The sequence below is a fragment of the Mirounga angustirostris genome, unplaced genomic scaffold, assembly GCF_029215605.1.
Source record: "Mirounga angustirostris isolate CCGP_5_RB_7025 unplaced genomic scaffold, mMirAng1.0.hap1 SCAF_16, whole genome shotgun sequence".
Taxonomy (NCBI): domain Eukaryota; kingdom Metazoa; phylum Chordata; class Mammalia; order Carnivora; family Phocidae; genus Mirounga; species Mirounga angustirostris.
The window spans coordinates 38,077,806-38,149,894 of NW_026991724.1; the positions used below are offsets into that span (position 1 = coordinate 38,077,806).

A 72,089-nucleotide genomic window follows, 5' to 3' on the forward strand; every position below is an offset into this window, starting at 1 on the left:
AGCCCAACCCAGGGCTGATCTCAGGATTCTGAGATCATGACCTGAGCTGAAACCAAGAGTCATGTGTTTAACCAACTGTACCACCCAGGCTCCCCTCATTCATGAATTTTTTATCCGTTTAGTCAACCTATATTTAGTGAGCATCTGCAAGGTGCCCAGCTCCAGAGAAGGGAGGAGTTGGGGGATCATTTGGGGGAGGCTAGAGACTGGTCACTGGCAGGAAGCTCCCTGTCTAACAAGAATGCGGAGCCATCTGCAAGCTCCACAGAGCCACACAGCTCCTTTGAAGCCTAGCCTGATCTACCAACATCCCTGCCATGTCAGTTTTGCTCCTGCTGTCCTTGGGTGGGAGGGAAATGACCCAGCATCTTCAATCATTCTTGAGTCTGGGATGGCCAGATGAGGCCACCATAGTGTGTCACATCAGCTAGAACAAAATTAATGAAATGGATCATTGTCACTGAGGGGATGACCTATTGAAATAATTGAAAGGAGACTTGCCTGAGAGAAAAGAGGTCTGGGAAGGCAGAAGAGAAAACAAAGCTTGAAGATAAATAGTACTGGTAGCAACAACCTTTAATGACCTCAGCCCAGCAATGTGGAGATGACAAGGAATTCACAGCAAAAAAGGCTAGTGATTTATGGAGCACATGGGAGTAGGGTCCAAGTTGATGGCAGAAATGCTAATCATAAACCAAGGCAGATTATCTATCAAGGCAGGTTGCTATCTTTAAAAAACAAATGTTGGCAAAGGGTGATTGGCAGCAAGCAAAAGGGCTCCTTCCAGTCTCTGAGGTGAGTGCCAACAGACTCCTCCCAACTGTTAATCATGGCATCTCCATTAGATCCCTAATGAGCCTTTGGGTCAGACAACTGAGGATGGCAGGACCAAAGTAAGAGGAGAAGCCCCTATATGCTTAATCAGCACATGGAGCCAAAATGGTCATTGTGTGATAGCAGGCAGCCACCAGGTTTATTTCTGTCAATTCTGCAATCTCCAGAGGGAAGAGCACAATGAATTCTGGTTTCTTTCTGCCTTCACAACTGTGCTTGTGAAATGAGAGGCTAGGCCCTCACTTCACCTCACTCTCCACTCATCTAGCTTACCTCCATTCCTCCCATACCAGCAGAGCACATGTTCACTCTGAGAAGAGAAAAATTCAGATAATGCAGCTCACTGAGCCTTACTAGGAGTTCACAGTCAGGTTTTGCCCACCTAGATTGCTGGTCAGAACTAATAGTTTGTAGTCCAAAGAGTGATAGGTTTCTTATACTACTAGTTTTGCTCATGTGATGTCTCAGACTAGAATTAACTATCTCAGCCAATTTGTATAAAGGTGTTCCTGTCACCTACATTTGACCTATGATCCTACCTGGACATGAAAGAACAAAGCTCTGATCTTGAATGAGAGCATCTCCTCTCCACCTGTCACCAAAAGATGGCCTTGGCAGTCACTTGGGAAATGTCTCTTTGGACTTGGGAGCAATGACCTCCAATAGCATTTTGGAATCTCATCCATCAATAACTAGAGGAAATTCTTTTTTTTTTTTTTATTCTTATGTTAACCCCCATACATTACACCATTAGTTTTAGATGAAGTGTTCCATGATTCATTGTTTGTGCATAACACCCAGTGCTCCATGCAGAATGTGCCCTCCTCAATACCCATCACCAGGCTAATCCATCCTCCCACCCCCCTCCCCTCTAGAACCCTGTTTGTTTTTCAGAGTCCATCATCTCTCATGGTTCATCTACCCCTCCGATTTCCCCCGCTTCATTCTTCCCCTCCCACTACCTTCTTCTTCTTTTTTTTTTTCTTAACATATATTGCATTATTTGTTTCAGAGGTACAGATCTGAGATTCAACAGTCTTGCACAATTCACAGCGCTTACCAGAGCACATACCCTTCCCAGTGTCTATCACCCAGTCACCCCATCCCTCCCACCCCACCCCCCACTCCCAAAAACACTCAGTTTGTTTCCTGCGATTAAGAATTCTAGAGGAAATTCTTTATTGTTTTTCCTCATAAGCAAATTATTGGTGGCTTTGGAATAGTATAACAGGGTTAAAATTGTAGTTTGGCCACAACTGTCTGAGTGTCCCTGGGCAAGTTAATCTCCAAGACCCAGTTTTCTGATTTACACAATATGGCTGTACCTGGAGCTGTTCCTGTTCTAGTGCTCTGTGGCCAACAAAACTCATATACCTCCTTCTCTATCCTGTCTCTCTCTGTTTAACATTTTTGTTCCAGTGTCCAATTAATATTGACTTCAAAGAGATAACATATTTGGAAGATAGGTACTGTTGACCTTATCTGGCAAGGCTTTACAACAATCCCCACATAGACTGAAGGTCTTGCCCCCTCCCCAGGTCACTGGAATAAAATGTGGTCACTCACACATAATACACTGGGCTGTGTGTGTCGCAGGCATAGCGGACCATGGCCTAGGCAGTCCCTTTGATGGTTGGCTAAACCACTTTGGGTTTGGGTAGTTTTCCTTTGCAGGACAGCTGGGGTAGATCATGGATTCCAAACCTTCCCACACAGATTTCATTCCAAAACATTTGCTTTCCAAGCAAGGCCTTAACATTCAAGATGACCACCCTCAGCTCAAAGCTGGCTCTCAGCCTGGATTTTGTCTCTCTCATTGTAAGTTTTCTGAAATCCATAGCAATTATTCTCAAAAAACCTGAAGTTGTTCATTCTTCTTCCCACTGAAGTACTGTGGTTATAAAAAGGTTTTAGAATTGGCAGCACTGTGATACACCAACTCCTGATAGCCAAACTAAGTCACCTGCTAGGTTTGATCAGAGGAATATTGCTGCCCCAATCCCCAGGCCCCTGAGGATCTAGAAGGCTCTTCACAGCATTCTTGTATCCTTCTCCTGTTGTAACCCACTTTCTCTCTTGGAAATCTCCCCTCAATAACCCAGGCCTAAGCCAATCTGTATATCCTATTTTTGGTCACAGAAATTTGCTCAGCAGTGAGCATACCACCCAAATGGAGCCAGTGTGATATAATGGCCCTGTATAGGTAAATACAATGATATTTTGTTTAATAAAGGACAATAGTTACTTCTTCCTACCTTTAGAGTATCTCCTTAAAAACATAATAGGTAGGCCAGATCTTATAGTCATAAGCTAAATAAACCCAGTCTCTAGACTATAGTACAATATCACAGGCCTTCTGACTCTACAAACTATAAACACATACCTCCATAATTGACTCAGGAGTCTCCCATAAAGTGTACAGAACGCTATCCACAAGGTACATCCATTTGTCTCTCAAGGAGATTTAAAAAAAGTGTTCATTTTTCTTATTTCCACTTTACTATGTAAACTGTGAAATTCTGCCCAGATGTGTAGTCTTGTACTACCTAAATGCATGTAAGCTCATGCATAGTCAAGGAAAAAGTCAGGTTTAATCATAACAGTATGGTCCTGGCACAAAAACAGACACATATATGAATAGAACAGAATAGAAAGCCCAGGAATAAACATATACTTATATGGTCAGTTAATCTATGACAAAGGAGGCAAGAATATACAATGAGGAAAAGACCATCTCTTCAATGAATTGTGCTAGGAAAGCTGGACAGCTACATGCAAAAGAATGAAACTGGACCACTTTCTTAACCGTACACAAAAATAAATTAAAAATGGATTAATGACCTAAATGTGAGACCTCAAACCATAAAACTCCTAGAAGAAAACATAGGCAGTAATTTCTTTGACATCAGCCATATAATAGTTTTCTAGATATGTCTCCTGAGGCAAGGGAAACAAAAGCAAAAATTCAACTATTGGGACTACACCAAAATAAAAAGCTTTTTGCACAGTGAATGAAACCATCAACAAAACAAAAATGCAACCTACCAAATGAGAGAAGATATTTTTAAATAATATTTTTAATGAGTTAATATTCAAAATATATAACAAACTTATACAACTCAACTCCAAAAAAATGAATCCAATTAAAAAATAGGCAGAAGACCTGAATAGACATTTTTCCAAAGAAGACATACAGATGTCCAACAGGCACATGTAAAGATGCTCAGATAATTGTTATGGAAATGCAAATCAAAACCACAATGAGATATCTATGTCCTTACACCTGTCAGAATGGCTAAAATCACAACACAAGAGACAAGTGTTAGCAAGGATGTGGGGAAAAGGGAATCATTGTGCACTGTTGGTGGGAATGCAAATTGGTGTGGCCACTGAAGAAAACAGTATGGAGATTCCTCAAAAATTTTAAAGGAGTATTACTATATAATCCAGTAATTCCACTACTAGGTATTTACCCAAAGAAAACAAAAACATTTATTTGAAAAGATATATGCACTCCAATATTTATTGCAGCATTATTTACAATAGCCAAGATATGAAAGCAACGCAAGTTTCCATCAATACATGAATAGATAAGGAAGATGTGGTATATATACACAATGGAATATTAGCCATAAAAAGGAATGAAATCTTATTATTTGCAACAACATGGACACCTAGACGGTATAATGCTAAGTGAAATAAGTCACTTAGAGAAAGACAAATACCATATGATTTCATTCATTGTGGAATTTAAGAAACAAAACAAATTAATAAAGAAAAAAGACAAACCAAAAATATACTCTTTAAAAAAATTTTTTTATTAACATATAATGTATTATTTGTTTCAGGGGTACAGGTATGTGGTTCATCAGTCTTACACAATTCACAGTGCTCACCATAGTACATACTCTCCCCAATGTCCATCACCCAGCCACCCCATCCCTCCCGCCTCCCTTCACTCCAGCAATCCTCAGTTTGTTTCCTAAGATTAAGAGTCTCTTATGGTTTGTCTCCCTCTCTGGTTTCATCTTGTTTCATTTTTTCCCTCCCTTCCCCTATGGTCTTCTGTCTTGTTTCTCAAATTCTTCGTATCAGTGAGATCATATGATACTTATCTTTCTCAGATTGCCTTATTTCACTTAGCATAATACCCTCTAGTTCCATCCACGTCATTGCAAATGGCAAGATTTTGGTTTTTTTTTTCCTGTTTTGGGGGGGTTTTTTGATGGCTGCATTATATTCCATCGTGTATGTATACACCGCATCTTCTTTATCCATTCATCTGTTGATGGACATCTAGGCTCTTGCCATAGTTTGGCTATTGTGGACATTGCTGCTATAAACCTCGGGGTGCATGTACCCCTTCGGATCACTACATTTGTATCTTTTGGGTAAGTACCCAGTAGTGCAATTTCTGGGTCATACAGTACCTCTATTTTCAACTTTTTGAGGAAACTCCATACAGTTTTTCAGAGTGGCTGCACCACCTTGCATTCCCACCAACAGTGTAGGAGGGTTCCCCTTTTTCTGCATCCTTGCCAACATCTGTCGTTTCCTGACTTGTTAATTTTAGCCATTCTGACTGGTGTGAGGTGATATCTCATTGAGGTTTTGATTTGGATTTCCCTGATGCCGAGCGATGTTGAGCACTTTTTCATGTGTCTGTTGGCCACAAAAACAGCAGACTCTTAAACACAGGGAACAAACTGGTGGTTGCTGGAGGGGAGTTGGGTGGAGGAATAGGTGAAACTTACCCTGATGAGCACTGAATAATTTATAGAATTGTTGAATCATTCTATTGTACACCTGAAAATAATATACACCATGTTAAATTATACTTTAATAAAAAAGGAAAAAAAAAAAGACTAAATGAGGTTTGTGTTCTCTTCTCTATTGGCAGAGAGTGGGGAGGGGGTTCTTTCTGTTAGAAGGATTTTTAAATTCCCCAATAGCCCTTTTGCTGGAAGTACTGGCACAAAGACTCTCACTCTTCTCCAGATTTGACTCTGGAAGCATGAGCTGCAGCCATTTCCACACCCTGAGGGGAGAAGCTGCCTGAGAATGAGCCAGCACCTAGGAACCAGAGCCAAGAATCTGGGAGGAAAAGGTAGGATCATGATTTCACCTGAATCCCTGGGTCCAGCCATGTCTGACAGTCCCTGAATTTTGCTATTTTGTAAACCAAAATGTTCACTTTTTCCTTAAGTAAATTTGGTACAGTTTTCTATCTCTTGCTAGAGAAAGCATCCTAGCTAATATAATGCCCAGTTATAAGCATTTTAAGTGTTTTTTCAAATCTTGAAATATAGCTGTGTTATAATAAACACCCGAGTCCCTGAGTAAGGAGGGCTATCAAGGCAAAACATTCACCTCCTGCTTAAATACCTTATACGATGCTTACAGCCAGTGTGGGGTCTTGTTACCTGTAACACAGCTCTCTCCATCCCCATGCAGCCCTATCTACCCATAAGCCCTTCCTTGTGTCTCCTCCGTCTTCCCCCATCAAGCCAAACATTGGACCACAGATAACACATGCATACTTCTTTTCCTCAAGGGCTCTCTAAATCAAAGTCAGATCTCATGTTTCTTTAAATCAATATGCTCTTCTCCAGGCTAAATTTCATTATTTATGCACCTGGTAGACAATCATTCTTTATGTAAAACCAAATCAATAAATGAGTAGTGCCTCATTTAATGAAGGCTAATGAAATCTAGTTTTGCCTTATTATGGTGCTGATGGTCTCAGCATCCTACAAGTGGCATCCTACAGGTACATCAGACCTATAGCCTAGGTTTGTGGTAGGCAATCACCTGAAGCACCAGATTCAAGGATGGAGCAGAAGACTTTGGAAGATTGTGCTTTGTTTAGGAGGCTAGAAGTCACTGGTCTCTGTCATAGTCCAAGGCACAGAGAAGCTCCTGGGGGCCTGTTAATGAACAAAAGATGCACCAGGGACTGTGCAGAAGTAGAGCAGCTTGGGTCCAGGTTCTCTGTGCCTCTTCCCATTAAGGAAAAAGAAAAATCAAAAAGGTTTTTAATTAATGAAGAACACAAGCTTCAGAGTCAGGCTGTCTTACTGTTTGAGCTTGAGCAAGAACTTAATCTCTCTATATCCCCTTCCTCATCAGGGGAAATTACCACCTGCTTCAGGCATATGGATATTTAAGCCCTTAGACCATTATCTGGCACACCATGTTGGAAAGAAAATACTAGTATTTGTTGTTACAATAATATAATTTATTACTATGATTACTTCTGGCTTCTTGTGGCTTCTGGCCCAGCAAGTGCCCCTCTCAGGGCATGAGTTTAATGGCTCACCCTTGGAAGAAGAAGAAAACACTGCCAACAATTCCAAATGACATGTCTGATAATGTTCTTGAGGTTGTGTTTTATTTCTTTTTCCTCCAAAGTTGTGTGACAATCTTATTATACAAAACCAGTTATTACAAAGGAAAGCAGAAGTGCAGCCATTCACAAAACAAAGGCAAACAAGCAGCCAGCCCCCAAATTTTCATTCATTGGATTGAAGATTCTCATAATAGGCTTCTGTACTTTGGGGTGCACCTGTGTAGGTGCCCAGTAAATGTTCTGCCCAGAATGGTAGAAACTCTTAATTAGTAGCTAGCTGGGACATGAGGCATTTGGAACACAGGATTAGTTCTGGCTCTTCCTGCCTAGGGGTCCACAAATCTTGAGCTAATTCTGGAGTGGGGTCAAGAACACTAATATCAAGCCTTTCCTAACTTGGGAAATCCAAAGGAGATCAGGAATACCTGAAAGTGAGGTCAGAACTCAGGACATCATCTAGGTCAGAGAAAGACAGCGGCCTCAAGGAAACTGTCGAATGCTATACCCCTGTGACCCATTAAAGGGCACTAAGTAACAGTAGTCCTTTAAGAGTCCTCATTCACAGATCTTGCCATTTGCAACGACGTGGATGGAACTGGAGGGTATTATGCTGAGCGAAATAAGTCAAAAAGAGAAAGACATGTATCATATGACCTCACTGATACGAGGAATTCTTAATCTCAGAAAACAAACAGGGTTGCTGGAGTGGGGGGTGGGGTGGGAGGGATGGGGTGACTGGGTGATAGACACTGGGGAGGGTATGTGCTCTGGTAAGCGCTATGAATTGGGCAAGACTGTTGAATCTCAGATCTGTACCTCTGAAACAAATAATGCAATATATGTTAAGAAAAAAAAAAAAGAAGAAGATAGCAGGAGGGGAAGAATGAAGGGGGGGAAATCAGAGGGGGAGATGAACCATGAGAGACGATGGACTCTGAAAAACAAATTAAGGGTTCTAGAGGGGAGGGGGGGTGGGAGGATGGGTTAGCCTGGTGATGGGTATTAAAGAGGGCACATTCTGCATGGAGCACTGGGTGGTATGCACAAACAATGAATCATGGAACACTACATCAAAAACTAATGATGTAATGTATGGTGATTAACATAACAATAAAAAATTTTAAAAAAAAAGAGTCCTCATTCACGTAGAGTGTCTTCTCTGAGGTTGTCCCAAGGTGGGAGGGGCGGTGGAAAGAGCAGAGTCCCAGTTCGACTGCTAATTAACCATGAGACCCTGGGCAAATCACAACATAGCTTCCTGGACTTAAGTCTATTGATGGAGAATTGTTTGTATTCTGTGGTGTCCAGTTTGCAATCACTGTCAAGAAAGACTCTGTGAACATGTAGCACCTGTCTGTACTGGAGGAGAAATCTCTTAGCAGCAAAAGACTCCAAAGTCACCTCTAGCAGAGTTAACCCAAGTTTTTGGTTTCTCTGTTGGGTCCTCAGAGCATTCCACCACAACAACTTAGGCCTATGAATGGACAGGTGAAAACTAATATCTGAAGAAGACTACATCATTTTGTGGGTTCCTTTACTTCGAAGTGGTCAAAATAGCCTAGAAAACTTAAGCAGAATTATTGATAGTTCTGTTTTGAAAAGTGTCACCAAAAATGAGATTTCTGGGACTAAAAAAGAGCTTTCCAACACCAATTGATAAGACTTTTGGGTATAATGTTATAATAACTGTTGCTAGAGTGGTCATTAAAATAACATAATTATGCTAAATAGTTTGTAAAAAAGAGAGAGAGAGAGAAAGAGAGAGAGAGATGGAACACACTTGTGACATGAACTAGTGGGTAATTGTGCTGAGATAATTTATGCCAATAACTCCTTGCAAGCCAAGTCAAATTAGTGTCTGCTAAGGGTCTTGCCCATAAGCTAATTTGACAGCTAGCTAAAAAAGAAGTGATAGGACAGAAGAGTGTCCAGACTAAATATAAGAGGGTGAGGGAACAAAATACAAAATGGCAATCAGCCATATTACATCCCTGTTTCACATGAGGTCTGGCTAAAGACAAATTTTGAAACTTTTAGAACCTGAATCTGGCCCTGTGGTTTTCTAGAACCAAATGTGGGCATTTTCTGCTGGTCACCTCAAGTTAATTCCTTTAAAATTATATGCATCAAAAACTAATGATGTATGGTGATGAACAAAACATAATAAAAAAAATTATATGCCTTAAAGGTACCACAAGGGCTGATGAGTTGAGTACACCTATGATAATTTATGCAGGCTGTTTTGCGCACAGCTTTAGTATATCAAAAATATTCTTATGCTAAATTACTTTGTACAGAGGATATAATTTGTATTAAGAAAAGCACATAGATTCATTTGTGTGAAAAAATGCTTAGAAAAAACAGTATTTAAATAAAATGCAGTCTAATATATAAGAATGCAGGTAATATATAAGAATGTTTTACACTTTATAACTGCCTTCTTCCCATAAAGACATTAATTGTCAATAAAAGAACATATTAGATCTTAAATGATCTTCCTGTTTCACCCTCAAGTCAACCAAAGATCAATTTCCCAGTTTCTTCTCCATGAATTCAATAAATGAAAGGAAACTGCCCAGAGGTAGTACCCACCATCTGTATCTATAGCATTTACTCTTAGGATTTTTCATCTGCTTAGTAATCCACCCTCTTTATTGCTTCCCCTTCCTCCCCTAGAAAGCATTAACTCCTGGGCAGAGCTGTTCAGCTTCCTCATCTCAGAATGCTAGGAAAGCCATACTGCATTTCTTACTGATGTTGCGTCACTTACTCAGCTCAGCAGTGAGCTATCTTTTCTAGAAACAACCATTTCATTCAAGTAAAGTAAATGGTGAGGGCAAGTGACAAATACACCCTTTCCTTAAATAATATCTATACTGGCCTTTGCACTGAGTATCAACCACTCCTGGAATTCAGAAGCAATGCAGTGGCTAGAAAAATGGCACTTGCCTTTGGCCCTCTGTCTCCTCATTCCCGTACACTATAATCTTTCCTGTGTCCATCAAACAACCTGAAATCCTTTTCTTTTTTTTTTTTTAAAGATTTTATTTATTTAATTGAGAGAGAGAGAATGAGAGAGAGCGAGTACATGAGAGGGGGGAGGGTCAGAGGGAGAAGCAGACTCCCTGCTGAGCAGGGAGCCCGATGCGGGACTCGATCCAGGGACTCCAGGATCATGACCTGAGCCGAAGGCAGTCGCTTAACCAACTGAGCCACCCAGGCGCCCCTGAAATCCTTTTCTTATAACCCCAAAGTGACTTCTGGCCTTTTGAAAGGTCAGATCCTAAAACCCTTATGCAAGAGAGAGTCCCCACTGACCAATGGATGGAATTGTGTGTCCAGGTGTTTTAAATTGGATATACTGGCACTGATTAGAGGCAAAAAGTGTCCTGGAGATTGCTCTATTTTGTTTTTTTGCGCACCTATTCCTCAATTATATGGCCACTCTAGACTGAACCGAACACATAAAAGTCAGAAATAGAGCTCTACTTATTAAGGAGGGCACGTGTTGTGATGAGCACTGGGTGTTATACGCAACTAATGAATCATTGAACACTACATCAAAAACTAATGATGTACTATATGTTGGCTAACTGAACATAATAATAAAAAAAATAGAGCTCTAAATTCATTGAGTTTCTTGATCTAATTCTTTCCTGTAAACATAGGGCCTCAGGCTAGAGATTCACAAATTTAGCCCTGCATTAGAAGTGGTTGGGAGCTTTAAAATATCCCAATCCCAAGTTGCTTCTTTATCATTTATTATTTTTTAATGAGTCAAAACAAAGTGTTTTTAGCATATATAAATATGCATATATATATAATGTCAATATTTTGAAAATGATTCAAAATGTCTATGTCTATTTTACATTAACTGCATTTTTTTTCATTTTACCTTTTGGCTTTCTGATCTTTTCACCAATTTCTCCCATCTCCCACCTCTGGCAACCACCAATCTGTTCTCTGTATCTATGAGTCTCTTTTGTTTTTGTTTTTGTTTTGTTTTAGATTCCAAATATAAGAGAGATCATACAGTATTTGTCTTTGTCTGACTTATTTCACATAGCACAATGCCCTTGAGGTCCATCCATGATGTCACACAGCAAGATTTCATTCCTGTGTACAGTTGTGTAAAATTTCTATATCCATTCATCCATTGACAGACCCTTGATTTGTTTCTAGAACTTGGCTATTGTAAATAATGCCACAAGAAACATGAGGGTGTATATATCTTTTTTAATTGGTGTTTTCCTTTTCTTCACGTACCCAGAAGTAGATGGATCATATGGTACTTCTATTTTAAATTTTTTGAGGACACTCCATACTGTTTTCCAACATGGCTACACCATTTACATTCCCACAACAATGCACAAGAGTTCCTTTTCCTCCACATCCTTGCCAACTCTTGTTATTTCTTGTCTTTTGGTAATAGCCATTCTAACAGCAGTGAGGTGGTATCACATTGTGGTTTTGCTTTGCATTTTTCTTATGATTAATGTTGTTGAGCATCTTTTCATGTAGCTGTTGGCTATCTGTATGTCTTCTTTGGGAAAATGTCTATTGAGAGCTTGTGCCCATTTTTAATTGAATTATTTGTTTGGCTATTGAGTTGTATGAGTTCTTTATATATTTTATTTATTAGCCCCTCATCAAATATACAATTTGTAAATATTTTCTCCCATTCAGTAGGTTGCCTTTTCATTTTGCTATGGTCTCCTTTGCTGTGCAGATTTTCCGTCTCCCACTCACTCATTTTTGCTTCTGTTGCTTTTACTTTGGTTTCAAATTCAAAAAATCGTCTCCAAGACTGATACTGAGTTGCTGACTGCCTATGAAGAGTTTTATCGTTCAGGTCTTTAGTTCAAGTCTTTAACCCATTTTTTTTTTTATTAGCTTCAGAGGTAGACTTTAGTGATTCATCAGTTACATATAACCCCCAGCACTCATTACATCATTAATGCCCATCATTATTGCCCATCGCCCAATTATCTCTTCCCCCCACCAACCTCCCCTCCAGCCACCCTCAGTTTGTTTCCTAGAGTTCAGTGTCTCTTATGCTTTGTCTCCCTCTCAATTTTCATCTTATTTTATTTTTCCTTCTCTTCCCCTATGTTCATCTGTTTTGTTTCTTAAATTCTATATATGAGTGAAATCATATGGTACTTATCTTTCTCTGACTGACTTATTTCACTTAGCATAATACCCTCTAGTTTCATCCATGTTGTTGCAAATGGCAAGATTTCATCCTTTTTAATGGCTGAGTAATATCTCATTGTGTGTGTGTGTGTGTGTGTGTGTGTAGATATAGATATAGATATAGATGATATAGATATAGATATAGATATGTATATACACACCACATCTTCTTTATCCATTCATCTATCAATGAACATCTGGGCTCTTTCCATATTTTGGCTATTGTGGATATTGCTGCTATAAACTTTGGGGTGCATGTGCCCCTTTGAATCACTGTATTTGTATCCTTTGGACAAATACCTAGTAGTGCAATTGCTGGGTTGTAGGGTAGCTCTATTTTTAACTTTTTGAGGAACCTCTATCCTGTTTTCCAGAGTGGCTGCACCAGTTTGCATTCCCACCAACAGTGTAAGAGGGTTCCCCTTTCTCCACATCCTTGCCAACATCTGTGGTTTCCTGTCTAGTTCATTTTAGCCATTCTGACCCATGTGAGATGATATCTCATTGGGATTTTGATTTGTATTTCTCTGATGCTGAGTGATGTTGAGCATTTTTTTGTGTGTCTGTTGGCCGTTTCTATGTCTTCTTTGGAGAAATGTCTGTTCATGTCTTCTGCCCATTCCTTTACTGGATTTTTGTTTTTTGAGTGTTGAGTTTGATAAGTTCTTTATAGATGTTAGATACTAGCCCTGTATCTGATAAGACATTTGCAAATATCTTCTTCCATTCTGTAGGTTGCCTTTTGGTTTTGTCGACTGTTTCCTTTGCTGTGCAAAAGCTTTTTATCTTGATGAAGTCCCAATAGTTCATTTTTGCCTATGTTTCCTTTGGCTTTGGAGATGCATCTAGCAAGAACTTGCTGCAGCTAAGGTCACAGAGGTTGCTGCCTGTGTTTTCCTCTAGGATTTTGATGGGTTCCTGTCTCACATTGAGGTCTTTCATCCATTTTGAGTTTATTTTTGTGTATAAGAAAGTGGTCCAGTTTCATTCTTCTGCATGTGGCTGTCCAGTTTTTCCAACACCATTTGTTGAAGAGACTGCCTTTTTTTCCCCCATTGGATATTCTTTCCTGATTTGTCAAAGATTAGTTGACCATAGAGTTGAGGCTCCACTTTGGGGTTCTCTATGCTGTTCCATTGATCTATGTGTCTGTTTTTGGGCCAGTACCATACTGTCTTGATGATTACAGCTTTGTAATACAGCTTGAAGTCAGGAATTGTGATGCCTTCAGCTTTTGTTTTCTTCTTCAACATTCCTTTGGCTATTCAGGGTCTTTTCTGGTTCCATACAAATTTGAGGATTGTTTGTTCCAGCTCTATGAAATATGCTGATGGTATTTTGATAGGGATTGCTTTGAATGTGTAGATTGCTTAGGTCTTTAATCCAGTCTGAGTTCATTTCTGTGTATGGTGTAAGATATTGATCGAGTTTCATTTTTTTGCATATGGCTGTTCAGTTTCCCCAATACCATTTATTAAAAGAGACTGTCCTTTCCCCATTGTATATTCTTGGCTCCTTTGTCATAAATTAATTGACCATATATGCATGGGTTTATTTCTGAAATCTCTTTTCACTTTCATTGATTTATATGTCTACTTTTATGCCAATACCATAGTATTTAACTACTATAGCTTTGTAATTTAGTTTGAAGTCAGGGAGCATGATAGCACCAACTTTGTTCTGTCTCGAGATTGCTGTGATATTGGATATCTTTTTGTGGTACCATACAAATTTTAGAATTATTTATTTATACTAGTTCTGTGTAAAATGCCATTGGAAATCCAATAGGGATTTCACTGAATCTGTATATTGCTTTGGGTAGTATGGACATTTTAACAATATTGATTCTTCTAACCCATGAACATGGAATATCTTTCCATTTGTGTCTTCTTTACTTTCTTTCATTAATGTCTCATAGTTTGCTATATATAGGTTTTTCACCTCACTGGTTACATTTATTTCTGGGTATTTTATTCTTTTTGATGCATAGTAAATGGAATTGTTTTCTTCCCTGATAGTTTGTTATTAGTGTATAGAAACACAACAGACTTTTGTACATTAATTTTATATCCTGTAACTTTACTGAATTTATTAGTTCTAAGAGTTTTTTGATCGAATCTTTGGGCTTTTCTATAAATAATAGCATGTCATCTGCAAATAGTGACAGTTTTACTTCTTTCTTTCTAACTTGGATGCCTTTTATTTCTTTTTCTTGACCAATTGCTCTGGCTGGGACTTCCAAATACTTTCAACATTGAATAGAAGTGGCAAGAATGGACATCCTTGTCTTGTTCCAGATCAGATCTTTGAGAAAAGGCTTTCAGCTTTTAACTATTGAGTATGATGTTAGCTGTAGGCTTGCCATATATGGTCTTAAATACATCAAGGTACATTTCCTCTATACCCACTTTGTTGACAATTTTTATCATAGATGGATATTGAATTTTGTCAAATGCTTTTTCTGCATCTATTGAGATAAATCATGATTTTTATCTTTCATTTTGTTAATGTGGTGTATCATGTTGACTGTTTTGTGAATGTTGGAACATCTTTGCATCCCTGAAATAAATCCCACTTGATCATGGTGTATTATCCTTTTAATGTATTGTTGAATTTGGCTTGTTAATATTTTGTTGAGGATTTTTGCATCTATATTTATCAGGAATATTTTCTTTTCTTGTGGCATCCTTGTCTGGTTTTGGTAGGAGGGTAACGCTGGCCTCATAAAATGAGTTTGGAAGAGCTCCCTCCTTTTCTAATTTTTGGAAGAGTTTGAGAAAGATTGGTACTATTTTTTTTTTTTTTGAATGTTTGATAGAACTCACCAATGAAGCCATCTGATCCTGGGCTTTTGTTTGTTGGGAGGTACTTAATTACTAATTCCTTAGTAGTAATTTTTCTGTTCAGATTTTATATTTCATTATAATTCAGAGTTGGTAGGTAGGTCGTATGTTTCTAGGAATTTATCCATTTCTTCTAGGTTGTCCAATTTGTTGCCTTCAGTTGTTCATAGTAGTCTCTTATGATCCTTTGTAGTTCTATAGTGTCAGATGGAATGTTTCCTCTTTCATTTCTGGTTTTATTTATTTGAATTTCCTCTCCCTCTCCCTCTCTTGGTGGCTTCCATACCATTTAAATCAGTTTAAAAACCATTAATGCCTGGAGGTAAGCCCAGGCAGTTTTTAAAGCTCAGCAGGTGATTCTAGTGGCTACCAAGTTTGAAAGATTGGTCTGGGGCTATAGTTCTCAGTTGTGGTTGCATATTGGAATTGCCCAGAGATCATTTAAAAATTCTGACTCACAGGAGAACCTGAAACCAATCAAGTCATAATCTCTGGGAGTGGGTTGGGAATCAGTGGTTTTTGAAGCTCCCAGATGATTCTAATGAGCACAAATTTGAGAACCACTTCCCTAGGCAAATCCCTTCATGAAAAATATAGAGAAAACCTCATGGTGATGCTCCTCAATTGCTAACTTTAGGAAAATACCTTTCCTACCTATTGGCAAATGTCCATTCTTATAAAATCCATTGAACTTAAATCTTCCCTAATAATTCTTTTTTTAAGCCTTATTGAGGAGTAATTGATAAATATAATTGTATATATTTAAGGCACACAACATGATGATTTGATATACATATACATTGCCAAATTATTACTAAGATCAAGATAATTAACACATCCATCACCTCACATAGTTAACATAGTTAGCTCTTTTGTGTGGTGAGAGTGATTAAGATCTATTCCCAGTAAATTTTAAGTATACAATATCTTATTAACTACAGTCACTGTGCTGTGCATAAGATTCTCAGAACTTGTTCTTATAACTGAAAATTTGTACACTTCAGCCTACATCACCCCATTTCCTCCTTACCCCAGTATCAGGTAACCACTGTTCTACTCTCTATTTCTCTATGAAATTGGCTTTTTTTTTTTTTTTTTTAAGATTCCACATATAAGTAATACCATACGGTATTTGTTGTCTTTTTCTATCTGGCTTATTTTACTTAGCATAATGCACTCCAGATTCATTCGTGTTGACACAGATGGCAGGATATTCTTTTCTATGGCTGAATAATATTCCATCACATACATATACCACATTTTATTTATCCATTCACCTGTCGATGAACACTTAGGTTGTTTCCATATCTTAGCTATTGTGAATAATATTGGAATAAACATGAAAGTGAAGATATCTCTTTAAGATACTGATTTCAGTTCCTTCAGATACATAACCAGGAGTGGGATTGTTGGATAATACGTAGTTCAATTTTTAGGAACTAAAATTTTTAGGAGCTTTGAGGAACTACCATACTGTTTTCCATAACAGCTGTACCAATTTACATTTCCACCAACAGATATAAGGATTTCCTATTTTCCACATCCTTGCCATCACTTGCTATCTCTTATCTTTTCAATAACAGATATCCTAACAGGTGTGAAATGATATCTTATTGTGGTTTGATTCCCATCTCTCTGATAATGAGTGATGTTGAGCACCTTTTCATACATCTATTGGCCATTTGTTTGTTTTCTTTGGAAAAATATCTATTCAGGTCCTTTGCCCATTTTAAAATTGGATTATTTGCTTTTTTGCTATCAAGCTGTATGATTCTTATTTAACATCATTCACTCTCACTTTCTGGGGTAGATAACCCCTCATCCAGGTTGTTCAGCTTCTCTCTATGGCTCTGAAATTCCTCCAATCTTTCTTGGATTATTTCTTGGCAAACATGCAGAGACAACACAAACAGATACACACATAACTTAGAATGTTACACTCTGATGAAGACACTTGTTTTTTGTCCACCTTGAAAGCATGAGGTGAATATCTGAGATCAATGGACAGGAAGGATACATGCCTAATATATATATCCTTACATGGACAGGATGTGGAGAAGGGAGGGAAAGGGAATAATTGTGAAGGGGGCTTCCACTAGATATGTAATATTTTATTTTTAAAAATCTGAAGCAAAATTTAATGAAATGCTAGCATTTGTTAAATCTGAATGGTGGGTTCATGAGGGTTTATTCACATTTTTGTGTTTAAAATATTTTATTAAAATTTAGGGATCATCATCATAATGTTTTTAAAAAGGTGTTACAGCATTATACACAGAAAATATTATCTACACACTAGTTATTAGACAAAAGAGGCAAATTTGCTATTTCAATCAACAGGCTTGACATTTGTTTTGTTTTTAATGAGGAAAGTGGTTCTAGATCTGCACTATCCACATGTGGCTATTTATTTATTTATTTATTTTTTTTTTTTTTAAAGATTTTATTTATTTATTCATTAGAGACAGAGAGAGGCAGAGGGAGAAGCAGGCTTCCCGCGGAGCAGGGAGCCCGATGCGGGACTCGATCCCAGGACCCTGAGATCATGACCTGAGCCGAAGGCAGACGCTTAACCATCTGAGCCACCCAGGCGCCCCCACATGTGGCTATTTAAATCAAAACTAAAATAAAATTTGAAATTCAATTCTTCAGATACACTAGTCACATTTCAAGTGCTGAATAATCACATGTGGCTAGTGGCTTCAGTATTGGACAGCACAGTACAGATTATAGAACATTTCCTTCATTGCAGAAAGTTCTATTAGACAGTTCTGGTCTAGATAATAATATATAATTATATGGCAAAATGCAAATGACTTTTCTGCAATGAACCTCCATCCTTCTTCCCTTCATATTTGAATAAACTAAAGCAATCTATGATTTAGGATGGACCTGCAAATGAGTGATGCAAATAAATAAGTGGTAAATCTATTGTTTTTAATCTTCCTAGAAAACAGTTACTAAATTCAAAAATTACTCTACCCATATATCCAGAACTGTACTTTTATATGGCTTTTGTGTATAAGTTTATGTCTAACGGCTAGTAGGCAAAAAATTGACAACTGACAAATATTAATCAATGTCTAATATTAATTAATAGAAGGGACCAACTGATATTCCAAGTGAGGTAATAAGTCAGGAAAAATGTCTGCCCAGAGAGTCAGGAGAGTATAATTTCAAGTTTTTCAAATTACAAAGCAAAACAGGTTTGTATTCCCTTTCCCTCCCTTCTTTAATAATACTAAAAACTGTAAAGAAAAAACCTAATCATCATGCTCCCCTCAACTCTACACTTATGACCCCTTGTAACAGCATGGAAGTGCTTATCTATACCTTCCTCTTTACTCATGCAAACATATCAAAGCAACAATATACATATAGAGGATGTTTTTGTTTTTACCAAAGGGAGCCATATTATACATTTTACTTCGTAATTTTTTTTTTCACTTAGCAATATGTCACAGACATCCTTATATGTCTGCAGATATTTGTATAAACTCATTTTTCCTCAATCTCTTTTTGCATATACACAGATGCATATACACATATATTCATACATGTATATATGTATGCATATATATACATATGTATGTGGGTGCACATATATAATTTTGCAAAATGGGCTATCATTCATGCTGGGCAGGCAGCTAGTAGTATTTTCTTGCTTTTTCCTTGTTAACTTGTTTCTGTGCACCCCCCCACCCCCACCTCTCCCAGACTTTTTCTCCCCATATCCACCTCAATCCCAGATAATTCATGTTAACAGAACCTGGTATTCATCCACATTTTTTCCACACTCATAAAACACATTAAAAAACTTTTATACATTCTTTTATTGTTTTTTTGTCATTGTCATTTTGTTTCTAGTTTGGGCCCACTATAAATTCACCCAAACAAATATTCTTATACCTTCATTTTTCAATAGTTGTGTTTTTATTTCTTTGGGGAGTGTCTCAGAAGAATGGGTATGTGTATTTTTGGTTTTGGAAAGCAGTCTGGAGAAATATATTAAAACTATCTCCTGTTTCTGCCAGCAATGTGTAAGTACCCCTTTCTCACACATATTCAACAGCAAAGGATGTTTCTCCTTAAAGTTTTGCCCACCTGATGGATGTAAAGTGATATCTCATTACCATTGTGCTTAATCTGACAACTAAGATATTTAATACCTTCTCATTTATTAGTCTCTCAGATTTACTTTTTTTCTGTCTGTGCTTATACATTTCTTTTTCCTACTTTTTTTCTGGAGTTTTGTCCTTTTTTTTGTCAGTTTACAAAATCTCTATAGATATTGCCTAATTCTTTCATTTTCATTGCTTTTTGGGTTTTTTTACAAATCTATTGTCATTTGATTTGGCTAATATCTTTTGTTATTCAAGATTCTATTTTGGGGGGTGCCTGGGTGGCTCAGTCCTTAAACATCTGCCTTCGGGTCCCAGGGTCCTGGGATCCAGCCCTGCATCACATTGGGCTCCCTGCTCAGCAGGAAGCCTGCTTCTCCCTCTCCCACTCCCCCTGCTTATGTTTCCTCTCTCGCTGTCTCTCTGTCAAATAAATAAAAATAAAATCTAAAAAGAAAAAAAGATTTTGTTTTTGTATACAAACAGGCCTCTATTTTCTGATATAGATCCTGTCATGATTAAGGTCTTCTCCATCCTCAGATTATATAGTTTGAGATTTTCTTAAAATTTGTCTTACATGCATCTTTAATCTCCCTAGAATTTGTTTTCATGCATAATGAGAGCCGGGATTCAACTCTGTTTTCTTCCAGAGGGATAGTAGGTTTTGCCAGCACCGTTTATTAAACAACCCATTCTTTTCACCACTGAATTGATTCCTGCTTTTCTTATATTAAATTCTCATATACCCTAAGATCTAGTTCTTGATAGTCTATTTTGTTCCACTAACATGTCTGTTCCCATGCCAATGCCATATAAATCTAACTACAGTGATTTTATAGTGGGTTCTTGCTTCTAAAGCCAACCTCCATTCTTCTTTTTCATACTTTTCTTGGCTCTTGGATATTTTTTATTCTATATAAATTTCATGCCCATTTTATCCTAAATAAAACAAGGTAAATATACAATCAAACAAAAACCACTATAGAGATCCTAAATACATGCTAATTTGGAAAAAATTTTTTTTGATGAAACTAAGTTATGCCATTAAGAATATGTTCTTTCCATTTGCTTAGATCTTGATTTAGACTTTTTTCATAGATCCTGTACTTACTTATTTTTCATAAAGTCCTGTTTCTGCAGTCAAATTAATTGTCATACCAGGAAATAAGCTTGACAAAGCAGTCATTGAGGGCATTACAAGTCCCCGCATCAAAGGTGCAAGAGTGGATGTCACTGTAAAAGTCGCAGGAGATAACCCGGTCCCATTGTAGCCTAGGATGCCCTTAGGGGTCCTTCTGATGCCTGGTTCACCACCTTCTTGATGTCATATTTGACAGCTTTTTCTAGATGGTAGGTCAGATCCTTAACCAACACATTGGAGGTGGGGACATGAAAGGCCATGCCATAGCTTCCCATTCAGCTCAGGGATGACCTTGTCCACAGCCTTGGCAGCACCAGGAGAAACAGGAATGATATTCTAGGTAGCCCCTCAGCCATTATGCCACAGCTTCCCAGAGGAGCCATCTGCAGTATTCTGGGTGGCAGTGATGGCATGGACTGTGCTCATGAGTCCATCCACAATGCCAAAGTTGTCAAAGATGACCTTGGTCGGGGCAGGGCAGGGGGGTTGGAAACTGTTGGCAGTTCAGGAGGCATTGATGACAATCTTAAGGGAGTTGTCATACTTATGGTTCATGCTCATCATAAACTTGGGGGCATTAACAGAAGGGGCAGAAATGATTACCTTTCTGGCTCTGCCCTTCATGTTAGCCCCAGCCTTTTCCAAAGTAATGAAGACACCAGTAGACTCTACAACATATTCAGCACTGGGATCTCACCCCTGGAAGATGGACATAGGCTTTTCCTTGATAAGCTTCCCATTCTCAGCCTTAACTGTGCTTTTGAGCTTGTCATGGGTGGAATTATACTGGAACTTGTAGACCATGCAGTTGAGATCAACAAAGGGGTCATTGTTAGCAACAATATCCATTTTGCCAGAATTAAAAGCAGCCTTGGTAACCAGGTACCCAATGACAGTCAAATCCATTCACTCCAACCTTCACCATCATATCTTAAGGATGATGCAAGTGTCTATCCAACAGGGAGGAGCAGAGAGCCTTGATTTCTTTTACTAGCATTTTATTTAGAAATTTTTATTTATTCAGTAAATGAGAATGATGTGCTATTTTTTGTATATTTAATGTCTAGTTTTAATATTAATTTTATGTTGAATTCATAAAATGAATTGTAGAGCTTCCGTATCCCACCTTACCCTACATCCCCATGGTATAGAATTTTGCTAATCCAAAGAATGCTTCATGGGCTAGCAGCATGGACATCAATTGGACGTCAAGCTCATTTCCTGGAACTTGTTAGAAATGCAAAATCTCAGGCCATAACCCAGGCCTATGGAATTAGGATATGCATCATAAACAAGATCCCCAGGTGAATTGTATGCATAGTAAGATTGGAGATTTGATCTAGAATAGCTTAAGCAGGAATGGAATTATCTTTTCTTTAAAGTGTCATATAGAACTCGGATATGAAGCCAACCAGTCATGTTAACTTTTTATACTTAATTTGATCTACGCTAATTGGTATATTTAAGGTTTCTACTTCTTGAGTAAATTTTGGCATTTTATATTTTGTTAATAAATCATCTGTATCCCCTGAGCTTTACAACTTTGCTGCATAGAGTTGCATTCTTATATTACTTTATTACTATTTAGTATCTTCCATCAAGTGATAATGGCTCATTCTCTTCTCATCTTATATATTTTTGCTTTGTCTTATTTCTTTTTATCAAGCTTACAAAAGCTGTATCTATTTTCTTGTTCTTTTCAGAGAACTAGCTTTTGGATTCAATTAGTAATAATCCTTTAGTTAAAACCTGGCAGGGGAAGAGGGTCCTACAATGTGAACCATTACTGTGGATGAATTCAGCTTTGCTATTAGCATCAAAACCATGTCCACATGCAAATCTGAATTTCCAGGGGCTAAAGAATCATGAGAATACAGGATTAATACCTATCTTCAACTGATGAATCGCAGTCTGAATAGGAACATACCTCCACCTTGAAATTGCCTTTCCGCATACCTAATCATATTCTGAATGTCATATATGGTCTCACGGGTAGAGTTCACTAAATAACGTTTTGAGCATTTGTATTTTGCTTTACAGTTTATAATGCCTTTCATACCCTTTATCTCATTTGAAATTTATGTTTAAAAGGTTCTAATAGATAATCTTGACTAAGGGGAATGCAATCCCTTAGTCCCTTACAATTTTCATATACTGAGATCAGCTGGGGCCCTCAGAATGCTCTGTTTCTCTAAAGGGCCAAACAGGGGCCACAGAAGAGTTTGTATTGTGGTGAGAGCTAAGAAAGCAAGTATTCCCTCAGATAAAGGAAGAGGCATTAGTTGAAATTTTAACCATGAATAGATAAAAGAAAATGGCAAATTTCAGACAATCATCTTAAACCAGGCAATTATGTGAAATGCATTAGCTTTCTTTCAATTAAGGAGTCAAGGTTTTGTTTGCCCTTTTAAAACTGTATGAAAAACTATTACTTATGCACTCTCATTTCTTACCTTTGCAAATATTCTAATCAGATAAGGATTTCAGTAGCTAGATGACTGTAAGCTTTTGCACTCAAATTGGCCCAAGTTTAGTACAATAGCTGCGAAGTATAAAGTGTAGTTTCTTGAATTTGGGATTTTTAGTTCACTGATAGACCAATCTTATGTTGATCATTATGGAGGACTTATTACAAAGATACTGCTGAAGCCCTTCGCAAAATTTTTAATCTTGTACTGCTGACCAGAGATCTAAGATCTATAATAATCTTTTTATAAGAATTCGCATAGGCAAATACTTGAACAGTCTTTCTGTGTAGTGTATTTAGGTGTCCTTTAAGTACCTACAGTAGAAACCATTTTAACCTCCTATTCCTGGCAGTACTATGCTTAGGACATTTTTAACTTCCAATAAGTAGTGCTGAGTATTGAAAAAGAGAAAATAATCCTCCATCATTCCTACCTCGGAGAAAAATTGATCAATTCACCTGCTTGATAATATTTTTCCCCTCTAAGCAAAATGTTCCCTTCCTAAATTCTAGGGTAGAAAGTGAATAAGAGAGATGAAATGTTGTAAGTAATGACCCGATGTCCATTGCATTTTAATGCTGGAAATAAAATACTGAAGGACGGACCTTTTGACATTGAAATCTTACTTGGGGAGAAGAATGTTCATTATGAACCAAATGAAAAAAGTAAAATAATCCATTTTTTAAAAAAAGATTTTGAATTATTTATACCTTTTGAATTCCTTTGAATTTTTTCTTCTGGGAGGAGTGTAAACTTAAATCCAAAATATCCTGTAATATTAGTTCATTTCTCCTCTGACCTAAAGTCCTAGAAAAATAAGATACACAGACATTACATGATTGTTCAATTTTTAAAGATGTTGTACAAAGTATCTGGAAATCTTTTCTTTCAAACAATGCCTCTCAGAAATTTAACCCCCTCCCCCCACCCTCCACCCCATTCAGCACTCAATTCCATGGCTAAGGAGTTGCCAGATCCCCAGCCCCCCTCAGTCTAGTGGTGGGGAGACAGACCAGGAGAGTGAACTTCAAAATAGAGGAAAACATAGATATCTAAATGGATATGCCCTGATTTTCGGGAAACTTGCTAGAAAAGTGAATGTAATTCAAGGGCAGAATACCACACCTAAAGAATCTTGAAGCAGGGCACCTGGGTGGCTGTTGGCTTAGTGTCTGCCTCTTAATTTCAGTTCAGGTCATAATCTCAGGGTCCTGAGATAGAGCCCCACACTGAGCTCCACAATCAGCAGGGAGTCTGCTTGAGATTCTCTTTCCCTCTCTCTCTGCCCCTCCCCACAGTGCTCATGCTCTCTCTCTCTCTCAAATAAATCTTAAAAAAAAAAAAATCTTGAAGGTCAGGCTGAGAACAAACCAGATAAAACAAAAGAAAGGAAGGGGAACAAGGCAGAGGGGACAGTGTGGGAAGAGACTGAGAGAAAACAAGAAGGCAGGTAACATCCAAGTTCTGTGTTACTGGAGCAAAGGCTTTACTGATGGGATGCAGGTAAGGGCCCCATAGAGGTTCCATGTTCAGTTTTGAAGTCATCTTTTGACCTACATTAATGCATTAATTCCTAAAGAAATCCTGAGGCAGTGTCTTTTTCATATAAGGGAGAGAGGTACAAAGAGATTAAGTGATTTATGTCAGATCACATGTCTAGGAAATGACAGAGCCAGGATTAGAACCCAAGAACCAAGCCCGTACTCTTTACCTCTACACCCCTTGGCAACCCATATGGAGGATGGGTTTTAAGGGGAGAAGATTAGAGGAAAGAAAAAAGACCTTGCTGCAATAGACCAGGCAAGAATTGACAAGGCCTCAATTAATGCATATGCATATATGTATTATATACATTTATGTATACAGACACACACAGGTATATACACACAAATACATATACAGGATTGTGATCAGGACTATACATGCTGCACTCAGAGTCCTTGGGTTAAACTAAAATTTTGGTTCCACCAACTTACCAGCTATATGATTATGGACAAGGCACTCCCATGGATCTCAATTTCTCTACCTGTAAACTAAGAATAGCAACATTACCCAGCTGACAGGATTTTTTGAGGATTGAATGAGATCGTACACATAAGTACACTTAGTCTATGGACTAGGAGTTGGTGCTCAAAGCTTGCCCCTATTAGAATGTTACAGATTGCAGAGACAGTAATGGACCTGTTTTATTAAGTAGGTACAATTAGCAGGGTTTGGGGATTTAGAACCAGGGGAAGGGGTAATGGAAAAGGAGGCAGAGGAGACTAGAGGTTCTTACTGCCAGGTAGATTACTGGGTAGATGGGAAGGTCACCAACTGCAAAGAAGAAGATGGCTTATGGGAAACAGAGATGACTTCCTTTCCTTTTGGACAGTTTAAGGTGTTAATGGAACATCTGTGTACAGATGCCCAGTTTAAGTGGCTGAACATGACTGTGAAGTTCAGGGAAGTAATCTAGGGGAATCATTAGCAATAGGTGATAGTGCAAGTGTATGAGAACAGTGGGCCAGGAATATCACTCTGAAAAATATGCACATTTATTTTGGGTCAATATACAAAAGGCAGTATTTATTTATTTATTTATTTAATTTTAAATTTTATTTATTTATTTGACAGAGAGAGACACAGCGAGAGAGGGAACACAAGCAGGGGGAGTGGGAGAGGGTGAAGCAGGCTTCCCGTGGAGCAGGGAGCCCGATGCAGGGCTTGATCCCGAGCTGAAGGCAGACGCTTAACGACTGAGCCACCCAGGCGCCCCAAGGCAGTATTTAAATGACATGAAAATACAGAAAATGCCATTTCAGCACAATGAGAATGAAGAGTGACTTCTGACGAATAGTACATTCCCACTGTTCAGAATACAGGGCACTAATAGCACATTCTGATCCTAAACCATATATATCAAATAAGGACAAATGCCCTCTGCACACTTAGATTGAGTCAAACAGATTTTATGAAGATATGCTCAGAAAGACAAAAGTAAATGTGACATTAAGAAACAATGCTAGGGTTTTTGGAAAGGTCATTTTCTATAACCACTCTGTTTAACGCATAATAAAAAGGGAATCTCAAGATTGTCCCAATCTTTACTCCCAGTAAAAAAGTACATGCTAATCATCTGATGTCAGGATGCCAACTGGTCAAATTTCCTTAAGTCATTTCCCCCTAATATCTAGGATTTTGTTCCACTGAAATAATCAAACATAAGTCTGCTCTAACCATTTAGCATAGTATCAATTAATTTTACTTGTCTTGGTCATTTGTGGAACAAAGCCTTCTTTTAAAAACTAAATGGGATACTTAAGTTTAACATCATTAGTCAAAATATCACAGAAGACATAAGCAGCCCACCAAATCCAATTCCAGCACAGAACACCTGTGATACATCTAGGAACGTGCAAACTTCCTGTTTTTGGCCTTTCCAGGCAGGGAGTCACAGTGCAGTTGTTTGGCATTTCAAACATGAAAAGATGAAGGTAGCACTTCAGCATGGGAGGGGGTAATAATGGGGTATGGGCATTTCTCTTCAGGAAAGTGGTGCTGCTACTGGGTATTTACCCCAAAGATACAAATGTAGGGATCCGAACGGGTACGTGCACCCCGATGTTTATAGCAGCAATGTCCACAATAGCCAAACTATGGAAAGAGCCAAGATGTCCATCGACAGAAGAATGGATAAAGAAGATGTGGGGTGTGTGTGTGTGTGTGTGTGTGTGTGTGTGTATATATATATACACACACACACACACACACAATGGAATATTATGCAGCCATCAAAAGGAATGAAAGCTTGCCATTTGCAACAACGTGAATGGAACTAGAGGGTATTATGCTGAGTAAAATAAGTCAATCAGAGAAAGACATGGATCATATGACCTCACTGATATGAGGAATTCTTAATCTCAGGAAACAAACTGAAGGCTGCTGGAGTGGTGGGGGGTGGGAGGGATGGGGTGGCTAGGTGATAGACATTGGGGAGGGTATGTGCTCTGGTGAGCACTGTGAATTGTGTAAGACTGTTGAATCACTGACCTGTACCTCTGAAACAAATAATACATTATATGTTAAAAAAAAAAAAAAAAAAAAAAAGAGAGACGATAGCAGGAGGGGAAGAATGAAGGGTGGGGAGTCGGAGGGGGAGATGAACCATGAAAGACTATGGACTCTGAGAAACAAACTGAGGGTTCTAGAGGGGAGGGGGTGGGGGGATGGGCATTTGGGCACATTCTGCATGGAGCACTGGGTGTTATACGCAAACAGTGAATCATGGAACACTACATCAAAAACTAATGATATAATGTATGGTGATTAACATAACAAAAAATTTTATTAAAAAAAAAAAGGAAAGTGGTGCTGATGGTTTGGGCAGCACAGTTTTTAGCTTGTGGACCTGTGTTCCCCTCACAACTGAGTATTGTGTTCCCACTCCCCGATCCCTCCATCCCAATACCAGCAGCATCCTCCAGCCATTGTGACTATCAAATAACGGCCACAAACACCCCCTGGAGTAGGAAGGCTGCCCTGTTTGAACACTACTATTGTAAAAGATTGGTTCAGTTGATTAAAATGCTTTGGATGTGTTTATTGAAGTACCAAATACTGCCAACACAACAAATATTTATCTAAGAAAACTATTTCCATTATTGGGGCAGGGGGGTTGAAGAGGCTCAGAGAATCTTAAAGGCAGAAGACCTCTTAGAAACCATCCCAAATTTACAGATGGGGGAAAACAGTGTCCAAAAGAGGTTAAGGAACAGGCCCATGGTTCGATGGCTAGGAAATGGCAAAGCCAGAATTAAAACCCTAAATTCTAGTCCAGTACTTCCACTACGCTATGCTCCGAACTCACTCAATCCACACATGGATATATTAAAAGCTCAGCAGTTTCAGCTATGCCCAAAGGAACAAAAATTCCTTTAAACTTACACACAGGAAAAATCAAACCCCCCCCCAAAAAAGTCACTCAGATTTGTTGGGATCTAAGAATTCATGCTTTGAGGCCTCTACTCCAGGCTTAATAATTCATCTTAAAATTAAAAATTGGAATTTTTATTTATCATCCCGTAAGTTCTTCCAAGTAAGAATTTTATGACTGTAAAAATATATATGAGCTCCTACATTAGCATATCCTGAGGAAGTGAATAGTTCCTGCTGCTTTTTAAAAAGAAAGTAGGAACTCAATTCAACTTCAAATTTTGTCAGTTTATAATAAATATATTGGTATAGTTTTAAAAAATAAATTGTGGACAACTGGCACCATAAAAAGGTAGGATGAGAAGAAAGTGTAAAATGATCTTCCTCATAAATATTAGGAAAAAAGGAATCTTACTACAATGATAAAATATCCAACCAATACCTACATTTCATGGCCTCATGATGGGGGGGGGGTGGCCATGTTTCATGTGAGATGCTCCAAATATTAATGAATACTACATACCCACTGTGCTTATACACAATGATGTAATTTCACTACTTTTAGTAAACTAGCAATGTTTGGCACCTTTTGTCTTATATTTTTACCCCAAATACCGGAACATAAAATACTATTATAATAAGCCCCATTTAGCACACCTTTCTTTCTAGAATGGTACAGATGAACCAAATATCTGCTCATAAGCATAAAAACTTGGACATTTTCTTTTTGATGCACTTAGCTACCATTTTAAAGACTGGAACCCTGGACGGCCAGTTCCCTTTGGAAGACCTAACCACTTAATCTAATTTACTTTCTTACAAATACACATGTGATCAAAGATGGACCCAGTGGTGTATTACTGGCCCATGGCCAAACAGCAAAGATAAGGCAAACTTATCAAAGCAGCTGTTGACTCTCAACGAAGGGCACAGCCCACTCCCAGTTCCCAGGGAGAGTATCAGATCTGTCTTGTTTCACTTGTGTAACTGAAGGTAGAAGGCAGAAAGCAAGAAGTGGGTGTGGATTCTGATGTCTCCCTGTGCCCACCTTCACTTCACCGTGAAAACTGGTGACTGCAAATACAACTGAAATACCTCAAAATGTAATCACTGCAGAAACAAAACCAGCAGGATCATTTTTTTTTTTTTTAAAGATTTATTTATTCCTTTGAGAGAGTGAGAATGAGAGAGAGTACATGAGAGGGAGGAGGGTCAGAGGGAGAAGCAGGCTCCTCGCTGAGCAGGGAGCCCGATGCGGGACTCGATCCCGGGACTCCAGGATCATGACCTGAGCCGAAGGCAGTTGCTTAACCAACTGAGCCACCCAGGCGCCCAGCAGCAGGATCATTTTCACACTAACACAGTGTAAGTCAGATACTTTGGCCTCTTGATAGGGTGGATGCAGGAGCAACGGGAACATGAATATCCATACCTGATGAAGAAAATAACAGCAGCACTCCCATTCTGGAAAGCTTTTCTCAGATAATATCCCACCACTGCCTCTTAAAACTGAAAAATTCTAAATACTAACTTACTCCCATATGTGAAAAAGAAAATTTCCTGACCTATCACATAAGCAGGAAATCGGCTACCTAGAAGTGGGGCTAAACCCTCCGAACTGCTAACACCTCATTTAGGACTCTATTCCCATAGAGTATATTCAACATCACCACACAGACTTGAGGTGGGTGGGTGGGTGGGGCGGTGCAGAGGGGTGGAGACGGGGCAGGACACACGTAGCCAGGACTCATGTGCAAGAGACAAGACGGGAAACCTGGATACTACTATTTCTGCCAATGCCATAAATATCTTCCAGGACTTGGAAATGACCAGTTGCACCTCAGTCTATCCATTAGCACTGTAGAATCTGTGTCCCTGACACAAAGAAGGAAGATGGAGAAAGTTGATTATAGGTATCACAAATATCTTGTACACCGGCCTGTAATTTTTAAATAGAATTAACTATCAAAGAAACTGCACTTTTTAAGTCTTTGAGGTTAACAATGTTTAACAGTGGCTTTATTAGGTGAATGCTTGAAAGCATTCAACATTAAATTCAATTTACTTCACATTAATGTTTGCAAATACATTATTAGCAATTCTTAAATATTTCAAATCAACTTAAGTATAGAGGGCTTGCTTCTAAGTCTTCTGAGGTGACAAGAAGACCAAAAGGAGCCTAGAACTTGAGTCCAGGTCTCTAACCAACAATCACCATGTCCTCACCAGTGAACTCATATGAGGGAACTTCAAGGTTGAGAGGGGCAGGCCCCTTCCTGATCCTGCCAGAAGCATCATAGTGTGACCCATGGCAAGGGCAGTAATAACCACCAAAATCTCCTGCATTTGCAATGGGTACACAACCAAGATGAGTGCAAACACCTATCAAGATAACCCATTCAGGTTTCTTTACTCGATCTAAATCATGCTGTGGGTCCCTCAACTGGGACATTTCAACTGCAGCCTCCTGCTCAATTTCCTTCTTGGTTCTATGGCGCACAAATAGTGGTTTTCCTCTCCATTTGAAAGCCATGTTCTTGCCTTCTGGAATATCGGATAGCTTGATTTCGATTTTCGACATGGCCAACACATCAGCAGAAGCACTCATGCTGGAAACAAACTGGGAGACGACATTCTTGGCAGCATATGCAACACCTATACTAGTCGTTGCAGTTATCAAATAGGAGAAAGCTTTTCTAGCCTCACTGCTCTCTTTTGAAGACTTCGTAGCATCTAACACCTCAGTGCGTCGATAGTCAGAGAAGTCAGGCACTCTGATGTCTGTGTGGGAATAACGAATGGAAGCTGGGACTGCGAAATAAACAAAGTTAAAAAACACAATTAGATGAGTACCGTGAAAGGGACATACATCAGGAAATAACCTTTGTGAATTCATAAGCAAAAATCAAGTTATAAAAATGTGAAATATGGCACTCACTGATCTCAGAAATTGTCAAGTTGGCAGTGCCAGCATATAAAATACTGAAAAAGAAATGAGGTCAATCACTACCTATCATACTGGTAAGAAATCACAAGATTATATGTGTAAACTGAGTTTCTCGTGATTGAACACTACTGATTCAGAATTCTTAACAATTTAGTGCATCAAATCTAAAAAGTTAAACAGTACTGTAAACAGCAATATTTTAAAATCCCTGAAAATTCAACCTGCCAAGACATACAATTATGGTAACTATCTCTCACATTCTCTGGATTACAAGGGACCCTAAAACTCCTTAAGTCTACCCAATAAGTTGATTTGTGACCATCTTATTAAACCAAATGTCTAACTTTACATTCCAATCTACCTACTTGCTGAAAGAACTGCTAAAAATTCATCAAATACTTATTACAAGATAATAAACATTCTGTGAACTGTCAGCTTAACTTTAGTTGCAGAAAATTTAGAGATTTCTATTTTATACTCTGGAGCATAAATCAGTATTACTTTAACTTCAAGTAAAGCCACTAATGGACAAAAAAGAACATCCTTATCAAAATATGCAACCATCAAATGAAATATCCAAAAGAACCAATTATTTCAATTTAGTACAGGATAAAAGAGCAAAATTTTCATATATCCCACTTTTCAGTCAAGGGCAATAAATTCTATAAGCGTAAAGGCATTATCTTTCTTTTTCACTGGTGTGGGTCTCTCAACTGAAATACTACTACTGCAGGCCAATTAAATAGGCCAGATCTTTGTCAAACGAATGTTAAATAAACAAATAATTACTATTTATGTAGTATGTTGGATATAAGCAGTTTTAAGATTTTCTTTGAGTGAGCAAGAGAGAGAGAGAGAAAGAGGCAAGAGAGAGAGCATGTGCAAGCAGGGGGAGGGGGAGAGGGAGAAACAGACTCCCCACTGAGCAGGGAGCCCAAGGGAGGCTCCATGCCAGGGTCCTGGGATCATCACCTGAGCTGAAGGCAGATGCTTAACTGAGTAACTCAGGCACCCCAGTTTTGTTAAAAAAACAACAACAACAACAAACATATTATGTCCTTTGTCCCATACCATTTTGAAATATCTGACAAAAAAATGAACTTACTGGCATCACTTTTAAGTATGTTTCAGGAAGCAAATCTCTGCAAATTGTATATGCATTTTAGGAAATTTGCCACAAGGTTTCCTTTTTAGAAGAGGGACACTAAAAATTCCTCACTGAGAAAATGTGTTGTTTCTAAAAGAAATATGTACTTATAAAATGCATTTTCATATAAGTTGCAATTCTACTTGGTCTACTAGGCTGTCTCATCCTAATATACTTCTTGAACAGTTAAACATTACAATAAAGACTATATCAACTACTTTCACGTGGTTCTCAAGGTCAATAACAATGGAAGCCCTAAGTACAATTCACCCTTGAACAACAAAAGATTCTGGGGCACCAAGCCCACATGCAATCAAAATTCTGTTATCTTCTGACTCCCTCAAAACAGCCTACTGTTGCCTGGAAGCCTTACCAGTCAATTAACACATATTTTGTATGTTATATATACATGTATCATATATTGCATTCTTAAAATAAGCTAGGGAAAAGAAAATGTTATTAAGAAAATCATAAAGTACATATGCAGTACTGTACCATATTTATATATATATAAAAATCCACACAGACGTGGACCTGTGCAGTTCAAACCCATGCTGTTCAAGGGCCAACTATATTCATAAAGAATGGTAACCTATCAACATTATTCTATGTACTTTTCTGACTAACCCAACATTTTTTGGAGGGGATCAGGACATGGGTAGTGACTACCTGAGATTCACAACTATGGCAGAGTGACATTGCATTATATACTACTCTACCTCTCCCTAATGCTAAACCTGTCAGTGTAGACTGGGGTTTGGGATCAAGTATGAATTACTTTCCTTTAGTACTGTCTGGGATTACAAAGGAAAGATGTGTATCATACTTAAAAGATGAAGGAACCTAAGTTCATCCTTTACATTAAAAACAGTATCTACAACCCCTGACCATGTTAACAGCATACAAGGAAACGTATAGGAACATTAAATAGAATGGTTTTGACATTCTCTTCCGGAGATTTGGTGGTCCAAGAAATCCAGTTGTCTACTCCCCTTTTATCTAGCAGGTTACACTTTATATCATACTACACCACCACGAACACTTTGGGAAATTAAACTGCCATATTGTGACAGTCATTCTCTAAGTAATTTACATTAACTCTTATTAGGTGTGACTTTAGCAGCAAAAATGCTAGCTAGATCTAAACTCGAGTAGAATCAGATACTTCTAGAAACAGAAAACGTAAGGGATTATAACAAAACAGGTTTCTGTTTTTTCTTTTAAGGTGAACTCTGATGTGCCCTGGAAATCTTCCTCACCTCATCGAATCCTCCTGATCGAATCCTCCCCTCTCACACCCTCAGTACTATCTTTCCACAAACCATCTAGACAGGAGATTTTTTTTTTTTTTAAAGATTTTATTTATTTATTTGAGAGAGAGAGAATGAGAAAGCACAAGAGGGAAGAGGGTCAGAGGGAGAAGCAGACCCCCCGCTGAGCAGGGAGCCCGATGTGGGACTCGATCCCGGGACTCCAGGATCATGACCTGAGCCGAAGGCAGTCGCTTAACCAACTGAGCCACCCAGGCGCCCCTAGACAGGAGATTTTAATGTGAACTGAAGCTACAAGCTGAAGACATGATCACAGAAAAAGTTTGCCTTATGGTTCTGTATTATTTACCAGTTCTTGGAAAAGTCAGGTAAGCCTCTAATTTTTAGAAAAAACCCTTTAGCCATTAGACAAATTCCAAAGATCCTTTTTGCCTTTGCTGTTGAAATTTTCTCCTCCCTTATTGTTTCTCACCTCCAGGTCCAAAGAATAGGCTTAGGGTGGGCTAGGGTACTCTGTTCATGCCCTGAACAATGTCTCCAAAACCCACCGGTGCCCCCTAATAAAAAAAAAAAAAAAAACCAAAAAAACCCACCATTTTATTCATCCACAAATATTCTGAACTGTATGCAAAATCTGAGGTTGTAGGAAATAGAAAAATAAAGGAGATTTTTCTCTATGCCCTCAAGCACAAGGTCAGAGGAGTCACCAGGAAACACAATAGTGGAAAGTGTTATGTACTATAAAGCATAAAGGAATCAGCAAATAAAAGATTTTATTGACCTGATCCTGAACAGAGATTGACCTGGTAAGACTTGGAAATATGGAAAATGGAGTGGATTATTTTACAGTAGAGAACAGGGTGAATAGAGGAAGAATAAAGAATGGGGGCAACTTAGTTGTAGGGCAAGCATTACTTGTCCTACTTGCCAAATCAACTGTCAGTGGGGCCAGGAAGGTAACACAATGAAGTAGGTCTGGTGAGGACTGTGATGAACTGGAAGAGCGCTTGCTCCAACTAAGAGGGCAGCCAGTGCACAGCACACTAGACTTTTCCCATGTAGAAACTAGAGTTCAGTGTTGCCAGATTCCAACATTTTAAGACACACAAGACATCTTCCTTTTAAAACTATGCAGGTTGGGCAGACTACAGGCACACTGGCCTACAGGTTGCCACTTCAGGATTTCCAATCCGGAGCCTGAAAAAAGAAATGGAACACAAGCCACAAAAGATAAAGAGTAGGATTCGGTGAGAGTTGATGGCTAACTCAGTCTTTCAAATCAACCTCTGCCTGTTGCTCTTCTTGAGGAATAAACTGATTACAGTGTGAAAATAACGGCCCACCAAATGAAAACGCTGCTAATACTCGACACCATTAATGACCTTGGGGCATGTGTTAGTGTGTTGTTGTTGTTGGGAGGGGGCGTGAAAGAGAAGGGCACTGAAGGGATCAGGTGGTGGGAAACGGGACAACGTCCCAAATATTAATAGCAGTTCCTATTTTTTGAGCATGTATAAAGTGCCCCAAAATGTGCTAATGGCTTTATGTAAATTTTTCCATCTGAAACTCACGACATTACCTACGAAACTGGTATAATCATTCACCCATTTCACTGGTAAGGCAACACGTTTAGAAATCTGCCCAAAGTCAAACGACCTGTAAGCAACAAAATCTGTCAGACTTTGCTGAAACGGTCGGCCGTCAGGGTTCTTGAATTTATCCTGTGAAGTACAAAATTTGGCCTGTGGTTTACCCAGACTGGTCGCCAACGGAAACAATCCCTCAGAGGCACGGGAGGCCAGGGCCGGAGGTCACCTGCGATCGCTCACCCCAGCTGCGTCCGTGCCCCGGTGAGAGCGGAGGCCCGGGAGGTGCAGATGATTGCCCAAGGTCGACCCAGCCCGGAAACTTAATCCCCCAAGCAGGGCTCCGCTCCACTTCCCCGCCCTCCTCGGGTGTGCCCTGGGTCCAGAGCCAGAGGGAGCGAGAAAAAGGGGGTCCCCTCAGCCCGGCTCACCATTGAGGCCCACGGAGGCGGCCAAAGGCCGGCTCGCGGCCTGGCCACTCAGCGACTCTCGGCACAAGAAGGGCCGCTTCACGTCCAGCACTGGAGGCTCCGGGGTGGCGGGCACCGAGGCCTGCACCAGGGGCCGCAGCGCGCCCGCCACCCCGCGGGACGTGGCCGACAGGACGGGCGCGAACGGGCCCGAACGGGAGGCCACCGACAACATGGCGACAGCTTCTCCAAACGCCGAGCCGGTCACAGGGACGACCTTCCGCCCGCGGCGCAGGCGCGAGGAGGCGCAGGAGGCGCGCCCCGTGACGTCAGCGCGCCGGCCCAAGTGGTGCCCGAGCCTGAAGAGGCGCTGCGTCAGAGGCAGGGCTACGAGCATACGCTGAGGGCGGAGCCAGGCGGGGAGGAGGGTGTGCCTCCTTCTGCGTCCGGCCCGCGCGCCTTTTGGTCCTGGGATCTACCCGGAAGAAAGTGGGCAAAGGAGGTCCTGCGGGAGTGTCCCGTGGATCGACTTTGCGTCCTTCAGGGTAAAAACTATCTGTAGGAACCTAGGGATAAGAATAAGTTATCACAGTAGATTAAATAGGGGTAATAATAATTCTTAACATATGTTAGGGCATATACATATATATTAGGTTATATGTACTTGTAAAACCTAGAATAGAGCCAAGCATATAGTGACCATTATGTGTGTACTATAATGCTTATTATTAGCACTATCGAACTAAAGAATAAAATAAATAAATTTTTAAAAAGCCAGGGACTTAGGGGCAAAGCTTAATAATAATGACAATGGTAATGGCTTATGTGTATTAAGCATTTACTGTGTATTAGATTTTGTGCATAATCTTCATTCTTTCATTTATAGTCAAGGTTCCTGTGAAGTAACAGCTATTTTACTGATGAGGAAACCGATGTTTAGAGGGATTATTGTCCAGTACAGGATAGCCAGCAAGGGGTGAAAGGGGTTAGTCTGTCTTCTGAGTCTGTGCTCTTGACCATCACCAGTTTCCCTAAGTGAGATTTCAGGAGATGCAGGGATGAGTCCCTAAATCACTTTCTATCACATGGTGAGAAAGTTATTTCTTTCTTACTTCTCTTTCAATCCTTCTGATTTTACACCAACGAGAAAGTCCTAGTTTGGTGCTAATATGTTGTTAATTCCTCTCTAACATTTGCCAGCCTCGCCTTAAGAGAATAGGCCTTGACTTGAAAGCCCTTGGGCAGTAGAATCAGTGGGTAGAGAATTTAATAATATTGTTTCTTTTCATGGTATTTATTTTGTCTTGATACTGATTTTCCAATGACTATAGTGAAATAAAGTTTGTTTTACATTTTTTTAGGTCAAAGTGAGTTAATTTAAATATTAAGTAAATGAAGTTTCTCTGTGCTGTGTGTGCGTGGGCTCTGGGACCTTGGCAAGTTTCCTGACCCCTCTATGCTTTAGTTTCCTCACCTGTAAAATGGGATTGCTAATGATGCCACCTGGAAGGAGTAAATGTACTAATGTGTGTAACGTACCGACAAGGGGCACCACACGCTAAGCACCAGGTTTGTTGGTATTGTTTTTATCCTTCAATTCCTCCTGCCACATTTATGTTCCTCTCTCTAGGTCCACAGCACACTGACCACTTCCTGGACTCTGCTCAGGGTCTAAGTCTTGGCCATTGTTATTGCCCCAGGGACTCTGTTGTACTCTCAACACTGGAATTGTCCTCCTCAGTGGCTGCCCCACTTGGCTACCCATAGGTCTGGGCCTGGGCTCACCCCAGCAACAACCCTGGTGGTAAGAATGGACACTTCCAGAGCCGCTACCACACACCATACACAGTTTGAGTGCTTTACATAGAATAGCACACTTAATGTCACTACAGCCCTTTGAGGTAGGTAAGAGTAAGTGAGGATGGAAAGAAGGAAGGCAGGAAGGAACCTTTGTAAGGCCCTCACAACCTTACCGTGGGGTAAGCAGAGTAGAACTTGCTTGCCCAGAGTGTCCAGACTCTGTGTTTAATTCCAGTTCTGCCACTCACAAGCTATAATCCTAAAATGAGTTATATATAACCTCTGCATGTGTGTCAGCTTTTCTTCCGTAAAATGAAGATGATAACAGTATTTATCGCCAAAGGATTATTTTAGGGATCAATTGGACTAATATATTAAAGTGCAAAGAATCATGCCTGGCACACAGTGAGTGCTCTGTAAATGTCCATAACAATAAAAATAACTCTTGCCATTTTATAGAGGAAGAAATAGATACAGAGGTGACAAATGACCTACCCAAAGACACATCATTTTCTTCAGCCTTATTGAGATATAATTGACATGCAACGTGTAAGTTTAAGATGTACAATATGTTGACTTGATACACTTATACTACAGCTTGATTACCATCATAGTATTAGCTAACACCTAAATCACACCACAGAATTATCATTCCTTTTTTGCGGTGAGAACACTTATGATCTAGTTTCTTGGCAATTTTCAGATATGTAATACACTATAATAACTATAATCACCATGCTGTACATCAGATCCCCAGAACTTACTCATCTTCTAACTGGAAGTTTATACTCTTTGACTGACATCTCCCCATCTCCCACAACCCCCAGCCCCTAGTAACCACCACTGTACTCTCTGTTTCTTTGAGTTCCACTTCTTTAGATTCAACATATACATGAGATCATACAATATTTGTCTTTCTCTATCTGAATTATTTCACTGATCATAATGCCTTCAGGGTTTGTCCATGTTGTCCTAAATAGCAAGATTTCCTTCTTTCTCATGGCTGAATAATACAGTATCTTCTTTATCCATTCATCCATTGACAGACATATAAGTTGTTTCCATATCTTGGCTATGGTGAATAATGCTGCAATGAACATGGGAGTGCCCATATCTCTTTGAGATCCTGTTTTCATTTCCTTTCGGTATATACCCAGAACTAGGATTGCTGGATCATATGGTAGTTCTGTTTTTAATTTATCAAGGAACTTCCATGCTATTTTCCATAGTGGCTGTACCAAGTTACATTCCCACCAACAGTGCACAAGGGTTCCCTTTTCTCCAGTCTTCACCAGCATTTGTCATACCTGATCTTTTTGATAATAACCTTTCTAACAGGTGTGAAATGATAGCTCATTGTGGTTTTAATTTGCATTTTCCTGATTATTAATGATGTTGAGCACATTTTCATGTGCCTGTTGCCATTTGTGTGTCTTCTTTGGGAAAATGTCTATTCAGATCCTCTGCCCATTTTTTACCAGATTGTTTATTTTGTTGCTGTTGAGTTGCATGAGCTCTTTATATATTTTGACCATTAATCTCTTATCAGATATATGATTTACAAGTATCTTCTCCCATTCTAATGGTTGCCTTTTCATTTTGTTAATGGTTTCCTTTGCTGTGCAGAAAATTTTTAGTTTGACATACTCTCACCTAATAATTCTGCTTTGGTTGCTTGTGTTTTTGGTGTCATATCCAAAAAATTATTGCCAAGACCAATGTCGGGGAGATTTTCCTCTATGTTTTACAGTTTCTGTTCCAATGTTTAAGCTTTTCACCCATTTTGATTTAATTTTTGTGAGTGATGTAAGATAGGGGTCCAGTTTTGTTCTTCCCCATGTGGTCATCCTGCTTTCCCAACACCATATATTGAAGACACTATCCTTTCCTCCTTTCAGTATTTTTGATTCCCTTGCCAAATATTAGTTGGCCATATATGTGAGGGTTTATTTCTGGGCTCTCAATTGTGTTTCAATCTTCTTAAATTTGCTAAGACTTGTTTTATGACTTTTCATATGATCTAAGCTGGAGAATGTTCCATATGCAAGATGCATGCATTGTTTCTCTTAATGGTGTCCCATAGTCCTATGGCTTCCTTCTTTTCTTTATTCTTTTAATTTTTTGCTCCTCTGATTGGAGAATCTCAATTAATCTGTCTTCTAGCTCATTGATTCCTTCTTCTGCTTGGTCAAGTCTGTTGTTGAAGCTTTCTATTCAGTTTTTCAGTTCAGTCATTTTGTTCTTCAGTTCCAAAATTTCTGTTTGGTTCTCTTTCATGTTTTCTGTCTCTTTGTTCTTCTCATTTTGTCCTTATATTGTTTTCTTGTATGATTAACTTGTTTATCTGTGTTCTCTTGTAGCTCTCTAGGCATCTATAGAATAATTATTTTGAATTACTTGTTGCACAACTCCTGGATCTCCAGGTCCTTGGGGCCAGTTACTGGAGGTTGACTATATTGCTTTGGTGGAGTTGTGTTTCCCTGATTCTTGGTTGTGTGGCCTTTCATCAGTGTCTGTGCATTTGAAGAAGCGGTCACCTTTTCCAGACTTTGTGGACTGACTTCAGGAAAGGAAGACTTATCTGTGGATAGGGGCACATGTTGTGACCCTGTGTCTAGTGATGCAGGACACCAAGTTTGGAGGCATGTGGCTGCATCGGGTTTGTGGGGGTTGCATGTTGTCTCTTTGGCTCAGGGGTTCAAAAGCAACAACTTTGTGATCCTTCTGCAAGGGCTGCTGGGATCCTTAGAAGTGCAACCAAGTTCAGTGGTCAGGCACCGTGGCAGACACTGGTGGTGCCAGAGTCGGTAGTGTGCACATACTGGTCTGTGGTGGCCAGCCACAGGTGCCTATATAGGGGCAGGGGCCAGTTGCAGACACAAACACAGTGGTGAGAGTCAAGACAGTAGCAATGGCCAGGGCCAATTATGGGCTCACTGGCAGCTGGTGGGGTCTAGGCTGTTGGCACACTCTCCTGTGGCTTCAGTCTCCCCCCAAGCATGAGCACTGCAGAGAAGATAGTGGTGGGCATCAGGGCAGTCGCATGAAGGCACAGCTGGAGGGGAGAGCCCCAAGCACACACGTGGTGGTAGGTGGCCAGCCACAGGGGTCTAGCCTGGCATCTTGCCCTTGTGCAGCCTCAGAGGCCCGAGCTAGCTGTCCCTAGTATAGTTCCTAAGCTCCGGTGGGGATGGGGGGTGCAGCTGGCAGCATCAAGTATGATACCTGTGGGGCAAAGGCTGGTGAAATCTGCAGGAATTCCACAGCAGCTGTAGTGGCCATTTATTTCTTCAGTGGAGAAATCTGCTGTGGTTCTCTGCAGTGCAGGTCATTGTGAAGCCCAGTGCTCCTGCTGCATGGCTGATTCGGGTAGCCCCTATTTTTCTTCCCTGTCCCTAGCTGTCTCCATACATCTCTACTTTGCTATTCTAAGTGCAGTGAAACTGAAGCAGGACCTCCGTGCAGTGCCCCTGAAAGGCTGGGGAAGCCAGTGGTTTTCCCTGCACTTCCTTTCCTGGCATGGAGAACTCTTCCTAGCTGGGACATTTTCTCTTGGCACTGAACAATGCCGGCTTGGGGGAAGGGTTGACTTAAGTAATATGAAGCTTGCTTTCTTCTCTTCTTGTGCAGTTCTTCTCAGGTTTTTTGTTCACTATGTTGCTAAAGTTTCTTAAGTGGACCCCAGAGTTCTTCCAGAGCTGTATTTGTTTGAGATCACTGTCTAATTGTTGACCTTGTGGGGGAGACAGAGACTGAAGTCTCTTGTGTTGCCATTTTGATGATATCACTCCCTCAAAGACAGGACATCAATAAGTAAAGGAGCCCATTTGTTCTGGGTTCCAGTCCAGAGTTACAGCAGGGAAGAGGGTAATCTGTGGCTGAATATCTGTCCTCTCATGGAAGATGGAGGCTGGAATCCAGGAGTAGCAGGCACATTGGAAGTTGGACCTATGTAGATCATTCTGGTTTCTACTTGCTAGTTTTTTGTTTTGTCTTAACTAAACAGGCTGTTAGCTTTCATGCTTCAGCTTCTCTTTCCTTGAATGCTACATCTTGATGGACTGTAGAGGGAAACAACCTGGTTTGAATACCAGCTCTGCTCCTTACAGCTGTGTGACTTTAGGCAGTGGTGAGCTTCAGATTCCTCATCTGCAAAATGGGGATAAAAATGAAATTGCTGTAAGAATAAAAGAAGTACTTAGTCTTTGGTACATAACAAGAGCCTAATAAATGTTATTTTTGTCAATCAGAGGGTGAGGGATAAAGGGTGATGGTTGGGGCGGGGGGAGATAGCCATGGACCTGGGAATGTAAATATTTGGTAAACTTGTCAGTTCCCAAGAACTCTGAAGAGCAAGGTGTATGAAAGAACAAGGATGGAGGAGGCATGAGAAAAAGCCTGCCTTTTAGCAAATGAATGGCTTGTTCAAATCAGAGGTCACAAGTCATAGACTGGAGCTCTACTCTCTTCTCCTACTCAGTCCTGCCCAAGACCTCTTGATATTATAACAGAACCAATGTGAGTTCCCTCCTTGTGGAGTCAGAAACTGCACCAGGTGGAGTTGTCCCACAAAGAAAACTTTTATTTGCAGCAAATAAGGAGATCATAGGGAATGGCTTCCAAAGTCGTGACTCCCTGAGAAAGGGTGGATGGGTTCCTTTTGTCTAGGATTAGGGTGAATATTTAGATAGGAAAGTCTTGTTATACTGTATAGAGGTGGGTGTAAGGTCAGACATGCACCTGAAGGAAACGTGTCTATACATACGTGGTATGTAATATAAATGAGGCTGAGGCTCCTCTTTGGGCAGAAATTTTAGTATTATAATGAGGTAAAGGTAATTATAGGTCATTCCAGGGGTCACTCCATGGTCTGTCTGAACAGGCAGGTTTAGCTCAAAGGGGCTGGGTGGTCTGGGCCTGAGTGAGGTCTTGTCAGGGTAGTGGCCTTCATCTGGGGGGGTGGTTTCGGGTTTCATTGGCCTGAGTCAAGGAAAGCCAGAAAGAAGAGCTTCAGGAAAATTGTAAGACAGAGGTTAGTGAGTACAGGCAGGTGGGCTGTATAAGCCAGGGCTTGGTCTAGCTGGTGACAGTATGACATACTCAGTAATTTAAACCTCAAATATAATTTTAATAATTTCTATTAAATAATATTTAATAACTTAAATGTCAAATAATATTTAATAATTTACATAATGATGTAAAATAGCATTTACAAATTCTGAGTATTCCAGCATACACTTTGTAATAGACAGAATAATGCCCTCCCTAAAGATGTGTGTGTCCAAATCCCCAGGACCTGGGAATATGTTACCTTACATGGCAAAAGGACTTTACAGATGTGATTAAGGATCTTGAGATGGAGAGATTATCCTGGATCGTCTGGGTGGGCCCATTGTAATGACAGGGTCCTTATCAGAGAGTAGCAGGAGATCAGAGGGAGAAGATGTTGTACTGTTGACTTGGAAGAAGGAAGAATGGTGCCTGGAGCTATGGAGTTGGGGCAGCTTCTGGAAGCTGGGAAAAGCAAGGAAACAGATTGTCTCCTAGAGCCTCCAGAAGTAACAGAGCCCTGCAGACCCATTTTAGACTTCTGACCTCCAGAATTATAAAACAATAAATTTGTGTTGTTTTAAGCCACTAAATTTGTGGTAATTTGTCACAGCAGCAATAAGAAACTAATACACACACACACACACACTCACACACACGTACACATTTGTTTTTTCTCTAAAAACTGGAAGATCTAACCACATTAGTCCTAGATCCTAATGAGGTAAATACTTGCTTGCTGATCTGGGTTCTCCCTCATCCTGTCTACTTCACTGAGTTACATTACCTGCCTATCCGCTGAGGCCTCTGAGTGTGGGACCTCAGGTTTATGCAATTCCAAAACAAACCTGATCTGTTGCCAAAAGTAGTAGAATGTCAGGAAAACAAGGGACTCTCAGGGGAAATCGGAGGGGGAGACGAACCATGAGAGACGATGGACTCTGAAAAACAAACTGAGGATTCTAGAGGGGAAGGGGTGGGAGGATGGGTTAGCCTGGTGATGGGTATTAAAGAGGGCATGTTCTGCATGGAGCACTGGGTGTTATACACAAACAATGAATCATGGAACACTACATCTAAAACTAATGATGGAATGTATGGTGATTAACATAACAATAAAAAAATAAAAACAAAAACAAAAAAAACCCAAGGGACTCTCCCAGTCCCAAGTCTGAATTGTATTTTGAGATTCTTCTTATTCCCTATAGTCTTACATCCATCTGGGCAATGGGTATGTGTGTGTGGAGCCAGGGAGGGGAGTGTTCTAAGAAGACTGTGCTTGTATTCCCCAGAGATCGTCTTCAGGACGTATTTATAACACAGCAGTTCTGCCTATGATCCTGGATAATGTGCAGAGCCAGTGAGCCGCCTATGGCCTGCCTCAGGAGACACGCCTCAGCCACTTTGATCTCACCTTGTGCCTAAATGGAAAGGCAATCAGCCTCCCGCTGAAGGGCCCCCACGTCTGTCTCCTGTTTCCACGCCATTACCCCAGGAGATGCCTGGCTTCCCATTTCCAGTTCCAGTTGCTGTGACAGTTTCAGCCTCTCCCCTCAGCCCACGTCCCTCGCTTGAGCAGCGAGATGTGAAGACTGACAGCCACTTGAGAACTGCACAGACTGTCCCCAATTTAAGCCATTTAAAATGCATTTCTGTTCCATAAAATCCGTTTCCATGATTCTGTGTCCCTACCTCTTTGAAAGATGGTAACCCTAGGGAGGAGAAGAAATTAGCCAGGGAGGAGAAGTTCAGACGTGCTAATATTTTAATCGCTCATTCCTTTAACACATTAGTCACATTCATTAAGTATGATTAATTTGCAGGCTTTGTTGAAAACCGTATCAGTTTTCCTATCAGCCACACATCCATCTTTTGCCAAGCAAGCTGCTGCAGTAACACCAAAAACTCTCCTCCGCCTTTTTACACCCTGATTGTATTTTGTGCCCCCCGAAAAATTTATCGAGTTAATTAAACTCATGTATATAGAATATTTGCTAAGAACCCAGGCCCCTGGGTGAGGCTGACACTTGCTGCCTGAGTCACTTGGGGAAGTTACTGAACCCCTCTGAGCCTATTTCCTCATCTGAGAATGGAGATAATACCTATCTCAGAGGTTTGTTGTCAAGATGAAATGAAGTTTGGGAATTGCTCAGTACGTTAATATTATTATGATTAAGGACTCTTGGGGTATCATGCATTCATTTAAAAGATCTTTACCCAGTGACTTCTATATGCCAGGTAATGCTGTGTGCCCCCTGCCAGCAATACGGCAGTGAACAGAATAAACAAACGTGTCTGGCCTTCAGGACCTTACACTCTAGGTGGGGAAGATAGACAACAAACATATATACCAGATGGCCATTTGTTCTATGGAGAAGAGAGAGCAGGACGAGAGGAAGGGAGTGCCGGGATGGTGGGAGAGGGTTGAAATCACCTAGTTCAACAATGTTGAGGGAAATATGTACCTCAGAAAAAATATGATTCATGTATCCATCCACTGAATGGATGTTGAGAAGCTACGAGATACCAGACTCTGGCTGGAGCTGGGGACTCAGGTGCCAACCTGGAGAGGCTCATGGTTTCAGGGGGCAGCCATGCTGTGTGCCCAGTTGTGTGACACTCAATGAGAAGACACTGACAGATGTACAAAACAAGGCCAAGTGCTAAAAGAGCAAAGGCTCCACGGAAGAGCGTGATCAAACAGGAGGACCCAGGGGATGGTGCTCTTGGTGAGGGGCGCGTGAGCCTAGCCATGAAGATGCAGGCAGAGGAAGCAGGTAGAAAAGTAGGTGTAGCAGGTGCTGCAAGGTCCTTCCTGTATCCCCTCCCTGGACCTCCAGGTGCCAGCCCCTGAATCTCTCTGTCTGAAAACTCTTTCGCCCACACTGCAGGCTAGGAATGCCGAGAGTAACGAGGCCGCCCCACCCCCAGCAGCCCTCCAACAATGGCTGACAGCTTCCTCACTGCCTTCCTTCGGATGGGAAACTCTGTGTGTCCTACACTAGCCTCCAGGGTTCGCGTGTGATATTCAGCTCCAGTTGCCCATGGTGGTAACTGGTTTGATAACACTGCAGGCTGCCTTCCCTTCCTTGCCTCACGTCCTCCCCCCCAGATAAACATCACCTCTCAACTGTTGTCTCAGGGTCTGCTTCTCGGAGAAGGGGAGCAGGCAGAAGGGACCTCACATCCCCAGAGGCTTGAAGGCAGCAATGGAGGCGAGTAGTTTCAAGTGGGCAGAGTAGAAGCTATGTGGGAGAGAAGAGGCTCCTGGAGGTGGAGAGTGAGGCCTTTATTTGTTTTCTATTGCGCAGCAAATATCACAAGCTTAGCTTTTCAAAACAATGTTCATCTATTATCTCAGTTCTGTGGGTCGGTAGTCCAGGCCTGGCTCATTTGTGTCCTCTGCTCAGAGTCTCACCCCGTTGTATTCAAGGTGTCAGCCACGGCTATGTGATCTCACCTGAGGCCCAGAATCCTTTTCCAAGCTCACTGGGTACTGGCAGAACCTAGTTCCTTGTGGTTGGGCAGAGGCCTTTGACATCTAGAGGCCACCACAGTTCCCTGCCACACTGCCCTCTCCACAACGTGGCAGCTGTTCCTTGAAGACCAGCAGGAGAATCTCCATCTTTGGATCTCTCTGACCTCTTCCACCCCCAACCTCTAGACTCTCTTTGACAAGGGCTCACCTGATTAGGTCAGGCCCACCTACCATCAAGAGGAAGAGAGCATACAGGGGGTATACACCAGGGGTGGGAATCTTGGGGCCATTTTAGAGTTCAGCCTACCACAGTGCCCCATTGTGAAGAGCCTTGCATACAGCACGCAGCAGCATGGGATGGGGCTGTCCCATTTTTTACCTGCTTGCCTTGCGCTCCACAACTCCGCAAGAGCTCAATATGGAAGGTGAGCAAATGTGTTCTCACATGGGAGCACTGTGTCTTCCATGTGTCACGTGGCATGTTAGGGTTTCCTCCCCACTCCCTGCAGAGTGGGAAGAATCCTGGGAGAGATGGTTCTAGGATAAGCTGTTTTCATGGAGAATTATACATTTTCTGGAGGGAAGATAGTAGTCAGAGAGGTGGGGGGTAAGTGAAGGGATAAGTTGAAAATTTTGGCAGCCCATAGAGGACAAAGAAGGTGTTAGAGTGTCTCCCTCCTCCCCAGCTTCCCCTCCCTCTGCCCCAGGGTATCAGAGCTCTGTATCTTCTGAAGTTCTGGACCCACTCAGCTTGGACTCAACTCAAAACCTCTGTGGAAACTTTGCCCAATACTCAGGAGAATCTGAGATCCAGACTACTACCTGGATCCCATGTTTGCCGAACAAGAGCCAACAGAGGCCCCTTCATCTTGGAGAGGACTAGGCTCCTTGACACTCCAAGACATCCCTGAGACCTTGAATGTGAAGCAGGAAGGAGGCTCAGGCCCATCCAGGGCCACTGCAGGATCTGCACGCAGAATTACTAGGTCATTGTTTCCCTTTCATAACGATGCTCAGAAAACATTAAGGGAAGTTAAGTCAAACTCCAGTTGTCCAGCATTGTCACTGGAATAATAAATTCATAGGTTAAATAAGAAATTTTACTTGTATTTATTTCAAAATTGATGGACACAAGGAAGGCGATTGTGAAGTGCTTGGTGTTTAATTTTTATTTTAAGGTAATCATGAAGGCAGCATCCATTTGTACGTCCAACGGCCCTTTCATCCCTAAATCTTGAGAGCACTTTCCCAAGCATACCAGGAATAAATTAAGTTGCAAAACCTCTATAAAAAGATTAAAGTTGAAACATAATTTTGGGGGCACTTGGGTGGCTCAGTCGTTAAGCGTCTGCCTTCGGCTCAGGTCATGATCCCAGGGTCCTGGGATCGAGCCCCGCATCGGGCTCCCTGCTCCGCAGGAAGCCTGCTTCTCCCTCTGCCACTCCGCCCTGTTTGTGTTCCCTCTCTCGCTGTCTCTCTCTCTCTCTGTCAAATAAATAAATAAAATCTTTAAAAAAACCACAACAATTTTGAAGAACCATTTGAGTTTGTCCATTTACCTGCTTTGTAAGTACCCTTGCCTATTTTTCTTATAAATCTTTTTCACAAAAGAAGGGACTTTGTGTGAACCACACAACAGAATGAAATGGTAAACTTCCAACATCTTAAGAAAAGCCCAAGTTGAATTAAACCCGCCTTCTGTGTCTAGGTGATGGTAATTAAATTGGATCTCCCATAACGAGGTGTGCTGATTAATAAATTATTTGATTACCAAGTATAAGTATACCTGCAATCAATACAATTGCCTAAAAGCTCTGAATTAGAAATTGTGCAATAAAATATAACTGAAAGGTATTAAGAATTGGTAGTTTTAATTACAAGAAATGATTAATTGATCATTCGGATGGTATTGATCTACAACTTATTTAATTCTTTGCAATTTGATTTGTCAAATTTGAATCCAAATAACTGATGATTTGTCCTATTAATGTAGAGCTGGGAGGGATGGGGCAATGAAAGACGAAAGCCTAGAACCACGGACCCAGTGGCTCTGCACAAAGGCCTGAGTTATTAACAAATAATGGCCCGGCCTTTGTTGGTGCTCACCTGCAGCACCCTGTGTCCTCCCACACATGCCCCTCTGGGTCTAGGTCCAGTGCAAGCTCCATGTTCCCCAGGGAAGCCCTGGAAGGCTCAGGCAGACCTGGGGAAATGCCCGCCTCTGCATCTCATTCCATGTCTCCTGGCCTCAGCTTTCTCATGGCAAAAGGGGGATAGTAAGAGTGTCTGCCTTCCGGGAAGGAGGGGTGAGGGCTCACTCAGTCTCGGGCAGTGCAGGCGGTATTGATTAGTATTTTAGCACTATGATTATCACCAGTCTCCCTCCTCTGGATTGCTGAAGTATGTATTGTTGATGCCCTCATTAGGTTCCAAGCCACCGCCCTACATTCTGCCTCCACTAAATAAACTCCTTAGGGCGGGGATAGAGCTTCACACTAGAGTTTCCCCCACTGAAGTATTGCTCTGTCCACAGCTGCAGCAGAAAGACCGAATTTCTTCTATTCAATCTGTAATGGCATGTCATGCACACAGATGGGGCCCAAGAAATTTGTGCTGGTGGAAACAAAGTCAGCAAATGCTTATGTGTCCTCTGTGCTTCAGGGACAGAGAAGTACAGGCAGAGATTACCCTGACTGGAGACAGAGCCTGACGCCTGGGGAGGAGGGAGCCTGGACATGCAGTGTGTATGTGTGTGTGTGGGTGGGTGGGTGCGTGCGACAGGGAAGAAAAAGAGGGCAAGGGAGAACAGGTGGGTGCGAGAGAGGAGAAGGCAGGCCTGAGGACAGTGCCACTGATGGGGGTAGAGTAGGGTGGGAAGCAAACATGCCTGGCAGTCTAGCACTGGGCAGATGTCTCCTTGGAGGGAGTCACTGGTTCTTCCATCAGCTCAGGCAGTGAGAGGCATTCCCCTGGCTTGGCCTGGAAAAGACAGACACTCTCAGTAGACCTCTTCCCGCGAGTAGGATGTGAACTTCTGAAAGTTCTGGAGGTCAAGTCTCACCTTCCCCTGTACCCAGGCCCCAGCTGGGGCTCTCCACCCCTTTTCCCTGTAACTTTGTCTCAAAGGCTAGATACCCTGCCTGACATGAACTACTTCCCAGAACTTCTGTGGAAAGAAAAGCTAGGTCATAAAAGAACCTGGCCTGCCTTGCTGTTGACAACTGTAGACAGGGGCCACAAGAACTCTGAAGCTTCAGTCAAGGCAGATGCAGCTGGAGAGATCAGATCTGGCCTGGAGCTCTGGCCACCTGGGGAGTGGGGACAGCTCTCTTGCTCTTCTGGGAGGCCTGACCAGGGACCCTCACATCCTCTGGGGATGGAGCTCTGCAACTGCATGCATAACCCAAAGACTTTGACCCACCACACCACTTACAGGAATGTGTCCAAAATAAACCATGAGACAAGTGCGTGAAAATGAATGTGCAAAGATGCTCACTGTAGTATTATTTACAACAGTAAACAATTATCTCCAGACTTAATGAAGAATTGGTTAGATTAGGGTACATTCATAAAATGGCTTTTCCATCATTTGAAGTTACATTGTAGATCTATGTTTAATGACATGGTAAGTGACATTCAATGTGCTAAGTGAAAAAAGCAGCTTATAAATCAGGGTGTACATGATCAGGTTTTTGTTAAATGTGTTTGTGTGTGTCTATAAATACCTATTTTGCAAACTAAAAAGTTCTAGTGAAATGCACATCAAATATCATCTTTGAATAGTAGAATTATTTTTACATTTTATATATTTTGTATTGAATTTAAATATTTCTTACTGTCTCTTTTATATTTTTCTATATTATCTGACTTTTTTACATTGAGTTTATATTATTATTATTATTACAATTCAAACGTAAATTAAGAAAACCTACTTGGGGAAATGGTAAAAAGCAAAGATCACTTGCTTCTTCTTTTTTTTTTTTTTAATTTCAGGGGTAGAATATACTGACTCATCAGTTGCATATAACACCCAGTGCTCATTACATCAAGTGCCTTCCTTAGTGTCCATCACCCAATTACCCCATCCCCCCACCAACCTCCCCTCCAGCAACCCTGTTTGTTTCCTAGAATTCAGTTTCTCTTATGGTTTGCCTCCCTCTCAATTTTCATCTTATTTTACTTTTCCTTCCCTTCCCCTCTGTTTATCTGTTTTGTTTCTTAAATCCCACAAATGAGTGAAACCATATGGTATTTGTCTTTCTCTGACTGACTTATTTTGCTTAGTATAATACACTCTAGTTCCATCCAGGTCATTGCAAATGGCGAAATTTCATCCTTTTTGATGGCTGAGTAATATTCCATTATCGATCTATCTATCATCTATCTATCTATCTATCTATCTATCTATCTAATCACATTTTCTTTATCCATTCATCTGTTGATGGATGTCTGGGCTCCTTCCATAGTTTGGCTATTGTGGACATTGCTGCTATAAACATTGGTGTGCCCCTTCAGACCACTATGTTGTATCCTTGGGGTAAACACTTAGTAGTGCAATTACTGGGTCATAGGGTAGCTCTATTCTGAACTTTTTGAGGAACCTCCATACTGTTTTCCAGAGTGGCTGCACCAGTTTGCATTCCCACCAACAGAATGTCACTTGCTTCTATTTCAACAACTGCATGAGGAAGATAGGATAGGAAGGAATCCTATGGATAAGGGCCTAGGGTTCTGAGGAAAGTGACTTAAAATTCTAGCCAGGCTCTTCACCTGCCCTTCTAGGCCCTGCCCCTTCCAGACCACTGCCTCACCTGCTCTGAGTGCTCCAGTTTTCCTGGGTACCTTGTTGTCCTCTTACATGCCAAACTCACTTCAAACTCAGGGCCTTTGCATCAGCTATCCCTCTGCCTGGTACACACCCCTGCCCTGGTCTTCACACAGCTGGATCCCTTTTGTCATGTTCTCAAGGTAAATGCCACCGCCCCTTAAAGCCTGCAATTAATACCCAGTTTAAACTGGTCTCCTCACCTCCTCACCCGTCACTATCAATCTCACATCCTCTTATTTCTTTGTTATACTCCTCGTCACCACCTGAAATGATGACACTTATTTCTTTCCCTACTCATTTATAGTCTCTTTTGTTCACTACTGTGGGTAGCCAGTGGTGTCTGCTGCAGCCAGATTAGGACTTTGAAGAACCCAAATATGGACTCCCCCATGGAATCCAAAATGAAACAATACTATATTTTAATATAAGGAACTCCAGGGCTTTCTCAGTTTTCCCGTATCTTCTCTGCTCACCACTGTGACCCATAACATGGCTTGTCACGCTGTATGTGTTCAGTGAATAAACTTTGAATGAATGAATAGGCAAATGAATGCGTGTCTACCAAGCCTTGGGGAAGGAAAGGGATGGCAGAAAAGGGTACCTCAGGGAGGAAAGGGTCTTAGACTACTGGGCAGGTAAAAACAATAGCAGGTGTGTGGCAGTAACCAGAAACCCCCAGCCCCAAACTGGGCTAAGAGTCACCCCCAAGTGGACTCCAAGAGCAGCCAGGTCAGAGAGCTACCATCACTGTCAATGGCCTGGTTCATCTAGGTACTGAAAGCCATTTCCCACACCTGGGGAAATTTTAAGTTGTTAATTTATTATATAATGAAGCTATTTTTAAACATAGGGAAGAAAAAGTAATCCTTTCCGGATTGATACTGTAACACTAACTTAGAACACTGTGAATTTATTCTTTATAACCAAGTTATAAATTGTGGAAAATAAGAGTTTCAAATGGAAGTGTTGACATCATAATCTTATATATAGCAGCATGAATAACCAACCATAACCATTATTATTTTGTCTTCTATTAATGTTTGCTTTTTTGAAAGTTCAACTTGCTCAACGTGTTCATCTTTAAACGTGAGTTAGAGGTAATTTGCATGAACACAAATAATGAAGTATCAATTCAGTGGCATTATGAATTAATTAGCTGCAACCCACCATAATGAATTGGGAAAATGCAACTGTGCTTTCCATCTCTTTTATTTATAGCTCATTCTTGCTATGTTACACCTTTTCAGATATTAAGTGCTGAACATTCTTGCTCTTAAAAAGGTTAATTATCCAAGACAGGTTTATGGTACCTTATCTAAAGACAACATATTCTACTTCTTTGGCATCTTAGATTTATATATTTACAAACAGTGGAAAGTTAATCTGTCCAATTTCCTTCCCTTCCACACCCCAGCCAGTATTCTTCTCCTCTTGTGTTCTGCCAGTATCACATGGGTCTATGTTAGCAGCTCTCTGTTTCTGACTCTGGCAAATTACTATCCACAGCTTGGAGCACCCAACTCTCCCTGCCTTGACTGTGAATTAATATAGAATGATCCAGGTAAGTGAGGCAGGACAAGTCCAGCCCAAACCCTGACACATCTGGAGTAGAGCATGGGTTTTGGGTTTATTTGGTCCAGGAGATGTTGAGAAATTGAACTGTTGGCCAATATTTAAAAATTTGGAGGTTTCACACACACAGACACACAGACACAGACACAGACACACACACACACACACACAGGTATCTGGTCTATCTTGAGAAATCATAAGGCCAGATAGGATTAGACACATTCCAGGGTGGCAACAACAAGGAGCTTCATGGAGGCCCCTCCTGGGACAGGGCCTGAACTCTAGGGCTTCCCCATCATCCCCACCAGTCCCAGCTATCCTTATAGAGGTTGAGTGCTGGCTGTCTTTTATCACCTTATACTGGACCTACTTGAAACTCCCTGGCTCCTGCAACAGGGATATTTTATGAGAAAGCAGAGCTGCATCTGCACCTCCATGGAACCAGAAAGTGAATCTCAGTACTGTAAAGTCCAGGGAGGCAGGTGTCCAGAGAGTAATCCAATCACCCAGACAGTGCACAAGGTAAACAATAAAGAAAAAGGGCATTTCAGAGCATGGTAAGTGCTACTGGAAAATAAACAGGGAAATGAGATGCAGAAGGGCTGGTGGTGGGAATGAGGTCTGCTCTCACCGACTGATCAGTGAGGGTTTAGCTATGATGGTGGCATGTGAGCAGAGACCAGATGAGGTAGCACAGGAAGAACTGGAGTAGACATTCAAGATATATCAAGGCCAATATCAAAGGCCAATAATAAAATTAGCGTATTATAGGCTCTATAAGAAGGCCAGGGTGATGGGCTTTAGTGAACTAGCACAAGATAAGAACAGTATAGTGAGCAGGGACCTGAATAGTCAGGCAGCTCATTGTCAGCCTAAATTTCCCCAAGAGCAGAGTCTAAACAGAGATCCACGTGCAGGTATTTGATTTGGGAATATTATCCCAAGGGAGCTGGAAAGAGGGAGAGGGAAGTGAAAAATGGAAAGAAGAAAAATGAATATGAAGATACATTATCAAGTGGGTCTGTTGTGGGGATAAAGAGCCTTATCAAATGTGCCTCAGAACTGTCAATGTAGAAGATAAAAGAAGAAGGCATTTACTCATTGGCTTCCAACCCCCATAGGTGAAGTGTGGCCCCCTAGGCATTAACTTCTTGGAGATTCTGAGCTTAATGTGCATAATTGTCAAACTATTTCTGGCTGTCTAACACCTCAGAGCTAGAGAAATCCTGGGGCAGAAACAAGAGATGTAGCTGGGTGACATGCTGTCAGATTGTATCCATGCAATGCTGGTAAGAGCCAGTATGAAACTTCTTTATCAAAGATGCAACAAAAGGTGGGGCCACAAGTGCTAAAACAGTGGGGAAACAGTGCTAAAAGAGGCCCAATACAGTAACAGGATGATGGAGACCCCTTCATCTTCCCAACACCAAATCCACAATCTTACTTCATCTGTACTTATATTCTGCCTTCTCTCCTGTTAATAACGTTGACATATCCCCGTGCCTTCAAAGGGTCCTATTCCTTACCTCCTCTTTCCTGCATCATCAGATTCTCCCTCTATCTCTGGCCATAATACCCTGAAACAAACATGCTCTAACTGCCATCTTTTTAAAAACCTTCCTTGAGGATAACCTAGAGAAAACGCACAAATTTTTAGGAACATACAACCTACCAAGTCTGAATCATGAAGAAATAGAAAATCTGAACTGACCAATAATGAGTAAAGAGATTTCAGTAATCAGAAACCTCCCAATACAGAAATCCCAGGACAAGATGATTTCACTGGAGAATTATACCAAACATTTAAAATTTTTTAAAAAGATTTTATTTTTTGACAGAGAGAGAGAGGGAATACAAGCAGGGGCAGTGGGAGAGGGAGAAGCAGGCTTCCCGCTGAGCAGGGAGCCCGATGTGGGGATCGATCCCAGGACCCTGGGATCATAACCTGAGCCAAAGGCAGACACTTGACTGAGCCACCCAGGTGCCCCTACCAAACACTTAAAGAGTAAGTAATGTCTATCCTTATCAAACTTCTGAAAAAAATTGAAGAGGAAGAAAAACTCTCAAACGCATTTATGAGGCCAACATTACCTTGATACCTAAGCTGGATAAGAACACTACAAGAGGAGGAGTAGACGACCTAAATTTCGTCTGGTCCCAGGAATTCAGCTAGATAGGGATCAAACCATTCTGAACAGCTACGAACTCAACAGGAGATCGAAGAAAAGAATAGCAACAACTCTCTCATCAGAAAAGCGACCACTTTCTGGAAGGTAGGACGTGCGGAGAAGTGAATCTGAGGCGATGTTCGGGAGGATAGACAGTGGGGGAGGGGGCCTCCGTCGGCTGCTTCTGGCAAGTGATAGAGCCACGGAGCACAAAATTGGAACTTTCAGAAGTCTGCTCCGCTGAAGGATGTCACTCCAGTGGCTAAGCTGGGGGTGGAACCCTCGTGAGACAGTGTGGTCTCAGGACCCTCGGGGTCACACAAAGACCAGGGGTGCCTGAGTGCGGCAGAGCTCCCAGGTATCAGAGCGGGGAAGCCAGCTGCAGAGACAGAGCCGAGGCGCAGGCTCTCAGCTCGGGGTTGCCATAAACCGTGATCCGTGGCATAGTCGGGCCCCTGCTCCTCCAGCAGGGACCCAACAAGCGGCAGATCCGGGGAGACTCACCTTCCTCCCCCAGGAGGAGAGGCGCGGGAGTGCACCACAGGGATCTGCGGGGTTTGGAGACTCCACACGGGGTCGGGTGCCAGAGATAGAAATGCGGGGTCACAGGCTGCGTGAACACGGAGTGTGGCCGGAGACCAGGGAGACGGGAGTGACTGACGGCTTTTTTTGGGAGGCTCACTGAGGAGCCGGGCCCCGAATTCTCGGCTCCTCTGGGGCGGAGATTGGGAGGCCGCCATTCTCACTCTCCTCCTCCAAAGCTGTACAGAAAGCTTGCAGGGAATAAGAGCTCCCAAGAGCAAACCCGAGCAGATTACTTAGCCTGGATCGGGCAAGGGCAGGGCAATTCCACCTCCAGCAAAGACATTTGGGAACCATGTCAACAGACCCCTCCCCCAGAAGATCAGCGAGAACAGCCAGCCAAGACCAAGTTTACTGATCAGTGAGAACGGCAGAACTCCAGCGCTAGGGGACTACTGCACATAGAATCCATGGCTTTTTTACCATGATTCTTTAGTCTTTCAAAGTTAATTTTTATTTTTTTTTAGCTTTTTTTTTTTGAATTTTTCTTTTTCCCTTTTTCAACCAACATCTTATCAATCCCTTTTTTAAAAATCTTTTTTCTTTTTCAGAGTCATATTCTCTCCCTTCATTGTAGTTAACCTTATTTTTGGTATATACATAAGTTGTTCTCTCTTTAAAATTTTGGGATACAGTTTCTTCTAACAGACCAAAATATACCCTAAATCTCTAGTATATGGCTTTGTTCTAGTCTCCTGCCTGATCACATTCACTCTCCCCCTTTCTTTTTGTTCTTTTAAAATTTCTCTTCTTTCTTTTTTCAACCAACTTCTTATCAATTCCTTTTATAAAATATTTTATAATATTCATCTTTACAATCATATTCTATCCCTTCATTGTATTTACCCTTATTTTTGTACATATATAAGTTTTTCTTTCTTTAAAATTTTGGGGCAGTTTCTTCTAACAGACCAAAATACAACCAAAATCTAGTGTGTGGCACTGATCTATTCACCAGCCTGATCATATTTGATCATATTGTCTTTTTTTTTCTTTTTCTTTTTTCTTTCTTTCCCTTTCTTTCCCCCCTGTTTCAGGTCTCTTCTGATTCGTTTAGTGTATATTTTTCTGGGGTTGTTGTTACCCTGTTAGCATTTGGTTCTCTCATTCATCTGTTCTCCTCTGGACAAAATGACAAGATGGTAAAAATCACCTCAAAAAAAAAAAAAGAACAAGAGGCAGTACCGACTGCCAGGGACCTAATGAATATGGACATTAGTAAGATGTCAGAACTAGAGTTCAGAATGATGATTATAAAGATACTAGCTGGGCTTGAAAAAAGCATGGAAGACACTAGAGAAACCCTTTCTAGAGAAATAAAAGAACTAAAGTCTAACCAAGTCGAAATCAAAAAGGCTATTAATGAGGTACAATAAAAAATGGAGGCTCTAACTGCTAGGATAAGTGAAGCAGAAGAGAGAATTCGTGATATAGAAGACCAAATGATGGAAAATAAAGAAGCTGAGAAAAAGAAAGATAAACAACTACTGGATCATGAGGGCAGAATTCGAGAGATAAGTAATACCGTAAAACAAAAGAATATTAGAATAATTGGGATCCCAGAAGAAGAAAGAGAGAGAGGGGCAGAAGGTATATTGGGGCAAATTATAGCAGAGAACTTCCCTAATTTGGGGAAGGAAATAGGCATCAAAATCCAGGAGGCACAGAGAACCCCCCTCAAAATCAATAAAAATAAGTCAACACCCCGACATCTAATAGTAATACTTACAAGTCTCAGAGGCAAAGAGCAAATCCTGAAAGGAGCTTGGGACAAGAGGTTTGTAACCTACAATGGTAGAAACAATAGATTGGCAGCAGACCTACCACAGAGACCTGGCAGGCCAAAAAGGACTGCAGGATATATTCAGAGCACTAAATGAGAAAAATATGCAGCCAAGAATACTCTATCCAGCTAGGCTGTCATTAAAAAAAGAAGGAGAGCTAAAAAGCTTCCAGGACAAACAAAAACTAAAGGAATCTGCAAACACGAAACCAGCCCTACAAGAAATATTGAAAGGGATCCTCTAAGCAAAGAGAGAGCCTAAAAGCAACATAGACCAGAAAGGAACACAGACAATATACAGTAACAGTCACCTTACAGGCAATACAATGGCACTAAATTCATATCTTTCATTAGTTACCCTGAATGCAAAAGGGCTAAATGCCCCAATCAAAAGACATAGGGTATCAGATTGGATAAAAAAAATAAGACCGATTGATATACTGTCTGCAAGAGACTCATTTTAGACCCAAACACACCTCCAGATTGAAAGTGAGGGCGTGGAAAACCATTTACCATGCTAATGGACATCAAAAGAAAGCTGGGGCAGCAATCCTTATATCAGACAAATTAGATTTTAAACCAAAGACTATAATAAGAGATGAGGAAGGACACTATATCCTACTTAAAGGGTCTATCCAACAAGAAGATCTAACAGTTGTAAATATCTATGCCCCTAACATGGGAGCAGCCAATTATATAAGCCAGTTAATAACAAAATCAAAGAAACACATTGACAACAATACAATAATAGTAGGGGACTTTAATACCCCCCTCACTGAAATGGAGAGATCATCTAAGCAGAAGATCAACAAAGACATAAAGGCTTTAAATGATACACTGGACCAGATGGACTTCTCAGATATATTCAGAACATTCCATCCCAAAGCAACAGAATACACATTCTTCTCTAGTGCCCATGGAACATTCTCCAGAATGGATCACATCCTAGGTCATAAATCAGGTCTCAACAGGTACCAAAAGCCTCCTACAAAAGAATGAATGGGTCAACCAGGAAATTAAAGAAGAATTTAAAAAATTCATGGAAACAAATGAAAATGAAAACACAACTGTTCAAAATCTTTGGGATGCAGCAAAGGTGGTCCTAAGAGGAAAGTATATGGCAATACAAGCCTTTCTCAAGAAACAAGAAAGGTCTCAAATACACCACCTAACCCTACACCTAAAGGAGCTGGAGAAAGAACAGCAAATAAAGCCTAAACCCAGCAGGAGAAGAGAAATAATAAAGATCAGAGCAGAAATCAATGAAATAGAAATGAAAAGAAGAGTAGAACAGATCAATGAAACTAGAAGCTGGTTCTTTGAAAGAATTAATAAGACTGATAAACCGCTGGCCAGACTTATCAAAAAGAAAAGAGAAAAGACCCAAATAAATAAAATCATGAATGAAAGAGGAGAGATCACAACCAACACCAAAGAAATACAATTATAAGAACATATTATGAGCAACTCTATGCCAGCAAATTAGATAATCTGGAAGAAATGGATGCATTCCTAGAGACATATAAACTACCAAAACTGAACCAGGAAGAAATAGAAAACCTGAACAGACCTACAACCACTAAGGAAATTGAAGCAGTCATCAAAAATCTCCCAACAAACAAGAGCCCAAGGCCAGATGGCTTCCTAGGGGAATTCTACCAAACATTTAAAGAATTAATACCTATTCTTCTGAAACTGTTCCAAAAAATAGAAATGGAAGGAAAACTTCCAAACTCATTTTATGAGGCCACCATTACCTTGATCCCAAAATCAAAGACCCCATCAAAAAGAATTACAGACCAATATCCCTGATAAACATGGATGCAAAAATTCTCACCAAAATACTAGCCAATAGGATCCAACAGTACATTAAAAGGATTATTCACCATGACCCAGTGGGATTTATTCCTGGGCTGCAAGGTTGGGTCAACATCCACAAATCAATCAATGTGATACAATACATTAATAAAAGAAAGAACAAGAACCATATGATCCTCTCAATAGATGCAGAAAAAACATTTGACAAAGTACACCATCCTTTCTTGATTAAAACTCTTCAGAGTGTAGGGACAGAGGGTACATACCTCAATATCATAAAAGCCATCTATGAAAAACCCCCAGCGAATATCATTCTCAACGGTGAAAATCTGAAAGCTTTCCCCCTAAGATCAGGAACATGGCAGGGATGTCCACTATCACCATTGCTATTCAACATAGTACAAGTCCTAGCCATAGCAATCAGACAACAAAAAGAAATCAAAGGCATCCAAATTGGCAAAGAAGAAGTCAAACTCTCACTCTTTGCAGATGATATGATATTTTATATGGAAAACCCAAAAGACTCCACCCCAAAACTGCTAGAACTCATACAGGAATTCAGTAAATTGGCAGGATATAAAATCAATGCACAGAAATCAGTTGCATTTCTATACACCAATAACAAGACAGAGGAAAAAGAAATTAAGGAGTCAATCCCATTTACAATTGCACCCAAAACCATAAGATACCTAGGAATAAATCTAACCAAAGAGATGAAGGATCTGTACTCAGAAAACTATAAAATACTCATGAAAGAAATTGAGGAAGACACAAAGAAATGGAAAAGGGTCTATGCAACAAGAAGATCTAACAATTGTAAATATCTATGCCCCTATCATGGGAGCTTTCCATGCTCCATGGATTGGAGCATGGAAACATTCCTTGTTCATGGATTGGAAGAACAAATATTGTGAAGATGTCAATGCTACCTAGAGCAATCTACACATTCAATGCAATCCCCATCAAAATACCATCCACTTTTTTCAACGAAATGGAACAAACAATCCTAAATTTTGTATGGAACCAGAAAAGACCTCGAATAGCCAGAGGAATGTTGAAAAAGAAAAGCAAAGCTGGCAGCATCACAATTCTGGACTTGCAGCTCTATTACAAAGCTGTCATCATCAAGACAGTATGGTACTGGCACAAAAACAGACACATAGATCAATGGAACAGAATAGAGAGCCCAGAAATGGACCCTCAACTCTATGGTCAATTAATCTTCGACAAAGCAGGAAAGAATGTCCAACGGAAAAAAGACAGTCTCTTCAACAAATGGTGTTGGGAAAATTGGACAGCCACATGCAGAAGAATGAAACTGGACCATTTCCTTACACCACACACAGAAATAGACTCAAATGGATGAAAGACCTAAATGTGAGACAGGAGTCCATCAAAATCCTAGAGGAGAACACAGGCAGCAACCTCTTGGCCTCAGTTGCAGCAACCTCTTCCTAGAAACATCACCAAAGGCAAGGGAAGCAAGGGCAAAAATGAACTATTGGGACTTGATCAAGATAAAAAGTTTTTGCACAGCAAAGGAAACAGTCCACAAAACTAAAAGACAACCAACAGAATGGGAGAAGATATTTGCAAATGACATATCAGATAAAGGGCTAGTATCCAAAATCTATAAAGAACTTACTAAACTTAACACCCAAAGAACAACTGATCTAATCAAGAAATGGGCAGAAGACATGAACAGACATTTTCCCGAAGAAGACATCCAAGCGGGCAACAGACACATGAAAAAGTGCTCAACATGGCTCGGCATCAGGGAAATCCAAATCAAAACCTCAATGAGATACCACCTCACACCAGTCAGAATGGCTAAAATTAACAAGTCAGGAAACGACAGATGTTGGTGAGGATGTGGAGAAAGGGGAACCCTCCTACACTGTTGATAGGAATGCAAGGTGGTGCAGCCACTCTGGAAAACAGTATGGAGTTTCCTCAAAAAGTTGAAAATAGAGCTACTGTATGACCCAGAAATTGCACTACTGGGTACTTACCCAAAAGATACAAATGTAGTGATCCGAAGGGGTACGTGCACCCCGATGTTTATAGCAGCAGTGTCCACAATAGCCAAAGTATGGATAGACCCAAGATGTCCATCAGCGTATGAATGGATAAAGAAGATGTGGTATATATAGACATGGAATATTATGCAGGCATTAAAAAAAAACGAAATCTTGCCATTTGCAATGATGTGGATGGAACTAGAGGGTATTATGCTAAGCGAAATAAGTCAATCAGAGAAAGACATGTATCATATGATTTCACTGATATGAGGATTTTTTAATCTCAGGAAACAAACTGAGGGTTGCTGGAATGGTTGGGGGTGGGAGGGATGGGGTGGCTGGGTGATAGACATTGGGGAGGGTATGTGCTATGGTGAACGCTGTGAATTGGGTAAGACCGATGAATCACAGACCTGTACCTCTGAAACAAATAATACATTGTATGTTTAAAAAAAAAGAGAGAGAGAGAAAAACACTACAAGAAATGAAAGCCATAGACCAATACCCCTGATAAATATAGATTTTTTTTTCAAAATTACCAGCAAATTGAATTCAACAGCACATTGAAAATATCATACACCATGTTATCTCTGAGATGCAAGGATAGATCAACATATGGAAACCAATAAATGTGATACACCTTATTAATAGATTTAAAGATAAAAATTCATATGATCATCTCAATAAATGAAGAAAAGGCATTTGACAAAATTCAACATCCTTTTATCATAAAAACTCTCAACATATTGTGTATGGAAGGAACATACCTCAACATAATAAAGGCCATATACAACAAGCCTACATCTACCTAATAGTGAAAACATTTTTCTAAGATCAGGAATAAGACAAGGAAGTCCCACTCATTACTCCAGCTCAACACAGTACTTCAGGTCCTAACCAGAGCAATTAGGGAAGAAAAAGAAATTAAAAAGCATACAAATTGTAAAGGAAGAAGCAAAATTGTCTCTGTTTGCAGATAAGATCTTATATAAAGTTTCCATCAAAAAATTGTTAGAACTAATCAGCAAATTCAGTAAAGTTGCAGGATACCAAATCAACATATAAAAATCAGTTGTGTTTCTATACACTAGCAATGAACTATCTGAAAAAAATAATAAAGAAAATGATTTTATTAACAACAGCATAAAAATAAAACATTTAAGAATAAATTTAACCAAGGAAGTGAAAGGTCTTTACACTGAAAAAATACAAGCCTTTGATGAAAGAAATTGAAGAAGACACAAATAAATGGAAAGATCCTGCCTTCATGGATCAGAAGTATTAATATTGTTAAAATGTCCATACTACCCAAATTCATCTGTAGGTTCAATGCAATCCCTATCAAAATCCCAATGGCATTTTTCACAGAAATAGAACAAAGTATTCTAAAATTCATATGGAAGCACAGATGATGCTTAATAGCCAAGGAATTCCTGAGTAAAAATTCCTGGAGTCATCACACTTCTTGATTTCAAACTATGTTACAAAGCTATAGTAATAAAAGAATATGATACTGGCATAAAATAAACACATAAACTAATGGAATAGATTCCAGTGCTCACAAGTAAATCCACACATATACAGCCAACTAACATTTGACAAAAAAGCCAAGAATATTCAATAAGGAAAGGATAGTTTCTTCAAGAAAAGAGAAAACTATATAGTCACACACACAAGGATGAAATTGGACCTTTATTTTACACCACTCACAAAAATTAACACAAAATGGATTGAAAATTTAAACATAAAACCTGAAACCATAAAAGTTCTAGAAGAAAACACAGGAAAAACTCCTTGACATTGACCTGGGCAGTGGTTTTTTGGATATGATATAAAGGGCAAAGGAAAAAAAAAAGCAAAAGCAAAAATAGACAAGTAGGACTATATCAAACTAAAAAGCTTCTGCACACAAAAGAAACAAACAACAAAATGAAAAGGTAACTTACAGAATGGGAGAAGATATTCGCAAACCATTAGAATCAATAAGACATCCCAAAATATATATGGGATTCATATAACTCATTAGCAAATAACAACAACAAATAATCCAATTAAAAAGTGGGCAGAGGATCTAAGTAGATGTTTTTCTGAAGAAGATATCCAAATGGCCAACAGGTACCTGAAAAAGTATTCAACATCTAATCATCAGAGAAATACAAATCAAAAAGTAGTATCACCTCACACTTATTAGGATATCTATTATCAAAGAGATAAGAGATAACAAATGTCGGCAAGGATGTGCAGAAAAAAGAATTCTTGTACATTATTGGTGGGAATGTAAATTGGTACAGCCATTATAAAAAACAGACTGGAGTTTCCCCAAATTATAAAAATAGAACTACCATATGCTCCAGCAATCTCACTTCTGGGAACATATCTGAAGGAAGCAAAATCAGTAAACTTAGAGATATCTGCACTCCCATGTTCATTACCAAGATATGGAAACAACCTAAGTGTCTGTAGCTCCCTCTCCCTTCCATTCATACTCTTGAGAGCAAGCATGGCTATCCATGCCCACAGGCAATGACCTTGGTGAATGGGCACAACTTGTCAGAGTCAATAACTGTGAAATTAGTAACTGTGTCCCTTGTATTTTATGTTGGCTCTTCCTCCTTCATCTTTGAATAACTTCATATTTGTTTTTTATTTTTTTTTAAGATTTTTATTTATTTGGCAGAGAGAGAGACAGCGAGAGAGGGTGGGAGAGGGAGAAGCAGGTTTCCCGTGGAGCAGGGAGCCTGTGGGGCTCCATCCCAGGACCATCCCTGGGATCATGACCTGAGCCGAAGGCAGATGCTTAACTGACTGAGCCACCCAGGTGCTCTGTGAATAACTTCATATTTAATATACATGGGAAATTCACAGAGTTTGTAACTGGAAAAGCCATAGCTGACACCAAACTTCAATTCGTTCATGATATCCCTGACCTGGGCTAGATGGCCAAATCTACAGCTGCTACTCCAGGGTGTGGAAAGTGCTGAGTAAGGGCCTTGGGCAGAAGATGGCCAGTGAGAATGGAGGCAGAGGTCACGTGACAGGATGGAGATGAGGGGCCAGAATAAGACACTAACCTGGTACCACACCCAGAGTAGGTATGGTCTAAGGGGCTCATGAGGGAGAGGGCAGCAAGATCAGCAGTGCTTAGAATATCCTACTAACCTTATCACAGGTGCCCAACTGCATATGGCTCCGTGCAGTTTGCCTGCCCCTGGCCAGAAGGCAGGATCCTGAGGGTAGACCCACTTTGTCTTGTTCTCCGCTGAACCCTCAGCCTGGCATGTAGCAGGAAGGTGTTTGGAGGTGAAAACAACAAATGAGGGAAATCTGAGGGATACCATGGCTCTCTGTGCACAGTGGGCACTGAGACTGCCTGTATGTCTGTTAGGTCCTCACCACCTCCTCAGAATGTGAGGTTCTCAGGCCCGGGACAGTCTCACCCTTCTCTGACTCCCAAATTTCAGTGCTGGGCCTGGCCCAGAGTTGGACTATGAATGAAGGAATGACCACTGGGTAAAAGTTCCAGGGGCAGAGATTCTGGTTTACTATTATTCATTATTTTAACATCATCCCTGAGCCCCTATTTGTTCAAAGTTGTGACCTGGACCCTGGACTCTGGGAAGCCCAAAGTCTAACCGGAGAGGGCCTAATATAGCAACACTGATTTCTAGTGCATGCTTCATTGCAGAGAGCTCCTGGACTCCTGTCTTGGCCTCACTGCTCCGGCCAAGCCAGGTTCCTGTGCTGCTTCTCCAGGGCTGACTGCTCTGCTCTGGCCAGCAGTCTTCATGAATCTTTCCCTCTGACTTCTCTCCTGGCTGCTACCCCACAACCCACAAGGGGCCTGGACCAAATTTGTTTTGCATTTGGCCCTCTGGGTTTCAGCTTTGCATCCTTGTGTTATGTGGTTACTGCTGCCTTTATTGAGATGTATCACTGGTCAGTCACTCACGCCTTCACTCTGGAGGTTGAGTGGGGCAGCTGAGATCAAGGCTAGGAGAACAGAAGAAGAAGAAGAAGAGGGAGAGGAGGGGGCAGGAGCAGGCCAACAGGCATTCCAACTATTAAGGTAGTGTTTTTCAAACTATAAATGAGGACCCACTATTAGGTCATAAGTTCAGTTCTGTGGATCTCAATCAGCATTTTAAAAAATAAAACAACAGAATAGTAAAGCAAATATGAATGGATCACCACTGTAAAGGGATCATTTCATGAACCTTTGTTTTAGTGTTATATATGTGTGCACACATAAGTACTGAGTCTCAGTGTAAAAAGTATTTTGAGATCAATAATGTTTGGGAAACCCTTTCGAAGTGGCCACCAGCTGCCCACCTACGAAAAGTAGACTAAGTGAAGTTAATGTGATGCGATCCCTTAAAAGTAAGGCAGAGCAGAAGGGAGGCCCCCATGTGAATGAAGCCAGAGGTAAGGACACAGCTGCCAGAAAGGCCAAGGCCACTCATGCTCAAGCAGAGAAAAGGGTAACCAAACCAGAGCAACTGCTGACAGAATCTGTCCAGTGTGATGGAAAAAGAGCCCCCATGTGTGGAGCACCTACTGGGTGCCAGGAGCTATGCATCCCTACCCTTGGTAAGTTCCTTTCTAAGGGAGCTGGTTCACACCTGTGTTGCTCATCATAGGTGTATCAAGGCCCATCATCCACATGAGTTGAGTGTTTCTGGTCCTCACAACAACACTATGAGTCAGATATTGTGATCTTTGCTTCAGGGGGTGAAAAATCAAGTCAAAGAGTAGTTGAATGATCAGCTGAAGGTCACATGACTGGTCAGTGGCAAAGCCAGGATTTGAACCTAGATGAATGTGACACTAGGCCTGGGCCTTCTCTGCCATGACACAGCTCTCGTAACACCAGAAGTGGGGGAAAGCCCTCATACTAATTATAGGAAATAACATTTATAGAACCAATGAAAGGCAAAGGATACTGTGGACACAGCTCTGGGTTGGTTGGGAGAAGAGCAAATAAAAAACCTTCTCCTCTCGAACATTAACTACATGAGGACAGGAGTGTCTGTCTTGTCTACACTGAGTCCCTAGTCTCTAAGACAGTGCCTGGTACATAGTACCTCAATAAGTATCTATTGAATGGATGGATGCATAAGCAGATGGATGCATGTGTGCATGTATTCATGGAGAAAGGCCTATGTTGTAGACCTGGACCTGCCAATAGCTTGCCAACAAGCCACATCCCCAATACTAGCTTTAATTCCTTACCTGCAGCCTAAAGGCCCAAGTCAGACTGTGCGTTCTGGGACCTGAATCCTCTCAGATTTGGCAGTTTCCCTAGGTGCCATCAGGAAACTCCAGAGCAATCCTGCTGGATTGGCTCCTTTCTTGCCTTCATTCCCACCCCAGCCCTGGGAAAGCACATAATGCCCAGGGTAGCCCAATCAGGTTCTCTAGGAATTCATGTAAATTATGAGTGTGACTGATCCCACTCTGGGTATTAGCTGCAGTTTTGACTCAACATTAAAAAATAAAACAATGCACAAAGTCTAAGTTGAACTTGGAAACCCTATTTTGAGTTCTTCCAAGGCAGGCAGAGAGTGTAGAGTTTAGACGTACAGGCCCAGTAGCCAGACCTCTTGGGTTTATCTCCCTGCTGGCAGGTGAGACAAAGCCCTTGACAGTCTGAGCTTCCACTACTTTTCTCTAAAACAGGAACAACACCTGCCGCTCCAGGTTGCTGTGAGATGCTCCTCCTGAAGGGAGTGTCATCACTGGAGCTCAGTGATCTAACTGGGAGCAAGAACGCACCATGTCCCTGGGTGGGAGGTCAGTAAAACTGTCTCAGTGGCAGGGGTCCTCAAGTATAAGCTCAGAACCACCCCACCAAGGCTACGCAGAGGATATCCTTCTCTTGGGTTTACAGTGCCCTGGAGCTTTGTGTGATCTGGGACCAGATGGAGTACAGGTGTGTGTGTCATCCCTACTGGGTGGTCAAAAAGCCAGGTGCTGGATAGTAACAATATAAAGGACTGACTTCTATGTGACTTTCAAACCAAAGAAAATAGAGTAAAGCTGGTGTGATCTTGGAGCGTAGGGATGGGAAGTTCTCCAGCTAGGTGGTCTCTGCAGGAATTAGCTGCCTTGCCATTCGCAAGCACTCACATAGAGTCTCTTGCAGATCTTTGCCAGGTCAAAACCCCTGGTTTTTCCTAGTAAGGGCTCTTCATAGACAGATTGTCTAGGAGTCTGCACACCTCACTCCTGCAGTAACCTCCCTCTTCTGTCATTATCTATCATCCTTTTCCATCTTAGGAGAACTTTTCTTCTTCCTTACTTTTCTGGGAGATACTTTATCTTTCTTTCTACTATTGCCTCAAATCCTATTCTCTGTTTTTCCTTTCACAGTGAAACTTGATGCCTCATTATCCCTGGAACCTGAATTATTAGCAATGGAAAACAGACAAACAAACAAAACACAATAGTGCTCTAGAAAACAAGGGTAGCTTACATATTGTCCCTCCCAGGAGATCAGAGAACATTTTACATTACAATCACCTAGTCCAACAGGCACTGTCCTACAAGCTACACATATATAACTTCATTTACCTGTAGAACAGCTCCTTGAAGTAAGTACTATTACTACCCCCCAGGAAACAGGCACAGAGAGGTTAAATGACTTTCCCCAGATCACAGTCAGTGGGTAAGCTGAAAGGCAAACCCAGGCAGTCTATTTCTAGAATGCTCTCTGCTTTATCCTCCATATTACTGTCTTTCAAACTAAACAAAACATGTTTCTATATTAAAATACCACAAGCATTCACAACACATTGTGTTTCTCTGCAGTGGGTTATTAGTATCTTTGCAGATAGTGACTATGATTCATTCCCTCCCTCATCCCCAGAGTCTGGCTAGATTCTGTCATGGAGTAGAAACTCAGAAAGTGTTGGCTGAGTAAAGAAACGAATGAGTAGCTATCCAGACTCTTGGTAGGGGTGCCATAGTGTCCGTTCTGAGCTAAGACAGAGTGCACATGCACATGACCTCACACACATCTGATTGGGTCCCAGACAGCACAGCCTCATCCAAGAGGTAGGGTGTTTTTTGTTTTGTTTTGTTTCGGGGGGGTTGTTTTGTTTTGTTTTTGTTTTTTTTTTAGTAAGTGTACTCTTTAATCCCACTCCCTATTCCTCCCCATCTCCCCATCCCCCTCCCCTCTGGTAACCATGCTTGTTCTTTATAGATAAGAGTCTGTTTTTTGGTTTGTCTCTCTCACTCTTTTTTTTCCTTTGTTCATTTGTTTTGTTTCTTAAATTCCACGTATGAGTAAGATCATACAGTTTTTGTCTTTCTCAGACTGACTTTCTTCCACTTAGCGTTATAGTCTCTAGCTCTATCCATGTTGTGGCAAATAACAAGATTTCATTTTTGTCTGAATAATATTCCATTATATATATATACCACATTTTCTTTATCCACTCATCTAATGATGGCCACTTGGGCTGCTTCCACTGTTTGGCTATTATAAATAATGCTGCAATAAACATAGGGGTGCTGGTGTCCCTTTGAATGAGTGTTTTTGTATTTTTGGGGTAAATACCCAGTAGTGCAATTCCTTGATGATAGGTAGTTCTATTTTTAATTTTTTGAGGAACCTCTATACTGTTTTCTGCAGTGCCTACACCAGTTTGCGTTCCCACCAATAACTGCGAGAGAGTTCCCCTTTAGCCATTCTTGACAGATACGAGGTGATAACTCATTGTGATTTTGATTTGCATTTCCCTGATGATGAGTGATATTGAGCATCTTTTCATGTGTCCGTTGGCCATCTGTCTGTCTCCTTTGGAAAAAATGTCTATTTATGTCTTCTGCCCATTTTTTAACTGGACTATTTGGGATTTTTTGGGGTGTTGAGTTTGAGAAGTTCTTTATAGATTTTGGATACTAACCCTTTTTTGGATATGCCATTTGCAAGTATCTTCTCCCAGCTAAAAGGCTGCCTTTATTTTTGTTGATTATTTCTTTCACTATGAAGAAATTTTTCTATTTTGATGTAATCCCAATAGTTTATTTTTGCTTTTATTTCCCCTGTCTCAGGGGCATATCTATTAAAATGTTGGTATGGCCAATGTCAGAGACATTACTGCCTGTGCTGTTTTCTAGGATTTTCAGGGTTTCAGATCTCACACTTAGGTCTTTAATCCATTTTGAATTTATTTTTGTGTATTGTGTAAGAAAGTGGTCCAGTTTCATTCTCCTGCATGTGGCTGTCCAGTTTTCCCAACACCATTTGTTGTAGAGATAGTCTTTTTCTTATTGTATATTCACTCCTCCTTTGGTGAAGATTAATTGCCCATATAGTTGTGGTGCATTTCTGGGTTTTCTATTCTGCTCCATTTATCTATGTCTCTATTTTTATGCCAGTACCATGCTGTTTTAATTAATATATAGTATTCTGTAATATAACTTGAAATCTGGAATTGTGATACCTCCAATTTTGTTTTTCTTTTTCAAGATTGCTTTGGCTATTCAGGGTCTTTTGTGGTTCCAAACTAATTTTAGGATTATTTGTTCTAGTTCTGTGAAAAATGCTGTTGGTGTTTTGAAGGGATTGCATTAAATCTGTAGATTACTTTGAGTAGTGTAGATATTTTAACAATATTTATGCTTCCAACCCATGAGCATGGAATGTCTTTCCATTTCTTTGAGTCATCTTGAATTTCTTTCACCAATGTTTTATAGTTTTCAGAGTACAGGTCTTTCACCTCCTTAGTTAAATTTATTCCTAGATATTTATTGTTTTTGGTGCAATCAAGAGGTACTCTTGTGAAAAATCTGGACCAAGAATAGGTCCAATCTTCATCAGTTTCTGAGAATAGCAAAGTTTTAGGCCTCGTCACTTGGGTCCAGAATGACCCACTACATCTGATTGAAAACAGGGCTGCCAGTATCCCTGGGGCTAAATGTCCCTAGATCTAGGAAATTCTTTCAAGCTCTGGGCCCTAGATCTCTGACTTAGGGTCAGATAAAGCTGCCTTTTATAACTGAGAGAAACACTACAAATCCTTTTCCTGATACTGTCAACATTCTTTTATTCAAACCCTCCTGATGTGTAATTCTTAAATCCATGTTCAGTCTATTTATAGGGCCCAGACTGTGGAGTTTATAAACCTAATTATACAGCATGTGGAGCAAGAATAGAGTAAGAATAAAGCCAGTCTTTCACTAAGGCAAAGTGGTATATTGGTGTATTGTTCTCAAACCTGGGTAGACAGAAAATTCTCAGGAGGTTTAAAAAGAAATTCAGGAACTACTTTGAGTAATAATAAAGGACTGATGTAGTTATATGAATCCTCCCAAAATAACAGTAATACAAACTTGATAAAATAATTTAAATAAAGCAATTATTTAATAGTATGGGAAATCATCTAAAAGAAGACAGAACTTAAGAAATATTTACTCTCAAAAAGTTGTACCTGAAAGAGGTAAGAATTTTGAAATTTGTGGCTTTGTGATCTGAAGTTGTTCTTCAATCTGACAGCCACAGTTACAAAAAATGGCAATGGAAAAATGAAACTTACCAGATACAGGTGCTAGAGGTCAGAGTTCAGGCTTAGAAAATTTAAAGAGAAGAAATCTTGGAAGCAAACCTTTGCTGACAGCTAAATTACATATACATGAGGGAAACTCAGATAGCCTGGCAAAAAAAGCAGGCAGAGATAAGAGAGAAATGTGCTTATGGAAGAAAGAGCTACCCAGGAAAAAGTCGGTGAATTTGATGTTTTTTAAATGAGTGTAGCACCCAACTGTGCACAGCTCAGGCAGTGAGCAGAAGAAAGATTAAGCATTATGGGTTTGATGTATCATAGGCCAAAACCCAAAGCTAGCAGACTTTGAAATTTTGGGGGGAGGGGGGAAAGGTGATCCTCTAAACAAGGAAATCACAGCATTAACCCTCTGTTAAAATCATTGGATGACCACCAAATTACACAGGCACACAAGAGACCAAAGGTCCCAGGCTAAAAGGCAGCATTAAGGAGCAAAATAAACAGCAGAGGTATCAGATGCTGCTTAATACAGGGTAGTCAAAGTTTGGAGCTTGAGTTCAAGCAAATTAATACCTACACAAAAATAAAACTCTTCAGACAAACACAACAGAATCCAGATTCACCCAGTGAATTCATCCAGTGAAGATAAATATTTTATCTTCACTGCCTAGTTTTCATCTAAAAATTGCTAGACATACAAAGTACCAGAAAAAAAAGCAGTCTTTAGAAACTGATTCCATAAGGAGATGAATATGTTTGTAAGTTTGACTGTAGTGATCATTTCACTACATATATGTATATCAAACATCATGTTGTACACCTTAGAAACATAAAATTTTTATTTTAAAACAAAGAGAAAAGAGAAATGAATTAATTCCATGTGAACCCAGATGTTTAACTCACAAAGACTTTAAAGCAGCTATTATACATATATGCAGATAATGAAAGACAAATATGTTTAAAAATTAAAGAGAAATATGGTACAAATGAATGAACACAAAAAAAATGAATCTTAACAGAAAAATGGAAACAATAAAAAAGAAAATTCCAAAATACAATTTAAAAATCCACTGGATAGGCTTAATAGCAGATTTTAAATGAAAGAAAGTAATCAGTAACCTTGAAGATAAAGCAATAGGAATTACTCAGTCTGAGGCAGATAGAGAAAAATGACTGAAGAAAATGAAAAGAACCACAGAGATGTGTAAGACAATAGTAGTATATGGTCCAACATACATGTTATTTGAATCCTAAAATGAGAAAATTAGAATAAAAGACAAGACAAAATGTTTAAAGAAATAATACTCCCCAAAGTCTCAGCTTTGGTTGAAAATATTAACTTACCAAGAACTCAGTGAACCCCAAATATAATAGAATTAAATAAAACTCACCTAGACTTAGCAAATTCAAAGTTTTGAAAGCCAAAGAAAGAAAATCTTGAAGGCAGCCAGAAAAAAATGATAGGTAACATCCAGGAGAAAACAGTAAGAATAATGACTGATTTCTTATCACAAACAACGGAAGCCAGAAGAAATAGGGACAACATAATTACAGTACTGGAAGGGAAAAGGAGCTGTCAAACAAGAATATTTCATCTGGAGAAAAGATCCTTGAAAAATGAAGGTAAAATAAAGACATCTTCGAAAAACAAAAACTGTTAATTTGTCACCAACAGACCTGTACTTCCAGAAATGCTAAAGGAAGAAATAAAGAGTTCTGGAAATAGTAGATATGTAAGTAAATATAAAAGACCATATTTTAAATTTTCTTCTTTTAAAAAATACATGACTTTTTAAAAAATATATTATAATTTAGTAATAACATATTTTTAAAAGTTTTACTACTGCAGTATGGTATATGGTCTATATATATGACAAAAATAGCACTAAGAACAGGGTAGCAAAATGAAATATGCTGTTTCAAGGCTCCCCTATTTTACTTAAAATAACTCAGTATTAACTATAGGTAGAATAGGTTAAGCTAGGGGCACCTGGGTGGCTCAGTCGGTTAAGCATCTGCCTTCCGCTCAGGTCATGATCCCAGGGTCCTGGGATCGAGTCCTGCATCGGGCTCCCCACTCAGTGGGGAATCTGCTTCTCCCTCTCCCTCTGCCTGCCGCTCCCCCTACTTGTGCTCTCTGTCTCTCTCTGTCAAATAAATAAATAAAATCTTCAAAAAAAAAAAAAAGAATGGGTTAAGCTAAAGGCAGATATTGTAACCCCTAACCTCACTAAAACCATAATGCAAAGATATA

At 40.4% G+C, this 72,089-nt stretch overlaps 1 protein-coding gene and 1 pseudogene across 1 annotated transcript; both read right to left on the bottom strand.

Moving 5' to 3' along the window:
* Positions 1-20,488: 20,488 nt before the first annotated feature.
* Positions 20,489-21,409, bottom strand: LOC123854981 (glyceraldehyde-3-phosphate dehydrogenase-like; annotated as a pseudogene).
* Positions 21,410-29,856: 8,447 nt separating this feature from the next.
* On the bottom strand, positions 29,857-35,574 carry LOC123855497 (cytochrome b-c1 complex subunit Rieske, mitochondrial). Its single transcript, XM_045891171.1, has 2 exons — positions 35,249-35,574; positions 29,857-30,677 (listed from the first exon to the last, which is right to left on the bottom strand). The coding sequence occupies exons 1-2, from the start codon at positions 35,460-35,462 to the stop codon at positions 30,067-30,069; spliced, it is 825 nt and encodes a 274-aa protein (XP_045747127.1). The 5' UTR covers positions 35,463-35,574; the 3' UTR covers positions 29,857-30,066.
* Between the last annotated feature and the right edge of the window lie 36,515 nt (positions 35,575-72,089).

Excerpts from the sequence above, each read along its gene's own strand:
- LOC123855497 (XM_045891171.1), bottom strand. The coding sequence starts at position 35,462 with ATGTTGTCGGTGGCCTCCCGTTCGGGCCCGTTCGCGCCCGTCCTGTCG. Across the intron at positions 30,678-35,248 it reads CGCCTCCGTGGGCCTCAATG|TCCCAGCTTCCATTCGTTAT; the intron begins GTGAGCCGGGCT and ends TTTATTTCGCAG.